At 44.3% G+C, this 72,089-nt stretch overlaps 1 protein-coding gene and 1 long non-coding RNA gene across 2 annotated transcripts; both read right to left on the bottom strand.

The window, feature by feature from the left end:
• Positions 1-25,393: 25,393 nt before the first annotated feature.
• LOC110502337 (mRNA decay activator protein ZFP36L2-A) lies at positions 25,394-29,077 on the bottom strand. Its single transcript, XM_021580280.2, has 2 exons — positions 28,421-29,077; positions 25,394-28,170 (listed from the first exon to the last, which is right to left on the bottom strand). Exons 1-2 carry the CDS (start codon positions 28,505-28,507, stop codon positions 26,995-26,997), a joined length of 1,263 nt encoding a protein of 420 aa, XP_021435955.2. The 5' UTR covers positions 28,508-29,077; the 3' UTR covers positions 25,394-26,994.
• Positions 29,078-58,689: 29,612 nt separating this feature from the next.
• Positions 58,690-68,303, bottom strand: LOC118943815. Its single transcript, XR_005039091.1, has 3 exons — positions 67,850-68,303; positions 66,205-66,279; positions 58,690-59,017 (listed from the first exon to the last, which is right to left on the bottom strand). It is a non-coding gene; the product is annotated as an uncharacterized LOC118943815 (long non-coding RNA).
• Positions 68,304-72,089: the final 3,786 nt, after the last annotated feature.

Genomic DNA, 72,089 nt, shown 5'->3' with positions numbered 1-72,089 from the left:
AGCCAGACTACGGTTTGCAACTGCACATGGTGACAAGGATCATACTTTTTGGAGAAATGTCCTCTGGTCTGATGAAACAAAAAAAGAACTGTTTGGCCATAATGACCATCCTTATGTTTGGAGGAAAAAGGGGAGGCTTGCAAGCCAAAGAACACCATCCCAACCGTGAAACACGGGGGTGGGCAGCATCATGTTGTGGGGGTGCTTTGCTGCAGGACGGACTGGTGCACTTCACAAAATAGATGGCATTATTGAGGCAGGAAAATTTTGTGGATATATTGAAGCAACATCTCAAGACATCAGTCAGGAAGTTAAAGCTTGGTCGCAAATGGATCTTCAAATGGACAATGACCCCAAGCAAACCTCCAACGTTGTGGCAAAATGGCTTAAGGACATCAAAGTCAAGGTTTTGGAGTGGCCATCACAAAGCCCTGACCTCAATCCTATAGAAAAATATGTGGTCAGAACTGAAAAAGGAGTGTGCGAGCAAGGAGGCCTACAAACCTGACTCAGTTACACCTGCTCTGTCAGGAGGAATGGGCAAAAATTCACCCAAATTATTGTGGGAAGCTTGTGGAAGGCTATCCGAAACATTTGGCCCAAGTTAAACAATTAATAGGCAATGCTACCAAATACTATTTGAGTGTATGTAAACTTCTGACCCACTGGGAATGTGATGAAAGAAATAAAAGTTGAAATAAATCATTCTCTCTACTATTATTCTGACATTTCACATTCTTAAAATAAAGTGGAGATCCTAACTGATCTAAGACTGCACATTTTTACTAGGATTAAATGTCAGGAATTGTGAAAAACTGAGTTTAAATGTAGTTGGCTAAGGTGTATGTAAACTTCCAACTTCACCTGTATGTGGCCATCTACCTGTCACAGACGGTCAACAACACTTCATGAGGCCACAAATCAGATGTCCCTGAATACTGGATACTGTATTAAAGTTAGCTCTGCATCTTTCTATAGGCCAGAGTCCATGACCTATCTTCAGCACATCACTTTCTACACAAATAGGAATGGCTATGTTGCTCTCATTTTGCCAATGAGTTTTTTGATTGAAGTTTGAGATGTCCTGTCCAACATTTGATGAAAAGCATGACAGGCTGTTTATGGAGGTGAACAGCGCATAAACTGTGACTATTAGGTGTGATCAGGAAGGATAAAGTTCCCGCTACGTTCCTGACAAACATGCGGTTGGTCAGGAATACAGTGTCCCATGTTACGATAGCCTCAGTCTAATGAACTCCTGCTGAGACTGAGAACTCCTGATTAGACTGACACAACGAGTCCGACGAGAAGGATATCCTCCTTTCACTGGAACAGGCCCAGATTCACGCCTTTTGCATGAAGAAAAGATGCCGGAAAAGACGCCGCAGATCGGGCACCCTTCTGAGAATCCGGAGGCGAGTGAGTAAACTCCCATTGCCTTCCATTATTTTTGCTAACGTGCAATCATTGGAAAATAAAATGGCTGACCTACAATTAAGATTATCCTACCAACGGGACATTAAAAAAACATCTTGTGTTTCACTGAGACACGGACAAGATACGGACAATATAGAGCTAGCGGGAATTTCCATGTACCAGCAGAACAGAGACGCTACCTCTGGTAAGATGAGACGTGGGGGTGTGTGTCTTTTTGTCAATAACAGCTGGTGCGTGAAGTCTAATGTTAAACACGTCTCGAGGTATTGCTCGCCTGAGGTAGAGTACCTTATGATAAGCTGTAGACCACACTAGCTACCAAGAGAGTTCTCATATGTATTATTCATAGCCGTCTATTTACCACCACAAAGCAAAGCTGGCACTAAGACCGCTGTCAGCCAACTCTATAAGGCCATAAGCAAAGAAGAAAATGCTCACCCAGAAGCGGCACTCTTAGTGGCAGGGCACTTTAATGCAGGCAAACTTAAATCAGTTTTATCACATTTTTACCAGCATGTCACATGTGCAACCAGGGGAAAAAAATCCTAGACCACCTTTACTCCACACACAGAAGAACACTGCTGCTACTCGCTGTTTGTTTGTTACCTATGCATAGTCACTTCGCTCCCACCTACATGTATAGATTACCTCAACTAGCCTGCACCTCTGCACACTGACTCGGTGCCGGTGCCCCCTGTGTATACCCTCGTTATTGTTATTCTTATTGTGTTACTTTTTTGTTATTACTTCTAATTTTTGTCTACTTGGTAAATATTTTCTTCTCCTTGAACTGCACTGTTGGTTAAGGGCTTGTAAGTCGGCATTTCATGGTAAAGTCTACACTTGTCCTATTCGGCACATGTGACAAATACAGTTTGATTTGATTTGATTTGACACACATTTTGCTGAGACTGACGCTGTCCTAACATGGACACCATACAGATACGCACTGGATGTAATCGGGGACCGTTAGACAGCCATCCTCCCTCCCTGTTAAATCACATAGCCGGGGTAGTCTCATAACCTTCAGCCCTGAGGGCGGAGATGTTCCCAAGTCTGGTTTATAGTCTGGGACTGATCTGACCACAAATACAAACAGACTCAGTTATTCCCCCAAGGAATGAGTTTTATGTCCCAAATGGGCCTCTGTAGCCAGGGCAGGTCATAGGCTTCGATTCCAAGGGAACACCCTCAATGAAGTTATAACAGTGTAAAAACACACACACACACACACACGCACACGCACACACATAAACACACAAGTTATAGAACCAGAGAAATCTAATCATATAGAAACAAAAACCTGAACCAACACCAGCTTGTTGTGTCTCCATTCTGTCCACTTCCAAATAAGACGTTTTCAATTACCCAGAAACATGAGCATAAATAATGTGGTGGAACAAACATAATATTTATGTAACAGACATGAATAACTGAAAAGATTGAGTCAGGGGAGTGTTGGATGAGAGTGTCAGACAGGGACAGATAGACCCAGACTAACACTGTGTAGTCGACTGATACTGAGAGGAATACTGTGGGCTAAAAAGTAGCCTTCTTGTTGTCGATCACTGAACTCCAGACAGGCCTTTCTGAGAAAGCCCAAGCTGTGCAAGTTACGAGGTGACTCTGTGGTTGTCTGCAGCTGTGCGGGGCGTGTGATGTACTCCCCACAGTACAGGCTGAGATGATTCAGAGCTGAAAGGGTTAATCACATCAACTCCCTCCTGGACAGTTTCAGTCTGTGTAACATGCTAATGCAGCCCAAACAGGCACGCATATGAATATCCCTTTCACGTCATGCCCTGTCAGAAAATACACGCAAGGAACGTCTGGTTAACACATTATGATGAGGAAATAGTGGGAAATGGTTTGCCAACACAATTTCTCCTTCTATTTCTCTCACACACACGTATACAACCACCACTGAGCTGATTCCCTCTGGCCTCTTCCTATTGTAAAATATAATTTCACACACACAAAAAAAAAACATCACAGAGCACTTATTGTGATGCTGCCACAGATACAGGAAAGACCAACGGTCAAGCCCCGGTCAGGTTATGGGCCAAGGGTCAAAGTTTATAAAGTTACCGCTGGCTGAGTGTGTGTAATGAGTGTCATGGCTGATGAGGTCAGAGAGCACAGGAAGGGTGGTAACTCCTCAATGACTTAAGACACACGTTGCAGCTTCAGGAAATGGCAAACACATACACAAACACACAAACACTTATACACGTACACACATACATGCGCACACACATGTCATAGAACTACACTACCGTTCAAAAGTTTGGGGTCACTTAGAAATGTCCTTGTTTTTGAAAGAAAAGCACATTTTTGGTCCATTAAATTATCATAAAATTGAGCAGAAATACAGTGTAGACATTGTTAATGTTGTAAATGACTATTGTAGCTGGAAACGGTCAGATTTTTAATGGAATATCTAGATAAGCGCACAGAGGCCCATTATCAGTAACCATCACTCCTGTGAGTTCAGAGTTCCTGAGTTAAGAATTCGTCTGTCCAGTGCCTGTGTTCTTTTGCCCATCTTAATCTTTTATTTTTATTAGCCAGTCTGAGATATGGCTTTTTCTTTGCAACTCTGCCTAGAAGGCCAGCATCCTGGAGTCGCCTCTTCACTACTGACGTTGAGACTGGTGTTTTGCTGGTACTATTTAATGAAGCTGCCAGTTGAGGACTTGTGAGGTGTCTGTTTCTCAAACTAGACACTATAATGTACTTGTCCTCTTGCTCAGTTGTGCACCAGGGCCTCCCACTCCTCTTTCTATTTTGGTTAGGGACCGTTTTCACTGTTCTGTGAAGGGAGTAGTACACAGCGTTGTACGAGATCTTCAGTTTCTTGGCAATTTCTCGCATGGAATAGCCTTCATTTCTCAGAACAAGAATAGAAGTTTCAGGAGAAAGAGTCTTTGTTTCTGGCCATTTTGAGCCTGTAATCCAACCCACAAATGCTGATGCTCCAGATAAAAAATGGCCAGACTTTTGAACGGTAGTGTATATGGACAGTGAGCAGACACACTGTATATGACTGCACTGGAGATATTGGGGCAAAAAAGTATTTAGTCAGCCACCAATTGTGCAAGTTCTCCCACTTAAAAAGATGAGAGAGGCCTGTAATTTTCATTATAGGTACACTTCAACTATGACAGACAAAATGAGAAAAAAAATCCAGAAAATCATATTGTAGGATTTTTTATGAATTTATTTGCAAATTATGGTGGAAAATAAGTATTTGGTCACCTACAAACAAGCAATATTTCTGGCTCTCACAGACCTGTAACTTCTTCTTTAAGAGGCTCCTCTGTCCTCCACTCGTTACCTGTATTAATGGCACCTGTTTGAACTTGTTATCAGTATAAAAGACACCTGTCTACAACCTCAAACAGTCACATTCCAAACTCCACTATGGCCAAGACCAAAGAGCTGTCAAAGGACACCAGAAACAAAATTGTAGACCTGCACCAGGCTGTGAAGACTGAATCTGCAATGGGTAAGCAGCTTGGTTTGAAGAAATCAACTGTGGGAGCAATTATTAGGAAATGGAAGACATGCAAGACCACTGATAATCTCCCTTGATCTGGGGCTCCACGCAAGATCTCACCCCGTGGGGTCAAAATTATCACAAGAACGGTGAGCAAAAATCCCAGAACCACACGGGGGGACCTAGTGAATGACCATCAGTAACACACCACGCCAACCAGGGACTCAAATCCTGCAGTGCCAGACGTGTCCCCCTGCTTAAGCCAGTACATGTCCAGGCCCGTCTGAAGTTTGCTAGAGAACATTTGGATGATCCAAAAGAAGATTGGGAGAATGTCGTATGTTCAGATGAAACCAAAATATAACTTTTTATACTTTTTTTATACTTTTAACTTCTTTTTTTTTGGTAAAAACTCAACTCGTCGTATTTGGAGGACAAAGAATGCTGAGTTGCATCCAAAGAACACCATACCTACTGTGAAGCATGGGGGTGGAAACATCATGCTTTGGGGCTGTGTTTCTGCAAAGAGACCAGGACGACTGATCCGTGTAAAGGAAAGAATGAATGGGGCCATGTATCGTGAGATTTTGAGTGAAAACCTCCTTCCATCAGCAAGGGCATTGACGATGAAACGTGGCTGGGTCTTTCAGCATGGTAATGATCCCAAACAAACCGCCCAGGCAACGAAGGAGTGGCTTCGTAAGAAGCATTTCAAGGTGCTGGAGTGGCCTAGCCAGTCTCCAGATCTCAACCCCATAGAAAATCTTTGGAGGGAGTTGAAAGTCCGTGTTGCCCAGCAACAGCCCCAAAGCATCACTGCTCTAGAGGAGATCTGCATGGAGGAATGGGCCAAAATACCAGCAACAGTGTGTGAAAACCTTGTGAAGACTTAGAGAAAACGTTTGACCTCTGTCATTGCCAACACAGGGTATATAACAAAGTATTGAGATAAACTTTTGTTATTGACCAAATACTTATTTTCCACCATAATTTGCAAATAAATTCATTAAAAATCCTACAATGTGATTTTCTGGATTTCTTTTCCTCGTTTTGTCTGTCATAGTTGAAGTGTACCTATGATGAAAATTACAGGCGTCTCTCATTTTTTTAAGTGGGAGAACTTGCACAATTGGTGGCTGACTAAATACTTTTTTGCCCCACTGTATATAGTACGTCTGCTGATTACATCTACAATGACTCTAATGATTGTCTGTCCTCCTTTGGAATAGCGCAGGGAGTCTGTGTGTAAGAGACCAGGAGGCTAAAAGTCTAACAAGTTTAAAACACAAACTAAGCCTCTCTTAAAATCGGTGGGCCTAACTCCTACACTAACCTCATTCCCAGAGACATTTCTAAATCATTACATCTTTTCCTACAGCGTTAGTTTCATATTTTCCTGCATTACAATTTTCCTACATTATTCCAACGTGTACAATAATTGATGATTGACATCATCCTTCTCAATAACTAATTAAAATGCAGATTATAATAATGAAACAGGGCTGCTGGAGTTTCCCCTCTGCCTTCGCCAGCCAGGGGTTTTCCCTCCCTTTCTCTCAATCTCTCTCTCTCTCTCTCTCTCTCCCTCTCTCTCCCTCCTTCTCAACATTCAACCGCCCCCCCCCCCCCTCTCTCAACCCTGACACAGGGTTGTCACAACTGAGAGAGACTGAGAGAGAGTTTTTACCCCCATGCCATAAGACTCCTGAATAGGTCATCAAATGGCTACCCGGACTATTTGCATACCCCTCCTTTTACGCTACTACTCTGTTCATCATATATGCATAGTCACTTTAACCATATCTATATGTACATATTATCTCAATCAGCCTGACTAACCGGTGTCTGTATGTAGCCTCGCTACTGTATATAATCTGTCTTTTTACTGTTGTTTTATTTATTTACCTACCTATTGTTCACCCACTACCTTTTTTGCACTATTGGTTAGAGTCTGTAAGTAAGCATTTCAGTGTAAGGTCTACCTATACCTGTTGTACTCGGCGCACGTGACAAATAAACTTTGATTTGATTTGATTGTCTGTTGACTTGCTCTTCAACAGAAGAGAGCAAAGGACTTATGATAGAGAGAGAGAAGAGAGAGAGAGCAAACTAGAATGCAATTTGGGGAAAGGGGAAAGGGGGAAACCTAGTCAGTTGTCTAACTAAATATTCAACTGAAATGAGTCTTCTGTATTTAACCCAACCCCTCTGAATCAGTTGGCCCTCAACAGAGAGTACACAGTGACAGAATACCTGACCACTGTGGCTGACTCAAAATTAAGGAACGCTTTGACTATGTACAGACTCAGTGAGCATAGCCTTGCTATTGAGAAAGGTCGCCACAGACAGACCTGGCTTTCAAGTGAAGACAGGCTGTATGCACACTTCCCACAAAATGAGGTGGAAACTGAACTTCCTAACCTCCTGCCAAATGTATGATCATATTAGAGACACATATTTCCCTCAGATTGCACAGACCCACAAAGAATTCGAGAAACAAATCCAATTTTGATAAACTCCCATGTCTATTGGGTGAAATACCACAGTGTGCCATCACAGCAACAAGTATTTACACCATTGTAAATACAACCCATATTTATGTTTATTTATTTTCCCTTTTGTACTTTAACTATTTGGACATCGTTACCACGCTATATTATTGAAATAATATGACATTTGAAATGTCTCTTTTGGAACTTGTGTGAGCGTAATATTTACTGTTCACTTTTCATTGTTTTATTTCACTTTTCTTTATCCATTCCACTGTCTTTGGAAATGTAAACATGTGTTTCCCATGCCAATAAAGGCCCTTGAATTGAATTGAATTGAGAGAGAGAGAGAGAGAGAGAGAGAGAGAGAGAGAGAGAGAGAGAGAGAGAGAGAGAGAGAGAGAGAGAGAGAGAGAGAGACTGAGACTGAGACTGTATCAGTGCAGCAAATCATTATTTTACAACGGCTACCAGACACTGTATCAGTGGCAAGGCTAATGATTCACTCTGATAAGACGCACTGCTGGGGGAGTCAAAGTCAGCAATCACCATAGTCATACTCTCACATCAGTATTTCACACTGCTCATCAGGGGCACTGTGACATAATAGGTCAACAACAATATATTGTCCAGCTCCTCCACAATACCCATCATTGAGGCTTGTTTAAGGCCTTCTCTTCACGCAGCCAGAGCTGTTTTTCTGTCTGTCTCTCTCCCCTGGGTTGATTCAAGGGAGTAAGGACGGTGTAGTGGACTGAGGCAAGCCCTGAGGGCAACAAAGGAAAACCACAAAGACACAGTCAAACCAAAGGTTCTGCCAAAAACACAGACTTTTAACAAAACTACGAAAATAGCGAAACAAAAGCCAAACATGTGTCCTGAAAAAGCCAAACGCACAAAGGTCAAAAGAGTAGAAGGGGAGGTTGTGGAGTCCAGAACACAATCCTCCATGAAACCAAGAACCTTGAGCTAAGTAAACATGAGGTTCTGTGGTAGCTTTGCTAGAACTGGTTATGTTTAAATTAGTCAAATCAGGTCAGGAGCTGCATGCAATAAAAAGAGAGTGTGTGTGTGTGTGTGTGTGTGTGTGTGTGTGTGTGTGTGTGTGTGTGTGTGTGTGTGTGTGTGCGTGTGCGTGTGCGTGTGAGAGAGAGAGAGAGAGAGAAAGGGCTCTTCACAGTTGCCCAGTTTCGTGTTTGCTCTGTGTAAGTCGTGTGGCGTAGATCATGTGCTTGGTGTTCATGCAGAAGCGATCTGGTGTGATGTTCAACCCCTCTTTATTCAACAAAGCAACGTCACCTCATTGACAGTAGAGAGAGCTCTTTCTCCAATGGGAATCTATTACAAATGAATAACACGACCTGTCGTATGACAGACGTTACGTAACACAGCTTTCTAGTTGATTAGGTTGCAGCATAGCAACCCTTAGAACGCAGACGATAACATTATACTAATGTTCAATGCTTCAGGGATCTTTAGTTCTCACCCGAGCTGCAAGTATGATTATACATTGCCTAATCTTCTTCATGCCCTAACAAGCTCCATTAGGATATAGTCACTCTGGATAGCATTATAGCATTATATTATATATATAATTCTGACACCAACAGGCCCTTGAACAACTTCTGTCCCCAAGCAATACGACGGATAAACAGCTAACAAAATAGCTACGGCCTCCCGAGTAGCGGGGTGGTGTAAGGCTAGCTGTGCCACTAGAGATCCTGGTTCGAGTCCAGGCTGTGTCGCAGCCGGCCGTGATCGGGAGACCCATGAGGCGGCACACGATTGGCCCAGCGGCGCCCGGGTTAGGGGAGGGTTTGGCCTGGCAGGGATGTCCTTGTCCCATCGTGCTCTAGCGACTCCTGTGGCGGGCTGGGCACATGCACGCTGACACTGTCGCCAGGTGTACGGTGTTTCCTCCAACACATTGGTGCGGCTGGCTTCCGGGTTAAGTGGGAATCGTGTCAAGAAGCAGTGCAACTTGGTTGGGTTGTGTTTTGGAGGACACACGGCTCTCGACCTTCGCCTCTCCCGAGTCCGTACGGAAGTTGCAGCGATGAGACAAGACTGTAACTACCAATTTGGATACCATGAAAAAGGGGTCCAAAAAAAAATATGAATAATACACAGACCGAGTTCACCTTGTATCTTTATTGACCTTTTATTTCAGTATTTGCACTGTCTCTCTGCAGACTCACGTGGCCCTTCACACAAACACACACTGTCACTCCAACACGCACACAAACACTCACTCCATCATTGTCTCACTCACACATCATGTGTACATACATTTATACTGACTCTACACACCCACACACCCACTCACATGCAAGCTGCTGCTACTCTGTTCATCTTATATCCTGTTACCTAGTCACCTTACCCCTAGACATATCTACCTCCATCACTCCAGTATCCCTGCACATGTGAATATGGTATTGGAACGGACTTTTTAAATATTTCCTGTATATAGTATGCTTACTTATTTACTTTATTGTGTATTTCGTGTTTTTAGTAATACATTGTTATTGATTATTGGGTTGTTGGGCTTTGAGTTGGAAAGAAAGGCATTTCACTGTACCTGTGCATGTGACATTAAAACGTATCAAAATAAAACGTGCTCCTGTCCCCTCTCGCTGTCTCGGACTCTGTCTCTGTGTCTGCCTGTGTCTCTGTCTCTGTCTCTACCTCTGTCTCCCTTTTTGTCTCTCTCTCTGCCTCTGTTTCTGTCTGTCTCTGTCTCTGCCCACACAATGTTTACTCCCAGTGAGGCCAACAGCTCTGTTGTCTTAAGCTGTTCCTCAATGTTTGTCCATGTTTCCTGCCTGCTGAGGGCAGAGAGGGGGGAAATGAAACGTATGTGTGTATCTTGAGGTGAGCAAATTGCCATGTGCAGTGATCAGCTGTGGCCCTGTGGCTAAGAGGAGGAATTCCTCTGTGGTCGCAACACTCCGCCTGCCTGCTCTCTTTCTCTCTCTCTCTCTCTGTCGGATGAACTCACTCACCTCTGTAATGCCACTTTGGCAAGCCACAACACCACTCAGGGTCCTCGGGGTGACAGGAGGGGACACCGTGGGGGGGACTGAAGTGGTAATCTATCTTTTTATATATTTTATTATTATTATTATTATTTTGTTATGATTTTAAATATTTTCTTAACTCCTCTTGAACTGCAGTGTTTGTTAAGAGCTTGTAAGTAAGCAGTTCACTGTAAGGTCTACACTTGTTGTATTTGGCGCATGTGACAAATAAAGTTTGATTTGAAGTGACCCCTATCAGGTGTCAGAGGCCCTGGCAGAGATCTGGGGTCTGGAAGGGGTACAGGAGGTGGTGGCTGACTGGCTGAAGTAATGGTGTTTACCCAGGGTGCACCAGGTGTTTTGAGTGGTGACAGCTGCTGGGGTCTCCTCCTCTCAGACCACGTTTCTGAACCTTCTGATATACCACATGCTGCATGCCTCTCTGATGCCACTGGAATTACTGGAGTGTGTGTGTGTGTGTGTGTGTGTGTGTGTGTGTGTGTGTGTGTGTGTGTGAGTCTTTCTCTGTGTGTGTAAGTGTGTTAGTATGTCTGTAAGGTTATAATTGTGTGTCCTGTCACTCCACATTAGAGACCTGTTTGTTCCCACTGCTGATGTTTATCCTGTATCAAATCATTATTTTACGACGGCTACCAGACACTGTATCAGTGGCAAGGCTAATGATTCACTCTGATAAGACATACTGCTGGGCGAGTCAAAGTCAGCAATCACCATAGTCATACTCTCACATCAGTATTTCACACTGCTCATCAGGGGCACTGTGACATAATAGGTCAACAACAATATATTGTCCAGCTCCTCCACAATACCCATCATTGAGGCTTGTTTAAGGCTCCCACTGGGCACAGACTTAAGTTCAATGTCTTGTTTTGATTTACATTTACATTTACAAAACAGTTGGTTGAGATTTCAACTAACGTGAATTCAATGTGAAATCAACGTGAATTCCATGTGAAATCAGCAACAACAAAATCACCATGTCATGGGATTTAAGTTCAAATTTGGGTGAAAGAAATAATTACTTTCTGCAAATCTAATCAGTTTCCCTTGTTTAGTCATCAGATTCTTATTTTTTTAAATTGTTGAAACAATGTTGGTGCAATCAGTTTTCTCGCAGCCAGACATGTTTTTCTTTCTGTCTCTTTGTCTGTCTGTCTCTCTCTCCTGGGTTGGTTTAGGGGTGTAAGGACAGTGTAGTGGGCTGAGGCAAGCCCTGAGGGCAAAGAAGGAAAACCACAGGATGAAAAGCCAGAAGACACATTCTGCCTGCAACACACACACACACACACTTTGAACAAAACTACCGAAATAGCCAAGCAAAAGCCAAACATGTTTACAGAAAAAGCCAAACACACACACACACACAGGTCAAAAATAATTGAGCTAAGTAAACATGAGGTTCTGTGGATGCTTTGTTAGAACTGGTTATGTTTAAATTAGTCAAATCAGGTCAGGAGCTGCATGCAATGGGAGAGAGAGAGAGAGAGAGAGAGAGAGAGAGAGAGAGAGAGAGAGAGAGAGAGAGCGAGAGAGAGAGAGAGAGAGAGAGAGAGAGAGAGAGAGCGAGAGAGAGAGAGAGAGAGAGAGAGAGAGAGAGAGAGAGAGAGAGAGAGAGAGAGAAAGAGAGAGAGAGAGAGAGAGAGAGAGAGAGAGAGTTCTCTGTAACAGCCATTTGTTCCACTGCAGGAGGAGAACACTTAATCCGGATCGTCCCATTGGTAGCGGTGGACAGGGGGATACAGTGTCACCCGGTGAGTAAACAGGATGGGTCCTTCTGGGCAGAGCAGCTCTCAGACACAAACAAAGGCTCTCTATCTCTCTCTCTCTGCTGGCTCCGTGCTGCATACTTCCTTCCCAAAAGCTGCGCTAACCAAAATAAAACGCAGAGAACAATCGCTGGCTCTGACAGCACTGGGTGCCCCCCAGGGAAAAGGTTCATTGTCCATGAGCATTGGGACTCCGTCACGTGAAAATCTCCACAGACAGGTGGAGAGAGAGCGATGTCCCCTTTATGTGATGGTGGAACCCAGTGTCCCGAGGACATTGATGACTAGATTTCTTAATATTAAGAGATTGGAGATGACATCACAACGTTAGGGACATAGATTACAGTAGTTCACTGATAAAGAAAAGGGGGGAAAAGCGCCGGTATAAATACGTTTAGGATATGCATATCTCCCTCCTGATTTTCATGGATTAGTTCACTGAACAGTGTAGAAACTAAGTGTAGGAAGCTATTTTGTAGACCTACCATGTGTTATCAGACCCTTAGCGTCCCCCGTGAATATTCATCTGCTCAGTGGATACCTATAAGCTGTCCCTCAGGTAAAGGCACGAACTGAGCAACTACACAAATACGTCACTTAATAATAATCTGAAAAAACAGTTGTGGCGGGGGAATTAGACAATACGGCGGGGGTCAGTGGCGGGGGCGTGTCTGCATGCAGATGTTTCCAGGGGCTTCCAGCTGTTCTTGTTCCCTACCTGGCCCTCAGGTGACCGGGGGAGGGGGGAAGATACAGCCTGATGATACACACACACACACACTGGGCCCTGACGCCACAGGCTGTCATTTATCACTGACTCACTGGCTTATGTTCTCTACTCCTACACACACTTAAATATCACACACACACACGCACACACACACACACACACATGATTCATGAACACACGGGATACATGGATGGATCCTGCATGGATCAGATAAATATCCTAATGGAACTGGCTGAATTAGAGCCTTGACTTCTGGCAAATCACACATCATACTCAAACATGATGCCTGTAAGCCAGTCATATCATACGGAGGCCTTTTACAGCTAGCATGTGTGTGTGTGTGTGTGTGTGTGTGTTCATGGGTTTGTGCGTGTGTGTGTGTTTGCGCGTGTGTGTGTGTTCATGGGTTTGTGCGTGTGTGTGTGTGCGCGCGGCGCGTGTGTGTCATCAGAAGGAATGTAAAAAAAAGAGCCTCAGTGGTCGAGGTACGTACAAACACACTTTGTTTAATGTGATGGCCCAGAGATTTCACTGAGTACACACAGGAGTTAGGGGAGGAATTGACATAAGTACTTTAACACCCAGTCCGAGTCCTTCACAGTCCGTGTTGGCCATGTGCAAGACTATTGGTATTTGTATGTTGCTGTGTTGTGTTTAGATAACCAAGCCTACAACTAGAGGCAAGATAGTAACGGGTTTGTCAGTCTTGAGATTAGATTAGCTCTAATCCATCCATGGGAAAGTGACAGCAGCTGCATCTACTGAGATATGATCCTGTTGTTCATTATTGACAGATAAAGTATAACATATTTGCAACCCGACTAAATAAACAAAAACTGATTACAAAAAACTGAACTGATTACAAAAAAGTTAGGAGTGTATTTGTACCCAGTACATAGTAATTTCATATCTTCAAATTCAATCATCAGAAATGATGCAGTGAGGGCTTGTGTGCTTTTTCGTTGTTTTGTTTTTTACCTTTATTTAGACAGTTAAGAACCAATTCTTATTCACAATGACGGCCGGAAAGAAATAACAATTGTGTGGAGCCTTAGTGTTTTTCAGAGTGCCTTGTCAGATAGATGTTGTGTAATGTTTGCCTATGCTCTCATTAGGTCTGATAGAGGGTTCTAGAACACGTCAACGTGACCAGTCCCAGTAGAACACCTGTCTGGGGGATCACACCAGGCCCTAGCTGCTATCTCTTTCTCCGCCGCGGAGAAAAGTAGGTCAGTGTCGCAATGTCAAGGGCCTAGCTGCTGCAGGTGAAATATTGACAGGGATAAGGACGGGAACTCCCTCAACAAGTAACCAGGTTACCACACCACTCAGATTTGTCATGGCAATGCTGAAGGTGGTTGTACATCATGAGGCAAGATCATCGCTCTAAATGCCACAAGAGAACGAGCGATAGAGGCAGAGAGAGACAGCGGGAGAGAGACATAGAGAGAGAGAGAGACAGTCAAGAATAAATTCTTATTTACAATGACGACCTACACCAGCCAAACCTGGACGACACTGGGCCAATTGTGCGCCACCCTATGGGACTCCCAATCACGGCCGGTTGTGATACAGCCTGGATTCAAACCAGGGTTATCTGTAGTGACGGCCTGAATCACTGAGATGCAGTGCTTAAACCGCTGCGCCACTTGGAAGCCCAAGAGAAGGCACGAGAAGAGATCGAGAAATAGAAATAGAGAATAAGGGAGAGAGGGCGTGAGACACACAGAGCAGAGAGGAGCGAGAAAGAGAGGCCGAGAGAGAGAGTCCACATTGCAAGAGAAAGGATAATGGATAATGAATAGGATAATGAAATGGGGACACAGGGAGAGGCTGATGACTTTAGCAGTCAGTTCGAGAGGGTGAAGATAAGTGAGATGGTGAGTTCACTACTCGTCCTCATGACTCACACAGTGAACTTGTTCACACGTCATACATATTATTGGAGCCCAGAGTGCTGACAACCAGGCCTCTTCCCAAACAAGGACCCCCCCTTCTCCAGGAGAATAAAACACACTGTAAAGCCACAGCCACGGAAACAACTCCCATGAATATGACTCTATATCTGAGATTTCTGACAGGAATGAATGACCGAAACCGGCCAAAACGCTCCACCGTTTACCATATACTTTTCCAGAAATAAAAAGCTGGAGCATTTTCATAAACAGTTTATCTAACGCTTCTCTCATAAACAACCAAACTGAATAGCAGAGAAAAAAAAGCCTTAAAATGGAAATAGTCTGAAGCACATCGCTGGGGCTCAACAGCCATGTAACGTGCCATTAGAAAAACATTTACTGACAGGTTGGAACTTATCGAGAGAGAAGTTTCAACCTCTCGTTTCTGTCAGAGCCTCAGGTGTCCCTTTGGACCAGACCACTGCGGAAGAAGGGGGAATCAATCAGGGGTAATTTAGGACAGAACCACTTTGAAAACGAGGGAAGGGGAGCTATCCTGAGGGGGCATGGTAAATATGCTTTTTGGCCTTTAACTGAAATGGAACTCTATGGTTAGAAATGGGAGAAGTTCCGTCATTGTTGAAATGTCTTACAGTGTCTCCTTTGAACCATCAAGACATGTGACTCCTAGCTGAATAAGGCCATTACCTTCAGTAAGTAAAGGGGTTATAGACACTAAAAACAGTCTGCCAAGCATACAGTAGGTATGCTAGGTAAATAGATAATGCACTGTACTCTGACACAGAGCACGAGAGATCCTCTGACTCAGATCAATGCATCTGTGAATCACAGTCTAACATTAACACAACGTAAAACAAACATTCACCAACCCCTCTCTTAGTCTGGTGACCCGGCGCAAAACAATGGCTCGAAAACATTTCCCAGTAATCCCTAAGTTAATCATTGAATAAGTCTGCTTTTCAGTCTGCTCCCAAGGCGAAACAGACAAGCAGTTATTCTCCAGAAGTGATGTAATGTAATAGATAAAATATGGGTGTGTTAGCGGGCCACGGAGCTCCTGTGTATTTGACCCACTTTGAGCCACCACAGATCACACTCTGTCCACACATCTTTTACTAAAGGGTAAATACACTCTGACCTTCCATTGATGAGAAAGCACACTGGCACACACCCATTGAACATAGCTAGACATGTCATAAACTGTCTGATATAGAAGTGGCATGGCATATTTAGAGTCATGTAAATGTTTTGGGATTATGGTTTAGCTACAGCACTACAAATTACTGTGAGTTATTTATCTTTATTGACAGTATAGTACAGTATACTGTGTGTGTGGTTTGTGTGTGTGTGTGTGTGTGTGTGTGTGTGTGTGTGTGTGTGTGTGTGTGTGTGTGTGTGTGTGTGTGTGTGTGTGTGTGTGTGTGTGTGTGTGTGTGTGTGTGTGTGTGTGTGCATGCGAGTGTATGTATGTGTGTACTCATTGAGTGTGCAGCCAGCTAAAGGTGGGCTGGGTTCGAGTCCACAGATGGGGCGTTTATTTGCTCAGCCCCCAGGACGTGTGTGTGTGTGTAAGCACACAGAGGCCGCTCAGAGTGTGTGTGTGCCATGGAGTGTGTGTGCTCTCCCACACTGCTCCCATGAATGAGCAGCCTGAGCGCGGGGGGGGGGGGGGGGGGGGGGGGGGGAATAAAGGTGGTCTGTGCCTGGACTCGGCCCTTGGGCCACTGACCCTTAAAGGCCTTATTGATGGAGGCGCTGCAGTAGGCCTTAGATGAGTTGCACTGCCAAGGGCAAAGGGCTCCATGTAGGAGAAGAGACTCTCTGTACCACACACATGGGAACTAGGCCTGATTTCCCAGCCAGAGGCATGGTCATGTAATTTATTTATTTGTTGTATGTACGGGATACGCATTGGAATACATTGTCCAATTGAATGCTTACTTGCAGGTTCCTTCTCGACAAATGCCACAACAATAGGAAATAATAAAAGATAAGAATATGAACATAGGATAAGAATACGAACATAATACCGGTAATATCTGTGTAGTAACACGATGTGTGTGATAGACAGTCCAAAACATGACTCGGATTACAACAGTCAGGTTGATGGTATGGTAAAGGCAGAATGGTGACACCCCAGCATTCGGATGAGGATTTTCTCAAAACACAACACGCTTTACATTGTATGGGGTAACTCACCACTCCACTACCAATGTTTATCACTCATTTGGGTGATGCAAGGCAGCCATAGCGCACCAGAACACTCAAAAGAGATATCTTAGTTAGGAGGATGTGGATGATACACATAATGTGGTATCACTATCCTAACACAACTAGCCTATACAGTGGGGCAAAAAAGTATTTAGTCAGCCACCAATTGTGCAAGTTCTCCCACTTAAAAAGATGAGAGAGGCCTGTAATTTTATAGGTACACTTCAACTACGACAGACAAAATGAGAAAAAAAATCCAGAAAATCACATTGTAGGATTTGTAATGAATTTATTTGCAAATTATGATGGAAAATAAGTATTTGGTCACCTACAAACAAGTAAGATTTCTGGCTCTCACAGACCTGTAACTTCTTCTTTAAGAGGCTCCTCTGTCCTCCACTCGTTACCTGTATTAATGGCACCTGTTTGAACTTGTTATCATTATAAAAGACACCTGTCCACAACCTCAAACAGTCACACTCCAAACTCCACTATGGCCAAGACCAAAGAGCTGTCAAAGGACACCAGAAACAAAATTGTAGACCTGCACCAGGCTGTGAAGACTGAATCTGCAATGGGTAAGCAGCTTGGTTTGAAGAAATCAACTGTGGGAGCAATTATTAGGAAATGGAAGACACACTGATAATCTCCCTCGATCTGGGGTTCCACGCCAGATCTCACCCCGTGGGGTCAAAAGGATCACAAGAACGGTGAGCAAAAATTCCAGAACCACACGGGGTGACCTAGTGAATGACCTACAGAGAGCTGGGACCAAAGTAACAAAGCCTACCATCAGTAACACACTACGCCGCCAGGGACTCAAATCCTGCAGTGCCAGACGTGTCCCCCTGCTTAAGCCAGTACATGTCCAGGCCCGTCTGAAAACGTAAAAACTCAACTCATCGTGTTTGGAGGACAAAGAATGCTGAGTTGTATCCAAAGAACACCATACCTACTGTGAAGCATGGGGGTGGAAACATCATGCTTTGGGGCTGTGTTTCTGCAAAGGGACCAGGACGACTGATCCGTGTAAAGGAAAGAATGAATGGGGCCATGTATCGTGAGATTTTGAGTGAAAACCTCCTTCCATCAGCAAGGGCATTGAAGATGAAATGTGGCTGGGTCTTTCAACATGACAATGATCCCAATCACACAGCCCGGGCAACGAAGGAGTGGCTTCGTAAGAAGCATTTCAAGGTCCTGGAGTGTCCTAGCCAGTCTCCAGATCTCAACCCCATAGAAAATCTTTGGAGGGAGTTGAAAGTCCGTGTTGCCCAGCAACAGCCCCAAAGCATCACTGCTCTAGAGGAGATCTGCATGGAGGAATGGGCCAAAATACCAGCAACTAGTGAAAACCTTGTGAAGACTTACAGAAAATGTTTGACCTCTGTCATTGCCAGCAAAGGGTATATAACAAAGTATTGAGAAACACTTTTGTTATTGACCAAATACTTATTTTCCACCATAATTTGCAAATAAATTCATAAAAAATCCTACAATGTGATTTTCTGGATTTTTTTTTCTCATTTTGTCTGTCATAGTTGAAGTGTACCTATGATGAAAATTACAGGCCTCTCTCATCTTTTTAAGTGGGAGAACTTGCACAATTGGTGGCTGACTAAATACGTTTTTGCCCCACTGTATATGTGGTTAGGTAGAGTAATGAGACAGACCAAAGGAATTAGGAAGAAGTAGAAACATCATCAGCGTGTACAAACAGTTATTTCCTCTCCTCGGTAAGGAGATTGTATCAAAACAGCCTTTGTTTGAAAACCCAGTGATATGAAATATGGACGTGAGTAAGAGCACCAACACCAGAGCCAAACCCAGCCTTCTCTCTCCCGAGCAGTTAGTCAGTCTCCCCAACAACATTCGTCTGCAGACGACCTTTGACCTCTTTAACTTCTTCCCAGATTCAGGTCAAACCTCAAAGGCTTTCTCACACTGTTTTAACGGAACTGGCTCTCTGTAGCTTTCATAGAAAAAAACAACTTTCCAACTGCATGACAATTCCACACAGCCTCGCCTGGGTAATCACTGAGAGGACACACTTCTTCACGAAGACACTCTCCTACAGTACACCACGGCAACTCTGCATAGCTACGCTATTTGTGTAGTATAAACATGTTGGATGATTATACGTAATTACTCAGTGGTGGACAAACACACACACACATATATATATATATATATATATATATACAGACACACACACAAATACACACACACATGCATAAACACAAACACGCACACACTCACAGACACACACATACATACGCACACACACCTCAAGGATTTCTGTTCCATGCTCCAAACTGTTTACTCTGTAATATCATAAGTGAAAGGAGTCATGGACTTCAAACCTGCCAAGAACTACCTCAAAGAAACATGACATATTTTCAAGTAAAATAAACAACCATAAATAAGATGTTTTATTGTCAGATACACCGCAATATGATATGTGTTGTTTTGAAGTACCGCTCCCACTTAAGGTACTATTCCATAATTCTACAGTGTGTGAGACTCTGTGTGCTCAATCCACAGCCACCATAGTGAGGGTTCATTCATTAAAATTGTGAAACTGCATGCATTGCCAACGTCCGGCGGTGGCAGGTAGCCGAGTGGTTAGAGCGTTAGGGCCAGTAACCGAAAGGTTGCTAGATTGAATCCCCCAGCTGACAAGGTTAAGATCTGTCGTTTTGCCCCCGAACTAGGCAGTTAACCCACTGTTCCCCGATAGACTATCATTTTAAATAAGATTTTTTTCTTAACTGACTTTCCTAGTTAAATAAATCAAATCAAATCAAATTTTATTTGTCACATACACATGGTTAGCAGATGTTAATGCGAGTGTAGCGAAATGCTTGTGCTTCTAGTTCCGACAATGCAGTAATAACAAGTAATCTAACTAACAATTCCAAAACTACTGTCTTGTACACAGTGTAAGGGGATAAAGAATATGTACATAAGGATATATGAATGAGTGATGGTACAGAGCAGCATAGGCAAGATACAGTAGATGGTATCGAGTACAGTATATACATATGAGATGAGTATGTAAACAAAGTGGCATAGTTAAAGTGGCTAGTGATACATGTATGACATAAGAATACAGTCGATGATATAGAGTACAGTATATACGTATGCATATGAGATGAATAATGTAGGGTAAGTAACATTATATAAGGTAGCATTGTTTAAAGTGGCTAGTGATATATTTACATCATTTCCCATCAATTCCCATTATTAAAGTGGCTGGAGTTGAGTCAGTGTCAGTGTGTTGGCAGCAGCCACTCAATGTTAGTGGTGGCTGTTTAACAGTCTGATGGCCTTGAGATAGAAGCTGTTTTTCAGTCTCTCGGTCCCAGCTTTGATGCACCTGTACTGACCTCGCCTTCTGGATGATAGCGGGGTGAGCAGGCAGTGGCTCGGGTGGTTGATGTCCTTGATGATCTTTATGGCCTTCCTGTGACATCGGGTGGTGTAGGTGTCCTGGAGGGCAGGTAGTTTGCCCCCGGTGATGCGTTGTGCAGACCTCACTACCCTCTGGAGAGCCTTACGGTTGAGGGCGGAGCAGTTGCCGTACCAGGCGGTGATACAGCCCGACAGGATGCTCTCGATTGTGCATCTGTAGAAGTTTGTGAGTGCTTTTGGTGACAAGCCAAATTTCTTCAGCCTCCTGAGGTTGAAGAGGCGCTGCTGCGCCTTCTTCACAATGCTGTCTGTGTGAGTGGACCAATTCAGTTTGTCTGTGATGTGTATGCCGAGGAACTTAAAACTTGCTACCCTCTCCACTACTGTTCCATCGATGTGGATAGGGGGGTGTTCCCTCTGCTGTTTCCTGAAGTCCACAATCATCTCCTTAGTTTTGTTGACGTTGAGTGTGAGGTTATTTTCCTGACACCACACTCAGGTTCAATTCTAAAATCAAATCAGGTGTGTGGCTCACTATTTCAATACTATGGGGCCTAAGGATGTGTACAAGACCACATAATGAACATAAGTGGATCCTGTATTTACACTAACAGTGGCTTTTTTTTAATAGACCACCCTCTCAGCTCACTGACACCTCCCTATCACCATGCTCTCAGATGTCAATCATGCGTGAGTCACACCCAATCCAAGTAAAGCTTCACTGAAATGGATAGGCCATGTCACATTTCAGAGCTTCCCCAAATGCCCAAGCCAGACTTTGACCCTCCCTTCTCTGTGTGATACTCTCTCTCTCACACACACACACACACACACACACACACACACACACACACCCATCATGTTTGGCTGTTAATTGTACATGTGTGAAGGCGGCATAAATAGAACATGGAAACATTTGTTTCTACTTTCTACACCTCACACATGGTCACAAGACATATGCACCATGTCAGACACAGTGTTTAAATGTATTTACGTTTGCATCCTAATATTACACTTTACATACATTGCAGAAGACTGAAATATAACAAAACCGTTTGGCAGGTTTATTTTAAATAATGTTTATTAATTATGAAAAATATTAATAACATTCCACCCATGAGACCACTAGAGGGCGATTTGGTCAGGTGACTGCAGGAAAGGGCTACAGCAATATGTTGGATGTACCACAAGGAGATAATAACATAATACTACACCTATCTAGTCATTTTATAAAAGTGAATACTGATGTAGGAGTACTTAGGAAAAGGGACTGGAGACTGAAATGGCACACTAGTTACATTCTAAAGAGAAAGATTTAATGAGAATGTTCCACCTGCAACGATGTGATGTCAGAGCCTCAGCCTGTACACAAGGCAGACCGAGGTAAACAAACACAGCAATCCCATCGTCTTCGCCTCGCGATGGGGTCAACGCCCATGCTTACCCCAGGCCTAGAGACCATAGTCCAGCCACGTGCCTGTCCCCCATACATAACTGTTGATTAATGTTTTTTTTTTACTCTGGGGCTTTGTCCCAAATGACCCTTATTCCCTATTTAGTGCACTACTTTTGAAAAGGGCCATGCGTTAGTAAACTGTGGAGGGGCATGGGGAAGTATTTAAACTGACACATGCTGCCCTGGTTTACTCTTGGCATCTATGGATGTCGTCAGCACTCTAGCTGAGCGTCGCCCATCCCCAGTAAACACTAACCTCTCGCTGATGCTCTGTAAATATTTATCGTCAGGCAGACTGCAAGGGGAAAGGAACGTGGAGTGCCCAGCGCGCCAGGAGAAATGTGACCCTTTCCCTCAAGTTGTACACTAACTCAACCAGCACCATTCTTTTTCTCGACATCCCACACCTGGGTATTCATTAGGGCACACGTAGCAAAACATTTTGCAACGGAAACGAAAACTAAAACATGGATGACTTATTGGACAAATTCAGGTAGTCCCTCCCTGTTTTTTATTTTTTATTAAGAGTTGCATGGTAATAGTCATGATGTTGCTCACGCCTTACTGAGCATGACAAAAACAATGTCAGGGCAAGCCAAGCTGCCCTCAAGCAATGCACTGTTGCTCAAATAGTAACCTCTAGAAGCAGCCATCCTACTGGACAGGTCAGTAGAGGAAAGTAAGGACAAAAACAGCAGGGGAGAGAAAAGGTGGAAATGGGTGGTGGTGAGGAAGTGGGCTCTTCCTGCCCTAATCAGAACTCTGAATATTTCCTGTCATTGTAAGAGCTCCAGAACCATTAACCGGCAAGACACACACGCACGCACGCACGCACGCACGCACGCACGCACGCACGCACACACACACACACACACACACACACACACACACACACACACACACACACACACACACACACACACACACACACACTTATATACAAACAAAAACCATAACAGGTACACACAGGTATGCGAATCCTACTTGGCACAGGCGTCCTGCATTGTGGGCCCTTTGGCTCTCCTCTTGATAAACACATCTTGATAAATACTTCATTATGAAATCCTGAGGACACTGTAAATATTTGCTCATCCTTATCACCTTCCCTTATCTTGGCGTGAACCTTCTGCTCTACATGGCTTCTAGGGCTTTATTTTTTGAATGACTTTGTGGGTTCTGAGAACTTCACAGACTAGAACGTGGAGAAGAGTGGCGAGTTCCTTGAGAGGCTCCTGGAAAAACAAAACAATTATTGCTGCAATACATTTTAAATGGGTTAACAACAATCACGGTAATGATTTCCTTTGACTACATTACACATCTATAAGCATTTCAAGTACGTGTTATAACAGGTCCCAACCACATAATTAAAGGTTGTTTGGTAAAATATATCCATACCAAATATATAGTGCATATATATAGCTCATATTTAGGTATCTTAATAGATGCATCATTTTACCACACAAAGTTAAGAACAAATTCTTATTTTCAATGATGGCCTAGTTATAGCAGGTCCCAACTGCATTATTCAAGGTTAATTCAACGTATCCATAGCATAACTATACTGCCTTGTTCAGGAGCAGAAAGACAGATTTTGACCTTGTCAGCTCGGGGATTTGATTTTGCAACCTTTTGGTGACAACTCCAACGCTCTAACCACTAGGCTACCTGCCGCCCCAAGCCAGTAGGGGAAATGGGGTTGGTCAGGCTATACAGCAACATTTTCAAAACCTAGCCTTTGGCCTTTTGGCATATTCAATAACACTTGTATGACAGAAGCACACTTTTGAGAACATCCATAATGATTTCATTCAACTGTCATTGTGATGATGCATATCTCCACCCGGCACAGCCAGAAGAGGACTGGCCACCCCTCATAGCCTGGTTCCTCTCTAGGTTTTGGCCTTTCTAGGGAGTTTTTCCTAGCCACCGTGCTTCTACACCTGCATTGCTTGCTGTTTGGGGTTTTAGACTGGGTTTCTGTACAGCACTTTGAGATATCAGCTGATGTACAAAGGGCTATATAAATCAATTTGATTTGATCTAATAACATACCTAAAGACGAGCATAGCATGACATGGACGTGCTATAGTAATGCTATGGATACGTTTAAATAACCTTTGAATAATGCAGTTGGGACCTGTTATAACAGGTTCATGAAATGCTTATGCATGTGTAATGAATGCGTTATGAATATGTAGTTAAAGGAAATCATTTCTGAGTAGGGAGACTGAGGCCTTTGCATATTTTATTTCAAGACCAATCACAACAGAGGGTATGGCTACTCTCATCCATTCACAGATAAAACATACCATGTGGGGATGTAGGAAGTTGATGTCATATGTGACTTCAACTTCTTGGCACCCCATTAGTGTAGTATGCATGGAGACTGCTTTATTTCCTAATACACACCACACCCTACCCACTCACAATTCAGATTTGTTCCTAGATCTGTAAGGGTAATAAAACCAAATTCACGTAAAGGTAGTACGTTCCTCAACCTTACCTCCCACTAGCGTGGGATTGGGCTGTACTGTGGAGTCTTAAAGTGTGGAAGGTCTACTCTACAGTCAACACAAAGCCCCACTGGCCCCTAGCCAAGACAAGTAGGCTGTGTTTACACAGGCATTACAAATCTTATTTCCCCCCCCCACTAATTGGTGTTTTGACCAATCAGATCGGCTTTCTTGCCAAGAATTTGGCAAAAGATTAGAATTGGGCTGCCTTTGTAAGGGCAGCATAAAGTCACAGAGCAGGCCTTGGAGACCAGCCACTCTGTACAGGTATGCCAGAGATGGGGGTGCATTCACACTAAAATGGTTCCAGTCTTTCCCTCAAATGACGGGGGAAGAGTTAATGGGAAAGAGGTGATTTGTATTTAGCACTTAGTGAATGTGTTAAAGCTGGAATCCTTAGTTGATACATACATTTTTCGGAATCATAAATGGTTTATGTATACCCATTGATTCATGAATAACTTATGCCTCAAGAGTTTAGTTCAACTCTTGTTCCCCATCCGAACCCAAAATATATATTTGTTTTACTCCAATGCTTGCGAACAACGGAAACGTAAACCAACACTACAGCTATATAGATTCAAAACTATAATTTTGATATAGGTGGCCAAGTCCTTTCATCCACAGGCATCTATGAATTTAAGTGGTTACATTTCTCCAGGCCCATCCATCAGCTTTTTACCAAATCAGAGGCAGGGTGCCAAGGATTCTAGCTTTAAGAACATGGCAGAGCAGAGCTGAACACTGCGTTTTCAGGAGGCAGTATTGGTCCCTTAGTGATGAAAGGGGGCATTGTTGAAAACATAGGTTTAGAATTATAATTTCTATGAATGACTCTACTGGGGAAGGGTCTTCCTGGAAATGCCAACACACTTGCATCATTCTTTATGTAAAAGATAAAACCAAGCAGCACAAGACTATTTTTCCAAAATGATTTTATTGGGAGAACTACCAAAAAAAAAAAAATGTACAGTACAAAGTCTTACACTCAATTTGTAGTGAACCGACTATCCCCGCCCCCAAAAATTACTACAACTGTCTTTTTGTCCGTTTTTAAATTACATTCAAAAAGCTTTACTTCTGATAAAGTAGTCAACAGGCACAGTGTGCAACCCCTGTACTTACTATGTACAAACGTTCAATCACTTCCCCATCCAGAAAATTCTGAAGACTGCTTTTTTTTTTTTTTTCTCTCTTCCTTTGAGATTGACTAGTCAAACAATCTAAATAAGTGTAGAGAAACAGGGAATTTCAACAAAAAAAAAAATAAGGTATAGTCTTCCCAAGGTGTCTTAGAAAAGTGGTAACCACCTGCAAAAGTCATTCAGCTCCAGCACTACATTCAATTCAACTTGTGTAAAAGATACATGTAGGAAAAATACTTTATTTGGTTAATGTTAAGGCATGTAAAGATGGTGAACTCCGTAGGCACTACACAATAATACTGGGGCACAAGGGATTGCTACATTCTTTAGCACGTGGCTGGAATCAGTGTGACCTCGTACAAACAGAAGAAAACAAATACTTTTTTGGTTAATTTATTTACTTGGGTTCTTTGTCACTGAAGTCTGATCTATATATAAAAAATAAAAAAAAACAAAAAAAAAAACTTAAGGCTAGCTCAGGTTTGGACGGTCTGCAAAACCACATCATTTATACATTCTACAGAAACATCTAGATAGGGACTCAAAACAGCTTCCACAGCTCTTACAAGCAAACTCTGAACAAACAGCAATCACGCAAACTTGTTTTAATAAACGTAAACAAAATTAATGAAATAAATATCACATGTCCTCTTAAATTAAGATCTTTTTTACTCATTTACAATAAAAATAAGTGAAGTTACAAAATGGAAACCAAAAACAAAATATATATTACTGTGAAAAGAACACACTCCACTTTATGCAGATTAATAATGGCCATCATAATTTAAACATAAAAGAATATAGATCTATTGCTTCATCATACTTGATAAATACAGTATGGACACAAATTACCAATGATGTATAGCCTATACTTTTCACAAGATAATAAATAAGTTAAATAGTTCATAGCCAGTTACACACTGCTATGTAAATCACTCAAAACAGCTAAAAAAAATGATTCAACCATCAGTGATTTCCCCAAACAAACCGAACGTGAGTGCTTCTCAAACTAAGCAACAACCCACTGTTGTGGTGCTGTGAAACAGATTAAAGTCCTGGAATGGAAGTTTAAACGTTCATAAAGGAACACATACTTTGAAAAATAGACGTTACATTGTGTCAAGGCATATTCTTGGCAGGATGGAGGAAATCTGAAACCACTTTACAGTGTCAAGTTTTGTACACATCTATCCCAGGGAAGCGTGGCTTGCCCGATAGACCAAAAATACTGCCATTAATTGCAGCTCAAATAAGTCGCTGATGGAATGCCTTCTGTTGATATCTACTTTTATACAGCTATACCATTACAAAAAGGAACAACTAATGCCATGTCAAGGATCATTTTCAGCCATTGAAAATAACATGATAGGATGTTTAGTCATCTGAAATCGACAGCCTGCTGAAGATTGGCAGACGTTTCCCAGCATCCAAACTTGGGGACTCGGAGCCGCTGAGACTCCCAGAAGAGCTGAGGGACCCGCTCGCATAGCTCTCCAGGTCTGAGAGGGAGTCGGGCGGGCTGGGAGGGGAGTCGAACACCGGCGACTCGTTGAGGCGGCGCAGGGACTGCAAGTGGCTCATGTTGTATGAAGGGGGAGAAGGGGGGCACACGTTAGCTTGAATGTTTCCGTAGTAGGTGTTGAACTGGTTGTTGGCATAGCCGTTCTGAGTATGCATGGCAAGGGGAGCAAGTAAGGCTTTCAGGTCCTGCCCAGGGAAATTGAATGCACTGTTCACACAAGACATGGAGTTGGGAGACAGCATGTCCTCATAATAGTTGGGAGAGCAAGAAGAGGGGGGTGGTGGGGTGCGCGATGTGGGGCTCTCGAGCAGTGGCGACTCAAGTCCATGGTGGCTGGAAAAGCCAGAAAAACTCTGGCTGTGGTGAAGCTTTGGTCTGTCCCGGTTGTGCCCACCTTGCTGCGGAACAACATCCCTTTGACCATAGCCACAGAGCTCCCGACCCGACTTGGGTTCCCCCTGCATGTTGGCGTTGATTGGAGCAGGTCTGCGCTCATCAGCATTGTGGATAAAATGACAGCGGGGACCGTAGGGGCAGAAGCCAATAGTGTGGAAAGTGCGACAGGGCTCGGTTTTGTACTTGGGGTGGCGAGACAAATTTCTCAGCTCGTGGTAGCCGTGAGCAAACTGGCACTTCTCTCCATATTTGCATGCTCCGTTCTCCTCGAAGGGCCTGCAGAGTTCGGTCTTGTAGCGCGTGGAGTTGATCTGAGAGCCCGGCTTCTGCTGTAGGATCTGCAGGCTGCGGTCACTGTTCTCGCTGTATGCCCTGTCACGGAACTTGTTCTCCTTGTTCATAATGGCAGTGCTACTGCTCGTGTTCTCCTTCAAATTACTGTAGGAGTTGACGGAGTACTTGTTGCTGTTGATCATTGCTTCCATGTTGCTGGTCGAGTTTCTACGGAAAAATCCCGGCGTGAAAGAAAAGCTGTTGGAACTTTGTGTAGGTGTCACTGGAGCCCCCACCGCTTTATTATCCAGCATGCTATTGATGTGATTCATAGCGTTCATGTTCATGGTTTTATCTTGCTGTTGAGAGAGAAGACAAACATAAGCAATGCATTTAAACTAACACGGCTTTGGCCAAATGCATGTTAAATTCTGATAAGTTCTGAGTGCAAACTTAGTAACAATGAAAAACTATGGCGGGCTCACGCGAGCAACAAGTTATTGCTTAGGTCACGAAGCTAGTTGTACTGAAAATGAAAAGGCATGCTCAAGCGATCAGACCTGTTAAAAGAACAAGACTGTCCATCTACAATGGGGAAATATACCTTACCTTGTAAAGCATGTCGATGTCGTACAAAGCGGACAACATGGTTGCAGACATCTCTTTCTCGGATGTTTGTCGCAGTAGATCTCTCATGGAGGACCAACCAGGATCCTTCAACGCACGAGGCAACTGTTGTAGCTCGTGCCACGACTGTTTCTTTTTTAGAGCGATTTGAAAGTTCTTGAAAAATCGAAATGTGCAATTCCAGTGGCGGAGATGAAATAAGTTGTGGAAAGTAAGTTCCTTGTAATTGGGTTGTAGATTCTTCCCTCGAGAAGCGCTGAACTAGAGTGCTTCACTAACTACCTCTCCTCTGCACAGGAATATAAACGCTTCGCAGTGGCTGGAGGGTGGAGCTTTCTGAAGTTGGAACAATGTTTTGTGGATCACGCCCCCGTATTCGAACGTCTCCCAGTCACTGGTTGGCCTCGAATTATTATACTCCACCTCGAAATGTAGTTCTTCTCCAAAATTCTATCACGCAATTTGTGAAAGTTGGTCCCGTTTTGAATGAGGGGCCAGGTTGTTGAATCAAGCAATAGCGTACAGTAGGAGTTGCTCGAAAAAGTCATTTATCTTTGTACACGTTTAAGCAACTATACAAACTGGAGAACACTGCGTCTCCCTTCTCTCTCGCAGGTGCGTGAGTAGGAACGCAAGTGTCGGGAAAATGGTTTTAGAAACCAGAGTGAAATATTTTTTTCTGTTTAGGTTTGTTAGTGATTGCATAATCCACACACAACGAAATTATGTCCTAGTTAAGGGCTCTCCAAACCTGTTCCCGGAGAGCTACAGTCCTATAGGTTTTCACTCCAACCCTAATTTATGGTACCGGTTTTTAATAATTAACGTTAGCTGGTTGGTAAAACTGTATCCGGTTAGTTACAAGTGGGGTTGGAGTGACATAAGAATAGAGTTGATTGGCCTCCCAGCAATCAAATGTATGTGCATCACGGTGCATTTACATATAGGATGGCTAATTGAAATGACACAAAGTCACATGGATAGAAAACAAAAGTGAAATAATGAGTCGGCACGGAATTATTTCCAATTATTTCTTGTTATACGAAGAGCGTTCAACCATCTATTACACTGTGGCTCAGCGGCACACAATCTCAGAATACTGCACTGAGTTGACTAAAGGAATGTGAATCTGTAAAAAGCAGTGCGACACTGCCCCCCTAAGAGCAAAGCCCAAAATGACTGACTTGAGCGCCACCTGCTGAGGTTCAAAAATATATTTGAAATACTTAACGTACTTGTTGTATTCGTTTAAAACAGCCTATTCGACGGTGTGATGTAACAAAAGCTCACACCACCCGAAAACTATGAAAATGGAGCCCAACAAAAGTTCACAGCCACATACAAAGATGGCATAATTAGCAGTGAGGAGCAGGGCTATATTAGGGCCCCACAAGGGAGATAGGTATATATTTTTGTAGAAGTTTTTTACAATTCTGTAGAAAACGTATCACCATAAATTGTAGGTTTTTGCGACACCAGTTATATTTCCAAATGTACCAAATCTGGAAATAGTAAAAAAAAATAATTAAAAGGAGTAATACGATTCGGCTGCCTTCTGCATCATTCAATAGTCCCACTGAGTGAGTGGTTTAGCTGCTGAGAGTTGGATATAAAAAAAACAAATAGCAACAGCCGAAAACAAATGACATAACGGGTTGGAATCTACTACTACAAACCCTTAAATTAGAGCTGGGGCTGTAACTCTGCCTAAATGAGCGTTTATGATAAAACGACAGTCTAACGTCAAGGACAGATGGGCAAGCCTCAAACTTTGAGAAATCCCTTGAACATGTCCTCATCCGCCAAAAAAAAAAAAAAAAAAAACTCATCACACAGTGCTGTTTTTATTGGGAGATGTTCAAGAGTTCCAGAACATTACATCATTTTTACAGGGAACATTGCCATACTACAGCGCAAGACTGCCCAGCTGTCTGGGCAGTCGCTAACACAGGACAGTGGACCATTGTGTTGCCCTCCTAATTACGTAACCTAGGAAACCAAGGAGGCAGAAAAACCTATGCGAAGGTTAGGAAAACGTGCTAATACATATTAGATTAAAAACAAATACATACACATACCGCCCTGTGGTTGTTTTCAAGAATCGCGAGACATGAATTAGGCATCTTTACTTTGAAAAACACAGACAAAACTCAAAACTTAAACACTTTACATTCCCTTCTAAAACCCATACATCTGTCGCTGATAAAAACAAACCATTTTAGTCAAGAAAAATGTGTATATTGCTTGCATAAGTGTTAAATTCAGAATGTTTCTTGGGAGTCTAAAACCCGTAGCCAGTGTGGGCCTCTCCTGCTGCAAGCCAGCCGGGCATGCTCTATGGTGCATGAGAACTGGGCCAGGGCTGGGAGGCCCTCCAGAGCCTGATGGGTGGCCAGGGACATGGCATCTTCCTGGGCTGACAGACTGAGGAGCTCTGCCTGGTTCTGGTTCAGAGCCTTCAGCTCTGGGGCTTTGAAGAGGACACCCAGGTATCTGTGTAGCAGCTGCATCCACTGGACAGGCTCGGCCCACAGGTTCAGATCTCCCTCCTCAAACAGGAACACCTCCTCATCCTGAGCAGTGATGAGACTGAATGGAATACGACAACGAATGTGTTAGAATGGAAGGTGGAAGAGGGTCATGAATAGGAATCAGATTGAATTAAGTTCATTTTATGCTTTTCTGCCATTCAGATTTTGGTAGTAGAGGGATGATGAACAAGCAAATACTCTGACAAAGGGCATAAATATCACCCCATTCCATCCCATCTTATCCAGTCAAATCCCAACTCTTCAGAAGGTGTGTGTGTGTGTGTGTGTGTGTACACGAGTTATAGTGTTCTTTCCAAGAATGGGTTTTGTATAAGCTTCACATTGAGCCCGTGTCGGACAACAGATTGAGAACGGCTTTTTCTGTCTCTCCCACTCCTTATTTGGTGTTCTATGGGTCTTACATCCACATTATATCTTCATCAGTGCTACTGTACTATAACAGTGTTTCTCTTTCTGGTGCCTGTTTCCCCTAAAGACTCCCCTGCTCTCCCAACCATACTTGCAGTCTCTCCAGGATCGGGGTCAATTCCATCTATATTCACTTACAATTTCAGTTCACTTCCTGAGGAGACTAAATGGAATTGGTTTTAACTCCTACCCCGCTTTTCTCTCTAGATCCTCAGAATGTAGAAATAGGTATGTGAGCCAACCTCCCGTTGTTGGCTCTGTCCCTAGATGTGGTGTGTGTCTCTGTGTGCCCACCTGTGGCCCTGGACATGGCTGTAGGGTTGCTGTGCCAGCTGTGGGGGCAGGTGCCAATGGGCATCCTCACCCTGACAGAGTGGCTGCCGGGAGATGGCGAAGGAGAGCAGGAGCAAGAGACAGCCACATCAGGCAACCGACCTGGTAAGGAAGGACACACACACACACACACTTGGTTGAGCTGGGAAAGAGTGTATGAGTGAGAGGAAAGACTCCTGAAGTGGCGAGAGGACATGACAGGATTAACACTCATATAGCAACAGGCCCTAGACTGAACGACTCCAGTTGTCCATGTATTGACTTCAAAGCTCTCTGAAACGGTGTATGTGTGTGTGTATATTTTTTGTGTTGACCATGCCCTGTACAGTTGATACCCAGAGATAACACAAGGGACTTCAAAAGTTATTCTAACATAGCAGTTAAAACACTACCACCATGGGGGGAGGCACTTAACCCCATCAACATCCCCAGACAGCATCAACAGCACCAACCCCACTCCTACTGCCGTGCTGGAAATCCTGGCCATTAAGGAGGATTGGTTGTCCCTTCTAAGAGGGGGTGTAAAACCAAGTTCTTGAGATTCAGGGAAACCCACTCCGAACCTAAGACGTTGTTGATTGTACAGTATTATCAGAGATTTAGTGGGTCGAGTCAGAGTGGCATGTTCCTCTCTCGAACCAAAGGGCTGTGCCGCCCCTCTCTGGGTTGGCCCGGCTCTGATGTCACCCCAGCCATTCATCCCAGAGGGGAAGAGACCGGCTTTACCGCTGGACTCGGGCCAGCGTGCTTCAAAACACAACCAGCCCTAAACATTAAGACATAATAGGGAACTCTAGCCGCTCTTTAATCTATGGACTTTGGGGAGGTTTCACACTTCACTAACGCAATTTCCCCTCGTCGCTCCTCGGCTTACAGTACACAACATCCACTCCTCTCAGTGGATCGTCTTTCCCCTGCTATTACTGTGTGTGTGTGTGTGTGTGTGTGTGTGTGTGTGTGTAAGAGTGTCGTTTATGTGAGTAACAGTGTTTATCTGAACATTTTAAAAATCGGAGAGATGACAGGCCGGTGCCAACATCTTCCTATTGGTGAATGGGGCTGGCGAAGGGGTGACTGTTCTACTACTACTACTATTACCGCTGGCACATAGTGAGCCTGTTGGAACAGGGTGGATAGTAAAGGAACAGGACTGGAGTGGAGAGTAATCCAGGAGTAGGCACTCTACAAAAGTAAAAGGACTCCTACGATTATGGATCTCATAATAACCTGCTCAGCTAAAACGTATTCACTCGGCCATGACATGAGGAAAGGTACTGTAGGCGATTGTATGAGCTACAGCTGCATTTCAGCGAAGATCAATGACATCATCCAATAAATAACTGCAGAAGCCAAGTGAAGCCTGTTCCAAGTCCTGCCCTTCTGTCACGTCATAGGTATTTTGGGGTGAATTTGTCTCATCCGCTTAATTTCAGTATCATTTCGCAGCCATTAAGCTCTGTGCCGTACATATGAAGGGCGTTTCGCTATGACACGGAGACAGCTTATGACGGGAAAGGAGGACGCTTAATTCCCGAAATCAATATGTGGTGGGAGTCTTGGGCTGGAACTAATTAAAACACTTTTTAAGTAAGGAAAGAGAGAGGAGGGAGCTTTCGGTGTTCGGCAAATCTAGGACTTAGCTTCTGCAGCTGGCGGGTGTTGGGTGTCCCAATGACAGAGGAGGATTTTGGGGGAGGCGGGCTGTAATGATAGTGGTGAAATAAGAGAGATTGGTGGACCTCCCTCCCTCTCCCCCTGGTGCCATCATGCTGTGTGTTCAGCCACCTCTGCTCAGTTACCCACATCAGAGGGATATGGGGCCGCAGTACCTCTATTGCCAGTTTTACCTCACTTGAGCCCCTAACCTGGGGACCACACCAGCCCCTGCCCTCCACCTGCCTTTTTAATAAGGCCCTGCTCTGCTTAACCTTTCTCTCTCCACAGCTCAGAGAAACAAATCTGTTTTGAGTGCTGGGATTCAAATGGTTAAAATCTTGGTTCACACGTGAGGAGTGTGTGTGTGTGTGTGTGTGTGTGTGTGTGTGTGTGTGTGTGTGTGTGTGTGTGTGTGTGTGTGTGTGTGTGTGTGTGAGAGAGTGTGAGAGAGAGGGGTGTCAAATGAAAACACACTTTACAGCCCCAACTTCCTGTTATGGCTCCGCAAGAACCAGAGTGTGAGATCAAGGCTTTAGCTTCTGATACCAATAGCCTGTACTGTAGTACTCAATAACAACTATCACAAAAAAATCTGTAATCATAAACATATAAAAGCTGGTTCAGGAAGGTTAAAGTGAAGTCAACCTTCAATAATGGCAGCTGTCAATGGCCACCTAGGTCATTCTCCAGAGGGAGCCACAAAGACTGTACTTAGACCAGGAACAGCTACAGTAACCTCTCCTTCAGCCTCTGCCAACATTTTTATGCCAAAGCTTGGGCCCTGGTGGGACTCTAGCTGTCCATCTCCAGACTAGACTAGAGGAACTAACACTGAGGAGTGATTTTAGCTCTTGTCCTAAACATAGGTGATTTTCTACAGAGGATCACTTTCTCTATATGCTTTTTCTTCAGTCATTGTTAGCATACTAATCTGGGCCTCGGCTCTGACGGATAGGGGATTCCATGCCAAAAGGAGACTTTTAGTTGCATGCTACATTCATACACTACCAACCCAGGTTTAACGATTGGATGATCCCCAGTTAAAACAGGACTAACCTGGTTTATAAGTGAACGATCTTTTGCTACATCAGGATATCCTCCGATCATCCTGCCCTTTGATTTACTGTAAATGAATGGACAGAGAAACACACACACACATTACATAATATCGAAGTTAATATTGACATGGGCTGAGACATTGTGGATTCAGTGACGGTTCATTGACAAATGATGGTTGACGGTTCATTGAGAATGGCCTAGATAAACAGACAGGTCAGAAAATCCCATAGACGGGTTGGTTGTTTAGCAACAAAACTGACGGGGTTGGTTTAGATTGTTGACAACATGTCAACTTTATTTAGTCTCCATAGGTTTATAGAAAACAAACACATTTGCACAATGAGCACCTGTCTTGCAAATACATTGTTAGTTGTTTGTTAGCTCGCTAACAAGATAAAACTGGCTGAAACGAGCCACCTCCGATTCCCCACATGGCTGCTTCTTGTCATTGTTGCTAGCTATGTGACCGTTCCGAATCAGAACAAAGAGAGGCCACATTGATGCGGACGCATCATTTCAGGATGTCCGTGACGTGATCCCGTGTGGCTCAGTTGGTAGAGCTCGGCGCTTGCAATGCCAGGGTTGTCGGTTCGATTCTCACGGGGGAACAGTATGAAAATGTATGCACTTACTACTCTCAGTCGCTCTGGATAAGAGCATCTGCTAAATGACAAATATTTATGTTGCCAGCCAACCTGCCTATAAGTCCACTATTTTTGATGCTATTCAGTCTGCAGAGAATCACACTTCACATCTGAACTAGGAAGTTGACAGGTCAATGCCACTGAGCTAACAGGTACAGTTGAATTCGGAAGCATACACACACTTAGGTGGGAGTCATTAAAAGTCGCTTTTCAACCCCTCCACAAATGTCTTGTTAAGAAACTATAGTTTTGGCAAGTCGGTTAGGACATCTACTTTGTGCTTGACACAAGTGATTTTTCCAACAATTGTTTACAGACAGATTATTTCACTTATAATTCACTGTATCACAATTCCAGTGGGTCAGACGTTTACATACACTAAGTTGACTGTGCCTTTAAACAGCTTGGAAAAGTTTAAATGATGTCATGGCTTTAGAAGCTTCTAATAGGCTATTTGACATCGTTTGAGTCAATTGGAGGTTTACCTGTGCATGTATTTCAAGGCCTACCTCAAAACTCAGTGCCTCTTTGCTTGACATCATGGGAAAATCAAAAGAAATCAGCCAAGACCTCAGAATAAATAATTATATACCTCCACAAGTCTGGTTCATCCTTGGGAGCAATTTCCAAATGCCTGAAGGTACCACGTTCATCTGTACAAACAATAGTATGCAAGTATAAACACCATGGGACCACGCAGCCGTCTAGGAGAACCGTTCTGTCTCCTAGAGATGAACGTACATTGGTGTGAAAAGTGACCATCAATCCCAGAACAACGTTAAAGGAACTTGTGAAGATGCTGGAGGAAACAGGTACAAAAGTATCTATTTCCACAGTAAAACAAGTCCTATAATCGACATAACCTGAAAGGCAGCTCAGCAAGGAAGAAGTCACTGCTCCAAAACTGCCATAAAAAACCCAGACTACGGTTTGCAACTGCACATGTGGACAAAGAGGGTACTTTTTGGATAAATGTCCTCTGGTCTGATGAAACAAAAATAGAACTGTGTGGCCATAATGACCATTGTTATGTTAGGAGGAAAAAGGGGGAGGCTTGCAAGCCGAAGAACACCATCCCAACCGTGAAGCACGGGGGTGGCAGCATTATGTTGTGCTTTGCTGCAGGAGAGTTTGGTGCACTTCACAAAATAGATGGCATCACGAGGCAGGAAAATGTTGTTGATATATTGAAGCAACATCTCAAGACATCAGTCAGGAAGTTAAAGCTTAGTCGCAAATGGGTCCTCCAAAATGGCTTAAGGACAACAAAGTCAAGGTATTGGAGTGGCCATCACAAAGCCCTGACCTCAATCCTATAGAGAATTTGTGGGCAGAACTGAAAAAGTGTGAGCGAGCAAGGAGGCCTACAAACCTGACTCAGTTACACCAGCTCTGTCAAGAGGAATGGGTCAAAATTCAACCAACTTATTGTGGGAAGCCTGTGGAAGGCTACCCGAAACGTTTGACCCAAGTTAAACAATTTAAAAGGCAATGCTACCAAATACTAATTAAGTGTATGTAAACTTCTGACCCACTGGGAATGGAATGAAAGAAATAAAAGCTGAAATAAATCATTATCTCTACTATTATTCTGACATTTCACATTCTTAAAATAAAATGGTGATCCTAACTGACCTAAGACAGGGACTTTTTACTAGGATTAAATGTCAAGAATTGTGAAAAACTGAGTTTAAATGTTTTTGGCTAAGGTGCATGTAAACTTCCAACTTCAACTGTAACTAACTACCTGCTAACCATGTGTACTTTAATAACATTCATAACCACAGTCATAATTACCATAATTAACTTACATAATTAATATTACTAGGGGTATGGGGAGTGTTTTCTGGTCAGGTCATGTGGTTAGGACTCAATTACAAAAGGACTCTTGTCCTTTGTCCTCTATGTTTTGTATGGAGTTTGTCTGAAAAATGTGCCCTTAAAACAGCCATAATCATGTTGGTAACCCAGATCAAGTAGCCCCCTGTCCCCATCTTTCCTTTCCCTCCAACCCAGTATTTAATTTTTTATTTTTTTACAAATTCCTATTTTACACCCCGGCCAAACCCTCCCCTAACCCGGACGATGCTGGGCCAATTGTGTGACGCCCTATGGGACTCACGATCATGGCTGGTTGTGATACTACAGACCCAGGTTCGATCCCGGGCTGTGACACCTCTAGCACTGAGATGCAGTGCGATAGACCGCTGCGCCACTTGGGAGCCCAGTAGAGTCGTGTCCCTCTAATCACATTATGTAGCCTATTGTCCCACCTCTGTCTGAGCATGTGAAAGTGTTAAGGGGTGGTGAGGTGAAGAGGTTTTGACTTCAACCTAAACAGCAGAGTCATTTGGGGGGGGGGATCTATTGGATATATGGTGCTCTTTGGGTTTAATTGGTCATTGAAAATATAACACACTTTCCAAGTCAAAGGACTATCTACTATACAACATTTTAAGTACACCCAACTGTACTTAACTCAAGCACTCTTCCCTCTCCCTCCACACACCACTCCTATGTTGAAATAAGGAGTAGGTGGATATGAAGTAGAGGTTGAAGATAACTCCTGAGGTGAAGAGGACACCTCACTAGACATCACTGATTCACTTCCATATCAGAGGCAGAGAGCTGTCATTACATGGCCATGGATAAACATCTCCACTACTTTAGCCTGCTACTTCAGGTCGTAAACGTGCCCTGGACAACTCTGTTGCTGTCAATATCAAAACATACAAATCACTTCAAATAGGACGACCAATACACTGTGTCCCTTTGGACAGCAGACCAACGTACGATCTGTAGTCCATGAAGAATTCTGGACGCCCCCACATCAGGGTTGAACTCTCAGGCAATGACGAGTGTGGTGAGTAGGGAGAAAAAGACAGGGACGTGCGTACACACACAGCAATTATGTTCATTGTATTCCCATCCTGTTGTAGAAAAAGTATCTTAGTTTTAGTCATCTGGTTCTATCATATCTGATGGTGAACTGACATGGTATCTGCCCCTGCTCTGCCCCAACGTACACATGGATGTATAGACACGGATGTTCTTTAGATTAGAGAGCAATGAGGTGATGCTATCAGTGGAGGCAGACGCAGGGAAAATAAGGGTGGTTCCTGTGTTTTCACCGGGAGAAGAAGCTGGGAAAATAGAGGAAGGGTGTTTCTTGAGGAGAGAAAGTCACACTCTTAATATTTCCGTGTGTGTGTTAGTTTGAGAGTCCATCAATGTCCCAAGACCTGAGTCACAAAATAATTTTGGAAAACAAAGATCAAAAGCTTCCTAGCCACACACACACACACACACACACACACAACTCAAATGATATCCAGCCCTAGGGTAACCCCCTGCCAAACTAGATTTAGCACCCCCTCATTCCAGGAACACTCCCCAATCCTAGCGAGAAACTACGTCAGTGGCCCTCCCCACCTCCAACACGGGTATGCGCTTGGCACTGTGGCAGAGACGGCAATAGAAAAACATAGATAGATAGGTTACGGGGTAACTTTATATTAAGTATTCACATCATATCCACTAGGGTTAGGCGATGTCAACTTGTGTTATCGTGAGTATGTACTCATAAAACGTTGTGATATATGATAGTATCGCCCCCTATTGGCCAACCTATTTTTTTAAATACATGTTTTATTTTTTTATTTTACTTGCATGCTCCAACTGGATGAATCATGACAAAATATAGTTGTTGAAAGCCTGGACAGAGGCTAAGTGCAGGAAAATATTTTCTAAATTCCTTTGATGGTGCTTCAGCATGGAACAGGTTTGTGTGTGTCTGTCTTGTGTCTGCGCACATGACAGAGCAAAGTGACAGTCGACTAACGAGGAACAGGGTGCCTTGCCATAGTGATTTTGGTTAGAAATCATTGGCTGGATAGAATCAAAGTCTACTGTCTTTTGCAACTGGATAATATTTGCCCCATCTGCCTCTTTTCATTTTTTTTTTGTTCAATCTATCATAAAGCTGTGATTGAGATTACTCTAGGCCTATAGACAACGAATTGTATTCTTGTTCTTTTTGAAAGCGGCACGTTTAAAAACGAAAGCTTTTCTGTATATTCCTTATACCATAGCAAACTGTTACTGAAGGGAGGTAAGAATAATGTGTGTGATGTATGAAGCGAGATCCCTAAGTTAGCAATGTGGGTCAACACACAAGTTAATTTAGCTGAAAACGGAGCAGGGAGGGGGAGATGAGTGAGTGTGTGTGGGCGCGTTCGCTTACCAAAATGCTGCCCGCGGCCAGTGACGGACTTCTCCGTCACAGTTAGCTAGCTACTGTTTCTTACCCTCTCGACTGAGGCGAATTAGCTAGCTAGTAGCTACCACAGCCAGTTCAGCTCTAGCCTCCAGCTATCTGTCAGATAGTGATATGAGGTGGCTATTATTATCTAATGGTGGTTGTTTGTATGGAAATGTTTTGTAGCCTTTGTTTTGTCCTGTTTTAACAGAAGTAAATGAACTTGGATAGCTTTCAGCAGTTGATGTACCGTTAGAGAGAGAGCTGGCCAACTTTTGGCCAGCTCTCTCTCAAAATATCTAGCATGCAATTTTTTTTTTGGCCTCAATCACACTAGACCTGAATCAAAAGATGAAACCAGTGGCCAAATGATTGAAGGCCGATATTCAGACGTTTTTTTTTTCCTGTGCAATGCGAGTTTTCATTAGAGTCATTGTAATAATGTAACCTTATTGATCTGTCAGTTTCCCAGGCTAATTCCTTACTTTTCACACGGACACAGTAGCTAATAAATAGCTCTGCGGGCTTCACTGTCATGGTGCACAGTCAGTCAGAACACAACACTAGGCTCACCATGTCTTAACAGGATCAAATGGTGACCGGTGTCCCAGCAGGGTCAGACAGCCAGGGAAGACCAGTCTACGGAGCTCAGGTGAATTTTACAGTATATTAACAATATCAGTGAATGATACAAAGTTACAACTTGACTTGATGGGGAGACCTATAGTAGCTAAAGTACAGCAGTTTAAGCGTAAAGCTACAGTCTGGGATCTGGGAATAATGGGAATTTTAATTGTTGAACCATTGATTCTATTCTTGGATAAAATAAATGTATAAATATACTGTACACCAAGTTATTCTTTGTCATGCTTCATGTAAGCATAACATATGTCGACAGGTCTCTTGGCAGGGTCAGGCAGCCATGAAAGACAAGTCTGTGACGGACCTGAGGTGAATTAGTGCAGAATCAACACTTTCTCTCTCTCTGTGCAGCAAACACTGGACAAGCCAGTTGCTTTAAAGACTGCATTTTCCCGATGACACAACATGAAAAAACTCAAATGTGAAGAAGACCTGGTATAAGATATTGATGATGAATGGGTACAGATATGTTTGAATTCCCAGTCATGTTCATATAATCTCAGACATAAATTACTACAGTTGAAGACCACCCACAGAACGTACCATATCCCAGTGAAACTGAATAGCATGCACTCAGAAATGGCATTCCTCTGCTGGAGATGTAAAAGACAAAAAGGGGACAGACAGTGCATTCAGAAAGTATTCAGACACCTGGACTTTTTCCACATTTTGTTATATTACAGCCTTATTCTAAAATGGATTAAATAAAACATTTTCCTCATAAATCTACACACAATACCCCACAATGACAAAGCAAAAACAGCTTTTTAGACATGTTTGATAACTTATAAAAAATACAAAACAGAAATACCTTACTTAAATAAGTCTCCAGACCCTTTGCTATGAGACTAGAAACTGAGCTCAGGTGCATCCTGTTTCCATTCATCATCCTTGAGATGTTTCTACAACTTGACTGGAGTCCACCTGTGGTAAAGTCGGCACACACCTGTCTATATCCCAAGGTCCCACAGTTGATGTCAGAGCAAAAACCAAGCCATCAGGTCAAATTAATTGTCCGTAGAGCTCCGAGACAGGATTGTGTAGAGGCACAGGTCTGGGGAAGGGTACCAAAAATATTCTGCAGCATCGAAGGTCCCCAAGAACACAGTGGCCTCCATCATTCTTAAATGGAAGAAGTTTGGAACCACCAAGACTCTTCCTAGAACTGGCCGCCCGGCCAAACTGGGCAATCAGGGAAGAATGACCTTGGTCAGGGAGGTGACCAAGAACCCGATGGTCACTCTGACAGAGCCTTTATGGTAGAGTGGCCAGATGGAAGCCACTCCTCAGTAAAAGGCAAATGAAAGCCCGCTTGGAGTTTGCCAATTGGCACCTAAAGGACTTGGACTATGAGAAACAAGATTCGCTGGTCTTATGAAAAAAAGGTTGAACTCTTTGGCCTGAATGCCAAGTGTTATGTCTGAAGGAAACCTGTCACCAAACCTGTCAGCATCATGCTGTGAGGATATTTTTCAGTAGCAGGACCTCAGACTGGGGCGAAGGTTCACCTTCCAACAGGACAAGGACCCTAAGCACACAGCCAAGACAATGCAGGAATGGCTTCGGGACAAGTCTCTGAATGTCCTTGAGTGGCCCAGCCAGAGCCCCGACTTGAACATCTCTGGAGAGACCTGAAAATAGTTGTACAGTGACGCTCCCCATCCAACCTGACAGAGCTTGAAAGGATCTGCAGAGAAGAATGGGAGAAACTCCCAAATACAGGTGTGCCAAGCTTGTAGCGTCATACCCAAGAAGACTCGAGGCTGTAATCTCTGCCAAAAGGTGCTTCAACAAAGTACTGAGTAAAGGGTCTGAATACTTATGTAAAATGTCATATTTCCGTTTTTTATTATTTGCAATAATGTCAAAAACTGTTTTTGCTTTGTCACTATGGGGTATTGTGTGTAGATTGACGAGGAAACAAAAACATTTCAATCTTAATTTTAGATTAAGGCAGTAATGTAACAAAATGTGGAAAAAGTTCAAGGGTCTGAATACATTCCGAATGCACTGTATTGGCCTATGTCACGGTCTTTGTGAAGGCTGGCTGAATTTTGAATTTTCCTTCTCCTTGTTTTTGTTTTCTTGGAAATGTTGACAGTGGTGACTTCCATCAGAAGAGACTGTGTAACCAGGCATTTATATTGGCTAAGAAATGCATTGCAATTAATTGGAAGGTTGGTTATCCTCCAACAGTGTCACAATGGATGGCAGAAATGTCAAGGTATGTAACTAGGATTTGATTTATTACAATATTAAGGTTATGCTAGTCAATTTTCATAAGGTCTGGATGCCTTATGTGGAATACACTTATGTGGAGTCTGTATTGAAACCCTTTTTTCCTTTCTGTTTCCCATGAATTTTCCTACAACTCCAGCAGAAAGTACCTGGATGTGAGTAAGTTCTTCAGCTTTTGTATTGAAAACCTGCCCAAGTCAGGGGCGATACCCATTTAGGCAATCCCTAGCTGCTGGGCTGCTCAGTCCTGTGGGTTGTCACTCTGGCCTTGGCCTAACACACCCAAAACCAATAATGAACGTTTCACTAAGATCCTAAAGCGGAGTGGGGTGTGTTAGGTTATGGCACTGCAGGGTGGTGGACACCTAGGGGCAGGACGAATGACCCAGCTATATTGTGTGCAAGTAAAATGAGCTTTACAGTACTATTAGGCCTGTACTTTTGTTTCCAAACCTTTCCCTAAGGGGGAAAAAAAAGAAGTTGGGAAGGAAATAGTGTTGGCAGAGAGTTGAGTTACTGACTAGACTGGATGGTGTCGGGCGTGCAGGCAGCTTGGGCTGGCTGGGCAGTTTGACTTAAATTTGACAGAGGATGTCTTAAAAGAATCAAAAGTAGTTCTACTTTATTTTATAAAGACTTTTTCATTTGTTCAGCTATTGGTTAAAGGTGCAACACAATAAAGGTTTTTGAATTACATTTGATCGAGTTCAGTCTTATCAACCACTCAACATATTTAATAATGATCTCGTACCTAGCTTGATGAATGTTATTTTTTGTTGTTCTAAATAAAGATGTCTAGAAGGGCCATGGGTCATATTGGATGGTGTAGAAATGCAAGAAATGGGTTTTAGATGCCCCAAAAAATGATGGTGGAGGACCCCCCCCGCCCGGTTATGTCCCCCCTCACTTCTGAAAGAAAAGTTGCGCCCCTGGCCCCAGACACACTACTGCACCCACACCCTGACCAGAGAGACACAAACACACACACATTTATGTTACAGCAGAGCATGGTAGACAGCATGTACCACCAGTCTAGAGGCCAGGATCAGGGCAGCACAGTACAACACACACACCTCAAAACTGCAGTAACACACCGCACAAATAAAATGGACCCCTACTACACAACACCATTCAATTAAGATGTGTGTAAAACAGAGCTAACATGCCATTACACCACATGGAGACTATGGCAGGAACCCAACCGTCTGTTACACAACTCTAATCCTAACCTTGAAAAGCCTCCACAAAAGGAAAAGGGATCCTGCTCACACAGATTGTGTGTATTTTTCCTGAGAGGAAAGTCTTTGTAATCCAATCCTTACTCTCCACTCTCATTCACTCATTGTTAATACAGTGGTGTGTGTATTGGGGCCCCTACACACACAGACACACAGTCGGCCAGCTCTCCACAACTGTCGCCAGGTGCTGGGCAGTTGGGCAACTAACATGGGGCCTAGAGTGAAGTGAGACTGCTGGGTAAATCTATCTCCTTCATCCACGGTTCTATCTCTGAATACAGGAGTGACGGCCTCACAGCCACAGGTATGTGGGTTCTTTCATAGACGGACGGAGAGAGAAAAGGAGGGAGGCTACGCCTCACCTACTGTACTCCCACCTTTCCATTAATGCCTGTACATAAATCAGAGACGGCTTAGGGCTGTTTTGGCAGCAGGGTTTCAATGGAGGACAGGTTACCATTACCGGTGGCCATTTTGAGATCACTCTTAAAGTTCCAGTACCAGTCAAAAGTTAGGAAACACCTACTCAAAGTTTTTTCTTTATTTTTTACATTGTTAAATTATAGAATAATAGTGAAGACATAAAAACGTGGAAATAACACATATGGAATCATGTAGTAACTAAAAAAGTGTTAAACAAATCAATATATATTTGAGATCTTTCAAAGTAGCCACCCTTTTCCTTGATGCCAGCAACTTTTCACTCTTGGCATTCTCTCAACCAGCTTCACCTGGAATGTTTTTTCAACAGTCTTGAAGGAGTTCCCACATATGCTGAGCACTTGTTGGCTGCTTTTCCTTCACTCTGCGGTCCAACTCATCCCAGGTGATTGTGGAGGCCAGGTCATTTGATGCAGTACTCCATCACTGTCCTTCTTGGTCAAATAGCCCTTACACAGCCTGGGAGGTGTGTTTTGGGTAATTGTCCTGCTGAAAAAAAAATTATAGTCACACTAAGCACAAACCAGATGGGATGGCGTATCGCTGCAGAATGCTGTGTGACTTGAATTGTAAATAAGTCACCAACAGTGTCACCAGCAAAGGCACCCCCACACCACCACACCTCCATGCATCAAGGTGGGAACCACACATGCAGAGATCATCCGTTCATCTACTGTGCATCTCACAGAGACATGGCGGTTGGAACCAAAAATCTCAAATTTGTACTCATCAGACCAAAAGGACAGATTTCCACCGGTGAAATGTCCATTGCTCGTGTTTCTTGGCCCAAGCAAGTCTCTTCTTATTATTGGTGTCCTTTAGTAGTGGTTTCTTTGCAGCAATTCGACCATGAAGGCCTGATTCACGGAGTCTCCTCTAACCAGTTGATGTTGAGATGTGTCTGTTACTTGACCTCTGTGAAGCATTTATTTGGGCTGCAATTTAGGAGGCTGGTAACTCTAATGAACTTAGTTTCGTCATAGAGCTTGATAGTTTTTCGACTGCACTTGAAGAACCTTTCAAAGTTCTTGACATTTTCCAGGTTGACTGACCTTCATGTCTTAAAGTAATGATGGTCTGTCATTTCTTTTTGCTTATTTGAGCTGTTCTTGCCATAATATGGACTTGGACTTTTACCAAATAGGGCTATCTTCTGTAAACCAACCCTACCTTGTCACAACAACTGATTGGCTCAAAGACATTAAGAAGGATAGATATTCCACAAATGAACTTTTAACAAGCCATACCTGTTAATTTAAACGCATTCCAGGTGGCTACCTCATGAAGCTGGTTGAGAGAATGTCAAGAGTGTGCAAAGCTGTCATCAAGCAAATGGTGGCTACTTTGAAGAATCTCATATATAAAATATATTTAGATTTGTTTAACACGTTTTTTTTGGTTACTACATGATTCCATGTGTTATTTCAAAGTTTTGATGTCTTCACTATTATTCTACAATGTGGAAAATAGTACAAATAAAGAAAACGCCTTGGATGAGTAAGTGTTCTAAAACTGGTTACTGGTAGTGTTTATGTATAAACAATATATATTTTCTATATATCTGGTCATAAGTTTGAAAAAAATCTAGATATTGTTTTTAGGCCATATCACCCAGCCCTAGTTGGTCTCTTGCCCCAGGTAGAAACAGTTCAAAGGGCAGTCCAAAACAGAGCTCATTTGAAGTATCCATCACCTAGGCTAACAAGTGAATGCAGTTTGGGCATTGTAAAATACTGTGCAAACAACTCCTGTAAGTTCACATAAAGTGAACATCCACAGTTCTGGTACTGTATCTCCCCTCCTTACATTTACCTCTGTCCCCATAACATACAGCTGGAACAGAGTGTGACTTGCTTACTTAACAATGGTTGTACATCATACACCAATGACTTCCAGGCTGGACTGGGAGAAGTTCAGGAAGTTCAAGTTCATTGATACTAATGGAATCTTAGGGTGATGGGACAAGAGAAAGTATAGTATTTTTCTGGATAGAATACTCTCGGGCAGGCCGCTTGTGTTTTTTGTCCAAACAGTAAAAACATATTTATATACACTGTTCAAAAAAATAAAGGGAACACTAAAATAACACATCCTAGATCTGAATTAATGAAATATTCTTATTAAATACTTTTTTCTTTACATAGTTGAATGTGCTGACAACAAAATCACACAAAAATTATCAATAGAAATCAAATTTAATCAACCCATGGAGGTCTGGATTTGGAGTCACACTCAAAATTAAAGTGGAAAACCACACTACAGGCTGATCCAACTTTGATGTAATGTCCTTAAAACAAGTCCAAATGAGGCTCAGTAGTGTGTGACTGTATGACCTCCCTACAACGCCTGGGCATGCTCCTGATGAGGTGGCGGATGGTCTCCTGAGGGATCTCCTCCCAGACCTGGACTAAAGCATCCGCCAACTCCTGGACAGTCTGTGGTGCAACGTGGCGTTGGTGGATGGAGCGAGACATGATGTCCCAGATGTGCTCAATTGGATTCAGGTCTGGGGAACGGGTGGGGCAGTCCATAGCATCAATGCCTTCCTCTTGAAGGAACTGCTGACACACTACAGCCACATGAGGTCTAGCATTGTCTTGCATTAGGAGGAACCCATTGCCAACTGCACCAGCATATGGTCTCACAAGGGGTCTGAGGATCTCATCTCGGTACCTAATGGCAGTCAGGCTACCTCTGGCGAGCACATGGAGGGCTGTGCGGCCCCCCAAAGAAATGCCACCCCACACCATGACTGACCCACCGCCAAACCGGTCATGCTGGAGGATGTTGCAGGCAGCAGAACGTTCTCCACGGCGTCTCCAGACTGTCACATGTGCTCAGTGTGAACCTGCTTTAATCTGTGAAGAGCACAGGGCGCCAGTGGCGAATTTGCCAATCTTGGTGTTCTCTGGCAAATGCCAAACATCCTGCACGGTGTTGGGCTGTAAGCACAACCCCCACCTGTGGACGTCGGGCCCTCATACCACCCTCATGGAGTCTGTTTCTGACCGTTTGAGCAGACGCATGCACATTTGTGGCCTGCTGGAGGTCATTTGGCAGGGCTCTGACAGTGCTCCTCCTGCTCCTCCTTGCACAAAGGCGGAGGTAGCGGTCCTGCTGCTGGGTTGTTGCCCTCCTACGGCCTCCTCCACATCTCTTGATGTACTTGGCTGTCTCCTGGTAGCGCCTCCATGCTCTGGACACTACGCTGACAGCACAGCAAACCTTCTTGCCACAGCTCGCATTGATGTGCCATCCTGGATGTTTTGCACTACCTGAGCCACTTGTGTGGGTTGTAGACTCCGTCTCATGCTACCACTAGAGTGAAAGCACTGCCAGCATTCAAAAGTGACCAAAACATCAGCCAGGAAGCATAGCAACTGAGAAGTGGTCTGTGGTCACCACCTGCAGAACCACTCCTTTATTGGAGTCGTCTTGCTAATTGCCTATAATTTCCACCTGTTGTCTATTCCATCTGCACAACAGCATGTGAAATGTATTGTTAATCAGTGTTGCTTCCTAAGTGGACAGTTTGATTTCACAGAAGTGTGATTGACTTGGAGTTACATTGTGTTGTTTAAGTGTTCCCTTTATTTTTTTGAGCAGTGTATATTTATTCAAATAAAAAAAAATACATTGGGGTAGAAAAACATTTTCAGTGTAAACTTAAATGACTAAAACCAGATAAAGTATGTAGAACAGATAATGGACCTAAACATTTTTAAATAACCAACTTTGAGAAGAAAAAAAATACACCAAAATAAAAAACTAGACAGAGAAAAGCTAAAATCCCCCAAATTATGCTTTCAGGAGTATTTCTGTCATTGCATTGGGCCCCCATCGATTTTGCTTTAATGTTTGAGTCACCCAGAAAGCATAAGTCATGACAAAATGTTGCAGGAAATTAATTTTAAAACTGCAAATTTTCTCTTAGCTCAGTGGCAAAGTGTAGATTTGCAGGACATTTGTTTTAAAACGGTACATTTTTCTCTCAGCCTCATGGTAAAATGCGTAGAATAACTGGAAATTTGCTTTAAAACTGCACAATTTTATCTCTGCCCCATGGCAAAACTTGTAGAATTGCAGGAAAAGGGTGAGAAATAAAGTAGCACCACATGAGGTAATATACCACCACATTAAGAATTCCACACACATACTGTACAGAGTAGGGATGGGCACAGGTACTCAACTCAAGGTTTGTATTCGATTACTAATAACGGAATACAAGTACGCAAATTTACACATGCGCCCATTTAACATAAACACTGACAAAATGTCTAACTTTTAATTATTTGGCGTATGTCAAATTCGGTGAAAATGCAACATGTTCCGTCTCAGTTGTGCATCAAAACAACCTGTAATTGAAACAAGCGATAGCATACTGCAAACTTGTTTTCCTTCAGCCGCGTTTCACACTAACAAGAGAGTACTCACGTACTCAAAATGATTTTCATGAGAGTACTTGAACATAGACATTCTTTGAAATGCCAGTCCCTAATACAGAGGTGAAGTATTACAGACCAGGAGTTTAGTCTTGACCATGAACAAATGTGTCCAAGCTGAGGCAAGGCCCACAGCTCTGGTGTCTGTCCTGTGTGAGTCGCCACTCTGCAATGGAGGTATTTTTACTCCTCTGGACTTTCAGATCCTCCCAGCTAACCCAAACCACGGACACACAGCTGTGACACACACACGCGCACACAGACGCGCGTACAGACAGACACACACAGACACATTTCTTGTGCCTCTGCGTTTCTCTCTTACTTTCATCCCTCCCTCCCTCCCTCCCTCTCTCTATCTATCTATCTGTCTCTCTTGGCCTAGAAACCCGACGTTGAATCTCATTGAATTCAACATCGGACATAAATTAGCGTTTGGATCCACTACCGATCTCTACAAGCCAGAATGTTGAATACAATTTGTTGAATAAAACTCACTTTACCGGGGTACCGTGCGGTTGGTCCTTTTGTGGGTAGGAATGTGAGGCAATATATCCACAGGAAAGTAGAATATAATCAACTTTTCAAAGTGCTGATGCTATAGTGCGTTCCGATTTCGATCACCTGGAGCATGTGCACAAGATGAAGATCAATGCACGCCATGCATACTTGCCCAGCTCGTGCACATGTTTACATGGTTCTGCGCATGCCTCTGGTGATAGAAATCACACTACCAGCACTTTATTTCGACTTCCCTGTGGATACATTGTCTAGCATTCCTACCTGCAAAAGGACCTACCGCAAGGACAACCGGTAATTAAGTTCAAAAATCATTTTATTCAACATTCTGGCTTGTAGAGAAACTCCCCCCCCCCCCCCCCAAACACCTGTTGACATTCCTTTTGCATATTTCTCTAGAGTATTATTTATTTAACAGCGTGGCGCTGTTATTACAGCTTTTAAAATGAAAACCCCTTTATGGCGTGTGTGGTGTTGTGGTGAGTACGGGACATGAGCAGGTTATACGGCTTCTGTGGCCCTCAGCTCGTGACTGTGCTGCTGTCTCAGACAGATATTAAAAGTAGCATGCCTCCACAGCTGGTCTCTAGTCTCTCTATCGGTCTCTCTGCTGCTCCATGGCTTTTACTTTTTACTACCCCCTTTAATGAGCTCCCGTCTCACCCTGCACTGAATCACACACAAGCGCTCTCTCCCAAACAGACACACGCACGCACACTCACCCTCCACACACACACACACACCTTACTCAGCAAATCAGAGCAGAGGCAGTAGGGATGACCAGGGACATTCTGTTGATAAGTGCGTGAATTGGAAAAAATGTCTGTCCTGCTAAGCATACGAAATGTAACAAGAACTTTTGGGTGTCAGGGAAAATGTGTGGATTAAAAAGTACATTATTTAGGAATGTAGTGGAGCAACGGTTGTCAAAAATATAAATAGTAAAGTACAGATACCCCCAAAAACGACTTAAGTAGTACTTTTAAGTATTTTTACACCACTGCTCACAGGAACTGGAATGCCCTGCTCTCTTAAAGACCACCAGCTCCATCCCACACAGGAAGTCAGTCCAAACGCTGTGTTTTCTCCCAGAATGCTTTACTGGAGCAGAGGCCCGCCATGGAAACGGTGTCCTTGGCGCAAAGATGCACGGCTTAACGGGCTGGCAGGTTAAAGATTAATGGTTGGGCAATAAAACAGCTCTCAGTAAAACACACACACGCACAAACACACGCAGACACACACTCAGACACCATTATACACATCCCAGCAGCGATGAGTCCTGTCAACTCTAACACAGCGTAATGATAGGAATGGCAGAGCAGAACGCTGGGTAATGGATGGCTGTCCAGTGTTTATGAGGAATTGAAAGATGATTCCGAAACAGGCTGCCCTTTGACTTAAAACTCCACCGTATGGAGGAGCGGTGCTGCCTGGTGGTGGAGTGGAAAGTTACCAAACCTCAGAGGGACCGAGGGGGAAGATAGACACTGAGGTTCCCTCTGCCTGTGCTGTGTGCTTGGCGTAACCTCGTGGTGCTATTAAGCTCTCGCGCAATAACAGATTTGTACCTGTAATCAATTCGCTATAATTGTCTTCGGTTTGGTACTGGGGAGAGTGGAGGTTGAATGAAATTGAGGTGCGTGGAGTTGTGGGTTTGATTCCCACATAAGGTTTCATTCGTTGAAAATAGGTTGACTGTTAATAGTTTTGGAATAAACCACCAGCTAAATTACGAACTACCAAATAACCATACAATCATGAGTTTATCATGAAAACATTACCAGACTAGAGGAAAACTCTGGTCCTAGTGGCCCTCAGTGGGATGTTACCTTGGAGACTGAAGCTGGAGACTGAGGGTGGGTCTCATGCAGGGCCAGGGTAGTGAGGGTAGAGATGATTGTCCCCTGGGGCCAGAGGGTGCCTCTCGAACCTTCTCCATCCCTCTCCTTTCCTTCCTTCCTTCCTCCCTCCCTCCTCAGGATCTCTCCCAGGGCCAGCTCACAGTGTGTGAGTACTGCAACAGACACCCCAGGAGCAGGGGTCTTCGCAGTGGTTCCCTCTTTCTCCTCCTCCATGCCTCACAGCGTAGGGCTCTCCACGCTGGCGCTGAGTGCACATGTTTACAAGGAAGGCCAGTGTCTCCTCACGCAGCTCCTTTATCTCTGAATTTGAGGGAGACAGAAACTGAGTATATTAGATCACTCATTGGCACACGCACACAACTGACAAACACCTTGGGAAGGGAGGTGCTGCCAACTCTCTGGGGTCTAGTCTACAGGTGAGGGGTGTACTGGTAACTCAATATTATTCTGTATGGGCCTCCCGGGTGGCGAAGTGGTTAAGGGCGCTGTACTGCAGCGCCAGCTGTGCCATCAGAGTCCCTGGGTTTGCGCCCAGGCTCTGTCGTAACCGGCTGCGACCGGGAGGTCCGTGGGGCGACGCACAATTGGCCTAGCGTCGTCCGGGTTAGGGAGGGATTGGTCGGTAGGGATCTCCTTGTCTCATCGCGCACCAGCGACTCCTGTGGCGGGCCGGGCGCAGTGCACGCTAGCCAAGGTTGCCAGGTGCACGGTGTAGCCTCCGACACATTGGTGCGGCTGGCTTCCGGGTTGGATGCGCGCTGTGTTAAGAAGCAGTACGGCTGGTTGGGTTGTGTATCGGAGGACGCATGACATTCAGCCTTCGTCTCTCCCGAGCCCGTACGGGAGTTGTAGCAATAAGACAAGATAGTAGCTACTACAACAATTGGATTCCACGAAATTGGGGAGAAAAAGGGGTAAAAATCAAAAAAACAAATCAAAAGAAAATATTCTGTATCTCCATTCCCCCTCCACCCCTAAGCCTTACTACAAACGCCCCAAAACTGTCCATCCAAGACATCTCACATGGCCTCTGACGACCAGCTCAATTAGTTTAACACACACACACACAACTCATCCTCTTTTTCCCCATTCTCCTCTTATTTGTCCCCCCCACCCCAAAAAGACGCAACAACAACAGTGCAACTCAATCTGGCCCCTGAGCACCACTCAAGATGGGCCGGGACAAAAGGGGCGGGAAACATCGCATTCCCCCGGAGACGGCCTAGGTTTACCGTGGAACCAAATCCTCAAAAGGGATTGGCTGCCACGAGTGGCCCCTAATAGCCATAATGGGAGGACTGTAATGATGAAGGGATGAGAGAGGGACTGGGGGGATGAAGATGACTGGAGAAGATTGGGAGCATGTCACAGAGAGAGAGAGAAAGCGGGGCTGTCTGGATTTGGGGGAAGGGGTTGCATGTCGACGGGATAGGTCGGTTGGGGTTCGGGAAAGGGGTTGCCAAGCCTTTCCTCTCAGTTAAACCCCCATGTAAAAGCATACACGTGCACGCACGCTCAATCAAGACGTTACACCAGAGTCTCACACTGGTTACTGGCAGAGCTGGAGGGAAGTGAATGGGAGCAAACAGGGAGCAGCCCAAACTCCTGACTCTGGCTTCCCTTTCAACTAGCTCCAGACACTCATTATACCAGCTGTGTGTGTGTGTGTGTGTGTGTGTGTGTGTGTGTGTGTCCTTCCTTACCAGGTCGGTTGAGAGATGGAGAGAGAGAAAACATCATTAGGCAGAGAGCAGAGCTGTTTTTATAACGGCATTTATTAAAATAGTTGAGAATCTAGGGGGGGGACAGAGACAAAATTAAGTTTGGAAATTAAAGGCGTTCTTCTACTGGCCACACTGGGCCAGACGGGCTGTGTGTGTGTAAGGAGAATGGATACCAGAAGCCAGTAGCTCTGTGTGTGTGTGTGTTTATAAGGTCCAGACAGTAGTCAGAGGAAACACACACGGTCATACAGAGACCTACTGTCACCATGACCACAGTACGACCATCAACCAAACTCAAAACAGACCAGGAGCACACTGACTGACCACGGGTTCTAAATGACTCAATAGCCCATCCATTTTAGCAGCGAAGCTTATAAAAAAAAAAAACACTAATCATAACACAAAATAACAAAAACATACAAACTACACAACATTTCTCCCCTCCCTCCTCAAAAAATGTAAATTACAAAAATCTTAAAAGAACCAAAAACCAGCACTCGCAAAACTGAGAAAGAAGTAACGTTTAACGTGTAGACAAGGGGTGATGGTGTGCGGGAGTGAATTAGAGAACTATATTAGCATTACGCACTACATGACCACAAGTATGTGGACACCTGCTCGTCGAACATCTCATTCCAAAATCATGGGCATTAATGGAGTTGGTCCACCCTTTGCTGCTGTAACAGCCTCCACTTTTCTAGGAAGTTTTTCCGCTAGATGTTGGAACATTGCTGCGTGGACTTGCCTCCATTCAGCCACAAGAGCCTTAGTGAAGTCGGCCACTGATGTTTGGCGATTAGGCCTGGCTCACAGCCGGCGTTCCAATTCATCCCAAAGGTTTTCGATGGGGTTGAGGTCAGGGCTCTGTGCAGGCCGGTCAACTTCTTCCACACCGATCTTGACAAACTATTTCTGTATGGACCTTGCTTTGTGCACGGGGGCATTGTCATGCTGAAACAGGAAAAGGCCTTCCCCAAACTGTTGCCACAGTGGAAGAACAGAATTGTATAGAATGTCGATTTCTGTAGTTGTTTTCCCTCTACTGGAACTAAGGGGCCTAGATCGAACCATGAAAAACAGCCCCAGAGCATTATTCCTCCTCCGTCAAACTTTACAGTTGGCACTATTTGGGCAGGTAGTGTTCTCCTGGCATCCGCCAAGCCCAGATTTGTCCGTCGGCCTGCCAGACGGTGAAGCGTGATTCATCACTCCAGAGAACGTGTTTCCACTGCTCCAGAGTCCAATGGTGGCGAGCTTTAATGCCAAATATACACTGGAGTTGCTTACGAAGACAACATTGAATGTTCCTGAGTGGCCTAGTTACTCTCCTTAAATCTATGTCAAGACTTGAAAATGGCTGTCTAGCAATGATCAACAACCAACTTGACAGAGCTTGAATCATTTTTTAAATAACAATGTGCAATATTGTACAATCCAGATGTGCAAAACTCTTAAGAGACTTACCCAAAAAGATGATTCTAACATGTATTGACTCAGGAGTGTAAATACTTCAGTAAATTACATTTTTCAGTATTTAATTTTGAATACAATTGCAAAATAAATAAAAAATATGTGCTCACTTTGTCATTATGGGGTATTGTGTGTAGATTGGTGATTTTTTTTTATTTTTATCCATTTTGAATTCAGACTTTAACAACAAAATATGGAATAAGTCGAGGGGTATGAATACTTTCTGAAGGCACTGTGTGTCCATACTTCAGTTTCTTGAGTTCTAGTACCAGTGCAACACACAAAACAGCTGAATTTTACATCATGCTACCCCGTCATTACCCAAACTGTGAAAAACAAACCCCCAGACAGTATGTGTCTGTCTGTCTGTCTGGGGGGGGGCACATCCCTTTCCAGAAATCCTCTAATAACATAAATACATGAGATTCAGCAGTGGGATCATGTCCAGATCTGTGGGTGCTAATGACTTTAGTGTGTGTCAGGGATTTTTCTGCCATTGAAATCCTTGGGGCGGGCCGCCAAAGCAAGTCCAAACACTGTAAAAACATTTATCATTTTTCCCCCGTTCGGGATGGAAAAATGCTTTCAGTGTAAACTTAAAACGACTAAAACCAGATATAAAGTATGTCGAAAAGATAATGGACCTATATATATTTTTTACACTATAAACCTTTGAACTATCATTCACCAAAATAAAAGTCAGGGAGAATTGATCATTCCAAAAACAATGGATTTAGCAGTATTGATTAGCATTATTGCTTGAACACAGCATTAGCCATGGCAAAACGCAAAGAATTGCAGGAAATTGGCTTTAAAAATGCTAAAATATATCTATACCACAAAGATGCGTTATTTTTTTCGTACATTCTTTTTTTAAATCACAAAAATTCAGCTATACCAATTTTCCGACCACAGCCATTGCCACGCCCCCTGCCACACCCACCACCTAAGCATTTTTTTAATCCAGAAAAAAACCCTGTGTGTTTGTTTAACTGAGGTAGATTGAGTCGTGTGAATAACCCATCTGAGAAGAGTGCTGGCCATGGAATCAGCGGGGATGGATCTCAGAGAGAGAGAGAGAGAAAGAGCGAGAGAGTGCGCACCTAAATCCAAAATGTGCTGCTGCTGTTTTTACTGGCTTGGTTGGAGCAGAGGAGCGGGGAGGGATTTACGAGTCTGGATGGATCAAACAGGCTGCCGTCAAGAGGCGCATGTGGAGAAAAGTCCCTCCTAACCCCCCACCCCCTCTATTCTCCTCCTTCCCCCCTCCCCCCTCTTCTCTCCCACTTTCTCTGCCTCAGAGATGGGTTGGTTACATAGCGATGGGAATGTCCGCAGGAACTTCCCAATACATTTCTAGTTCCTACTTAGTGGATGATGCCAGTAAAAGTGAAAAAGGAGGATTGTTAACCTTCTCCACCCCCCACCCACAGGTGCCCGCCGCTCTTAAAATTTATTTGACCATTTAGAGTAGAGAAATCTGTAATTTTTCTGTCACGAGTTCTGTCGTTTGAGGAATTTGCTCCCGCTCTCACTCCTACGCCTTGGCCCTCTGTGAGGAAAAATAGGGAATGGGAAAGCCAGAGAGAGAGTGAGGTAGAAAATAGGGAGGTAGAGAAGGACAGAGGGAGGGGGCAGAGTTGGGCGGAGGCTGCAGTGTGTTTGTTATGCAAGGGTCCAGCGGGCCAGGCTGAATGCAGGCTTGTTTTAAAACAGCCGTAAACGTTTCCACTCCCGGGACATGTGTTGAGCACATGAACCAAAAACACACACAACATCCCCTCGCTCCCTTAACTGGGCCACAGGCACAATCCCCCATCTGTCAGAGGCTCGCCTTTGGTTTCGCATTCTTCCATTGTGGAGACCCCCCCCCCCATCCCACAAACAAACACACACACGCACCCACCTTACACAATGCTTCCCTAAAACACCCTTGCCACAGACCAATCAACACTTCCGTGAACAATTAGTACAAATGGAGGACGGTGGGACAGGCCTTACCAACAGACGTCAGTAGGTAGTTCTAAATTCATACTTACATTCTTTCGAAAGTGGAGAGGTCACCACTACGTGACAGAAGTTAACTCTCCAGATCAGAGAGAAAAGCCAGACAGTGTTTTATGGCACAACATATACCAGGTGATAGAAATCACCCCCAGAAAAAAGGTCAAAAGTTTGCGGATGTTTTTCTGAACTAAACCTAATTTTACTGATATATTTACTCCGGGGGTTTCTTATGTCCCTCCCTCCACCCATATCAAACCAATCCAAATATGTAGGTAACTCTACAACCTGGACTCAAATCAAATCAAATAAGCACTTTTCCATCATCTTGCCTAATAAAGGCAGTGCAACACGTCAGTTGTGTGTCTGGTTTACTTCCCTCCGACAGGAGCAGCCAGCGTGGCCCCCAGCACGTCCGCACGCGGCCCCCGGGTCACTAAAGAATAAGAGGATGACGGGAGGAAGGAGAGAAGACACAGAACAATCAGGTTTCACTGTTCCTTGACTTGAGGCATAATAGCTGCTTTATTCACAGATAACGTAACGATACTGTCCATACATACAGTAACAATACTGTCCATACATACAGTAACGATACTGTCCATACATACAGTAACGATACTGTCCATACATACAGTAACAATACTGTCCATACATACAGTAACAATACTGTCCATACATACAGTAACAATACTGTCCATACATACAGAAACAATACATGCCGATACTGTCAATACATGAAATTGTCAATACATACAGTAACAATACTGTCAATACACGAAACTGTCAATACATACACAGTGTCAATACATGGATGGTCATCTGTTGACAAGTCACAATAGTCAATTGTCTGTACCAAGGTAAACTTTAGCACTGAGCACTATTGTTATATGGACAACACATCCATAATGGTTACTATCTGATCAATAAATGGATCACCAGTTCTCAGATAACAGGGTGAACAAGAGGGTGAAGAATCCAAGGATAGACCCGCTATTCAGGCGGTCACATGGGATGCCATCAGGCCTACACAGTCCCATACTCGGCATGGTGTGTGTGTGTGTGTGTGTGTGTGTAATGTCTGTGAGTCACCATAGAGAAGAGAGACTTTTGTAAATATTTATTAATGTAAGTGTGTGTATATCCAAGAGACACTAGAGCTGCTTGTGTGGTCGTGTGAGCGTGTGTGCTCGTCAAACGTGTGACGACAGCACTGTAAAAGCCGAAAAGCGTGTGTGTGAAAACAATGGGAACAGTGTTCGAGGTTGACGTCACATTTTCATCACTAGGATGCGGATATTAACAACGCGCACGCGCACGCACACACACACACACACACCCCATGGGAAGAGGAGTGTGTGGTGGGGAGAGTGTAGATTTAGTGAGAACAGATTTGTCCAGGGATGAGCCTCAGCCCAACCCAACCTGGCTGTGCCAACACTGAGGCTTCCTTGAAGAACCTAAACCCTCAGATCGCAGGCCAAACAATGCACTCGCTAGGAGTAGCAGCCATATATGAAGACACTGGTATGGTGCTGGAGATGATGAAAATGAGGGTAAAACAAGCTGTGTTTAGTTTAGGGCTCCTCTCCCTCTGTAACCAACATTGAATACACTGCGAGAGCAGGCAGACATCTTGAGAGTCAGCAGTCTTATGCTGACTCATACTAGCATATGGAAACTCTACAGTGACCACCAAGCCTAAACAGTTGGACGTAAACAACTGACTCGGGCTAGAATTCAATCGTTGTGCATATTGTGCACTTACATATTGACATCAATGGAATTTTCTTAATTGGATATTGATGCAAAGTCACGTTTGTCCTAGATCTCAACTATGTGGAGAACTGTAGATTATTGGGGTGTCTACTTTATGTGCACTTAGAAGAGTTGTTTGCAAAGTATTTTTCCTATTTTACAATGCCCAAACTGCATTCACTTGTTAGCCTAGGTGATGGATACTTCAAAATGAGCTCCGTTTTGGACTGCCCTTTGAACTGTTTCTACCTGGGGCAAAAGACCAACTATGGCTGGGTGATATGGCCTAAAAATAAAATATCTAGATTTTTTCAAATTTGTGTGAGATTCACGAGATATATACAGTACCAGCCAAAAGTTTGATCACACCTACTCATTCCAGGGTTTTTCTTTATTTGTACTATTATCTACATTTTAGAAAAATAGTGAAGACATCAAAACTATGAACTAACACATATGGAATCATGTAGTAACCAAAAAAAGTGTTAAACAAATCAAAATATATTTCATATTTGAGATTCTTCAAAGTAGCCACCCTTTGCCTTGATGACAGCTTTGCACACTCACTCTTTGCACACTTTCGCATTCTCTCAACCAGCTTGATGAGGTAGTCACCTGGAGTGCATTTAAATTAACAAGTGTGCCTTGTTAAAAGTACATTTGTGGAATCAGTTATGTTCTGTCAAAGGTAGGGGTGGTATACAGAAGATAGACCTATTTGGTAAAAGAACAAGTCCATATTATGGCAAAAACAGCTCAAATAAGCAAAGAGAAACAGCAGTCCATCATTACTTGAAGGTCAGTCAATCCGGAAAATGTCAAGAACTGACATTTTTTTCAAGTGCAGTCGCAAAAACCATCTGGTGGAAATCTGTCCTTTGGTCTGATGAGTCCAAATGAGATGTTTGGTTCCAACCACCATGTCCTTGTGAGACACACAGCAGGTGAACGGATGATCTCTGCATGTGTGGTTTCCACCCTGAAGCATGGAGGACGAGGTGTGATGGTGTGGGGGTGCGTTGCTGGTGATACTGTCAGTTATTTACAATTCAAGGCACACTTAACCAGCATGGTTACCACAGCAATAGGCAATCTCATCTGGTTTGAGCTTTGTGTGATTGTCAAGCAGTGTGTCTGTAGTGACGCCTCAAGCACTGAGATGCCTTAGACCGTGGCGGCACTTGGGAGATCATCAGACCTTAACTCAATTGAGATGGTTTCGGCTTAGTAAGACATTTGTTTTTCAACAGGACAATGACCCAACACACATCCAGACTGTGTAAGTGCTATTTCACCAAGAAGGAGAGTGATGGAGTGCTGCATCAGAAGACCTGTGCGACACAAACAACACCGAGTTAAACATGGAATTAACAAACATACAGTCAATAACACAATAGAGAAAAAGTCTATATACAGTGTGTGCAAATGAGGTAAGATAAGGGAGGTAAGGCAATAAATAGGCCATAGTGGCGAAATAATTACAATTTAGCAATTAAACACAAGTGATAGATGTGCAAAAGATGAATGTGCAAGTAGATGCTGGGGTATAAAGGAGCAAAAAATAAATACATAATAAATAAAAGTTTGGGGATGAGGAATTTGGATGGGCTATGTACAGGTGCAGTGATCTGTGAGCTGCTCTGAGCAAGCATTTAGTTTTACTTGCATTTAAAGAGCAGTTGGATGTCAAGGAAGGAGAGTTGTATGGCATTGAAGCTCGTCTGGAGGTTAGTTAACACAGTGTCCAAAGAAGGGCCAGAAGTATACAGATTGTTGTCGTCTGCGTAGAGGTGGATCAGAGAATCACAAGCAGCAAGAGCGACATCATTGATATATACAGAGAAAAGAGACGGCCCGAGAATTGAACCCTGTGGCACCCCCATAGAGACTGCCAGAGGTGCGGACAACAGGCCCTCCGATTTGACACACTGAAGAAGTAGTTGGTGAACCAGGCAAGGCAGTCATTTGAGAAACCAAGGCTGATGAGTTTACCGATAAGAATGTGGTGATTGACAGAGTCGAAAGCCTTGGCCAAGTCGATGAATACAGCTGCACAGTAATGTCTCTTATCGATGGCGGTTATGACGGTTTGGGATGAGTTGGACCACAGAGAAGGAAAAGCAGCCAACGAGTGCTCCACATATGTGGGAACTCCTTCAAGACTGTTGGAAAAGCATTGCTCATGAAGCTGGTTGAGAGAATGCCAAGAGTGTGCAAAGCTGTCATCAAGGCAAAGGGTGGCTACTTTGAAGAATCTCAAATATAAAATATATATTGATTTGTTTAACACTTTTTTGGTTACTACATGATTCCAAATGTGTTATTTCATAGTTTGGATGTATTCACTATTTTTCTACAATGTATAATATAGTAAAAATAAAGAAAACCCCATGAATGAGTAGCTGTGTCCAAACCTTTGACTGGTACTGTACATGACCACAAGTATGTGGACACCTGCTCGCCGAACAGCTCATTAAAAAATCATGGTCATTAATATAGAGTTGGTCCCCCTTTGCTGCTATAACAGCCTCCGCTCTTGTGGGGAGGCTTTTTAAATTAGATGTTGGAAGATTGCTGTGGGGACTTGCTTCCATTCAGCCACAAGAGCATTAGTGAGGTCGGGCACTGATTTTGGGTGATTAGGCCTGGCTCGCAGTCTGCATTACAATTCATCCCAAAAGGTGTTCAATGAGGTTCTTCCACACCGATCTCGACGAAACATTTCTGTATGGACCTCGCTTTGTGCATTGTCATTGTCTGAAACAGTAAAGAGCCTTCCAAACTATTGCCACAAAGTAGGAAGCACAGAATCATCAAGAATGTTATTGTATGATGTATTGTCCCTTTACTTGAACTAAGGGGCCTAGCCCGAACCATGAAAAACAGCCCCAGAACATTATTCCTCCTCTACCAAACTTTACAGTTGGCACTATGCATTCAGGCAGGTAGTTTTTTTCCTAGCATCCGCCAGCATCCGACTCGTCCTTCAGACTGCCACATGGTGAGTGTGATTCATCACTTCAGAGAACGCGTTTCCACTGTCGGCAAGATTTACACCTCTCCAGCTGACGCTTGGCAATGCACATGGTGATCTTAGGATTGTGTGCAGCTGCACGGCCATGGAAACTTTTTCCATGAAGCTCCTGACGAACAGTTCTTGTGCTGACGTTGCTTCAAGAGGCAGTTTTGAACTCGGTAGTGAGTGTTGCAACCAAGGACAGGTGATTATTATGCGCAAAGCGCTTCAGCACTCGGCGGTCCCGTTCTGTGAGCTTGTCTGGCCTACCACTACACGGGTGAGCCGTTGATGCGCCTAGACGTTTCCACTTCACAATAACAACGCTTACAGTTGACCGGGGAAGCTCTAGCAGGCCAGACATTTGACGAACTGACTTGTTGGAAAGGTGGCATCCTATGAAGGTGCCACGTTGAAAGTCACTGAGCTCTTCAGTAAGGTCAGTCTACTGCCTATGTTTGTCTATGGAGAATGCATGGCTGAGTGCTCAATTGTATACACCAGTCAGCAACGCGTGTGAATGAAATAGCCGAAACCACTAATATGAAGGGGTGTCCACATACTTTTGGGAATATACACTGCATTCTGAAAATATTTAGACCCCTTGACATTCTCCATATTTTGCTACGTTACAGACTTATTAAAAAATGGATATAAAAAAATACTCTGCAATCTACACACAATACAATACCCACACAACACCCCATAATGACACTGCAAAAACAGGCCCAGGTTTGGGACAGGAAAGTATGTGGTAGGTGGAGGTCGGTTCCATTGAAATGGAAGCCTGTGTGGGGCGTGGAGGGAAACAAACCAAGGAGGGAAGGGCAGAAGAAAAAGGAGTCTTTTCAATATCAGGAGTGGATGTGTGAGATAGATAGATAGATAGATAGATAGATAGATACACAGTGCCTTGCGAAAGTATTTGGCCCCCTTGAACTTTGCGACCTTTTGCCACATTTCAGGCTTCAAACATAAAGATATAAAACTGTACTTTTTTGTGAAGAATCAACAACAAGTGGGACACAATCATGAAGTGGAACGACATTTATTGGATATTTCAAACTTTTTTAACAAATCAAAAACTGAAAAATTGGGTGTGCAAAATTATTCAGCCCCTTTACTTTCAGTGCAGCAAACTCTCTCCAGAAGTTCAGTGAGGATCTCTGAATGATCCAATGTTGACCTAAATGACTAATGATGATAAATACAATCCACCTGTGTGTAATCAAGTCTCTGTATAAATGCACCTGCACTGTGATAGTCTCAGAGGTCCGTTAAAAGCGCAGAGAGCATCATGAAGAACAAGGAACACACCAGGCAGGTCCGAGACACTGTTGTGAAGAAGTTTAAAGCCGGATTTGGATACAAAAAGATTTCCCAAGCTTTAAACATCCCAAGGAGCACTGTGCAAGCGATAATATTGAAATGGAAGGAGTATCAGACCACTGCAAATCTACCAAGACCTGGCCGTCCCTCTAAACTTTCAGCTCATACAAGGAGAACACTGATCAGAGATGCAGCCAAGAGGCCCATGATCACTCTGGATGAACTGCAGAGATCTACAGCTGAGGTGGGAGACTCTGTCCACAGGACAACAATCAGTTGTATATTGCACAAATCTGGCCTTTATGGAAGAGTGGCAAGAAGAAAGCCATTTCTTAAAGATATCCATAAAAAGTGTCGTTTAAAGTTTGCCACAAGCCACCTGGGAGACACACCAAACATGTGGAAGAAGGTGCTTTGGTCAGATGAAACCAAAATTGAACTTTTTGGCAACAATGCAAAACATAACGTTTGGCGTAAAAGCAACACAGCTCATCACCCTGAACACACCATACCCACTGTCAAACATGGTGGTGGCAGCATCATGGTTTGGGCCTGCTTTTCTTGAGCAGGGACAGGGAAGATGGTTAAAATTGATGTGAAGATGGACGGAGCCAAATACAGGACCATTCTGGAAGAAAACCTGATGGAGTCTGCAAAGACCTGAGACTGGGATGGAGATTTGTCTTCCAACAAGACAATGATCCAAAACATAAAGCAAAATCTACAATGGAATGGTTCAAAAATAAACATATCCAGGTGTTAGAATGGCCAAGTCAAAGTCCAGACCTGAATCCAATCGAGAATCTGTGGAAAGAACTGAAAACTGCTGTTCACAAATGCTCTCCATCCAACCTCACTGAGCTCGAGCTGTTTTGCAAGGAGGAATGGGAAAAAATGTCAGTCTCTCGATGTGCAAAACTGATAGAGACATACCCCAAGCGACTTACAGCTGTAATTGCAGCAAAAGGTGTCGCTACAAAGTATTAACTTAAGGGGGCTGAATAATTTTGCACGCCCAATTTTTCAGTTTTTGATTTGTTAAAAAAGTTTTAAATATCCAATAAATGTCGTTCCACTTCATCATTGTGTCCCACTTGTTGTTGATTCTTCACAAAAAAATACAGTTTTATATCTTTATGTTTGAAGCCTGAAATGTGGCAAAAGGTCGCAAAGTTCAAGTGGGCCGAATACTTTCGCAAGGCACTGTATATATATATATATATAGTAGCTTCGGAAAGTATTCAGACCCCTTGACTTTTTCCACATTGTTACGTTATAGCCTTATTCTAAAATGGATTAAATAAACATCCTCAGCAATCTACACACAATACCCCATAAAAACAGAAATACAGTTTTAGTCGGAAGCATACACACACTTAGGTTGGAGTCATTCAAACTCGTTTTTCAACCACTCCACAAATTTCTTGTTAACAAACTATAGTTTTGGCAAGTCGGTTAGGACATCTACTTTGCGCATGACACAAGTAATTTTTCCAACAATTGTTTACAGACAGATTATTTCACTTATAATTCACTGTATCACAATTCCAGTGGTCAGAAGTTTACATACACTAAGTTGACATTGCCTTTAAACAGCTTGCAAAATTCCAGAAAATTATGTCATGGCTTTTTGAAGCATCTGATAGGCTAATTGACATCATTTGAGTCAATTGGAGGTGTACCTGTGGATGTATTTCAAGGCCTACCTTCAAACTCAGTGCCTCTTTGCTTGACATCATGGGAAAATGAGAAGAAATCAGCCAAGACCTCAGAAAAAAAACTGTAGACCTCCACAGGTCTGATTGATCCTTGGGAGCAATTTCCAAATGCCTGAAGGTACCACGTTCAGTTGTACAAACAATAGTATGCAAGTATAAACACCACTCAGCCGCCATATCTCTCAGGAAGGAGACACATTCTGTCTCTAAGAGATGAACGTACTTTGGTGCGAAAAGTTTAAATCAATCCCAGAAAAACAGCAAAGGACCTTGTGAAGATGCTGGACGAAACAGGTACAAAAGTATCTATATCCACAATACAACGTGTCCTATATTGACATAACCTGAAAGGCTGCTCAGCAAGGAGATCATACTTTTTGGGGAAATGTCCTCTGGTCTGATGAAACAAAAATAGAACTGTTTGGCTATAATGACCATCGTTATGTTTGGAGGAAAAAGGGGGAGGCTTGCAAGCTGAAGAACACCATCGCAACCGTGAAGCAAGGGGGTGGCAGCATTATGTTGTGGGGGTGCTTTGCTGCAGGAGGGACTGCTGCACTTCACAAAATAGATGGCATCGCGAAGAAGGAACATCATGTGGATATTTTGAAGCAACATCTTATCAGTCAGGAAGACATCAGTCAGGAAGTTAAAGCTTGGTCGCAAATGGGGCTTCCAAATAGACAATCACTCCAAGCAAACTTCCAAAGTTGTGGCAAAAGGACAACATAGTCAAGGTATTGGAGTGGCCATCACAAAACCCTGACCTCAATCCTATAGAAAATTTGTGGGCAGAACTGAAAAAGTATACACCAGCTCTGTCAGGAGGAATGAGCCAAAATTCAACCAACTTGTTGTGGGAAGCTTGTGGAAGGCTACCCGAAACCCAAGTTAAACAATTTAAAGGCAATGCTACCAAATACTAATTGAGTGTTTGTAAACTACTGACCCACTAGGAAAAACTGAATTGAAATGTATTTGGCTAAGGTGTATGTAAACTTCCGACTTTAACTGTACCTTATTTACATTAGTATTAATACCCTTTGCTACGAAACTCGAAATTGAGCTCAGGTGCATCCTGTTTCCATTGATCATCTTTGAGATATTTGTACATGTGCCTTTTAACCTGTGGTAAATTCAATTGATTGGACATGATTTTGAAAGGCAGACAGCTGTCTATATAAAGGTCCCACTGTTGATAGTGCTTGGCAGAGCAAAAACCAAGCCATGAGGTCAGGTCGAAGGAATGGACCGTAGAGCTCCGAGACAGGCACAGGTTTGGGGAAGGGTACCAAAAATGTTCTGCGGCATTGAAGGTCCCCAAGAACACAGTGACCTCCAACATTCTTAAATGGAAGATGTTTAGAACCACCAAGACTCTTATTTAAACTGGCTGCACGGCCAAACTGAGTATTTGGGGGAAGGGCCTTGGTCAGGGTGGTGACCAAGAACCTGATGGTCACTCTGACAGAGCTCTGGAGTTCCTCCTTGGAGATGGGAGAACCTTCCAGAAGGACAACCATCTCTGCAGCACTCCACCAATCAGGCCTTTATGGTAAAGAGGTCAGATAGAAGCCACTTCTCAGTAAAAGGCACATGACGGTCTGCTTAGATATTGCCAAAAGGCACCTAAAGACTCTCAGACCATGAGAAACAAGATTCTCTCTGGTCTGATGAAACCAAGATTGAACACTTTGGCCTGAATGCCAACCGTCAACGTCTGGAGGAAACCTGGCACCATCCCTACGGTGAAACATGGTGGTGGCAGCATCATGCTGTGGGGATGTTTTTCAGCGGCAGGGACTGGGAGTCTAGTCAGGATCCAGGGTTAAATTGAATGGAGCAAAGTACAGTGAGATCCTTAATGAAAAACTACTCCAGAGAACACAGGACCTCAGACTGGTGCGAAGATTCACCTGCCAACAGGACAATAACCCTAAGCACACAGCGAAGACAACGAAGGAGTGGCTGTGGGACAAGTCTCAATGTCCTTCAGTGGCCCAGCCAGAGCCCAGACTTGACCCGATTGAACATCTCTGGAGAGGCCTGAAAATAGCTGTGCAGCAACACTCCCCATCCAACCTGACAGAGCTTGAGAAGATCAGCAGAGAAGAATGGGAGAAACTCCCCTAATACAGGCGTGCCAAGCTTGTAGCGTCATACCCAAGAAGACTTGATGCTGTAATAACTGACAAAGGTGGTTCAACAAAGTACTGAGTATGTAAATGTGATGTCATATATTTAAAATATCTAAATTAGCAGAAAAAAATCTAAAAACCTGTTTTTGCTTTGTCATTGTGGGGTATTGTGTGTATATTGACGCGGGAAAAAACAAACAATTTAATACATTTTCGAATAAGGCTGTAGCGCAACAAAACATGGTAAAAGTCTAGGGTTCTGAATACTTTCCGAAGGCACTGTATGCGTCCATAAGTGTGAGTGAGTGAGAAATTACCTGGAGGCGAGCAACATTCGTGGTTGGAGTGCTTTGCTGATGTCACTTCCTGCCGCCTGGGGTCTGTGTGGCCGTCTGGTAGGAACGCAGCAGGTACAACACACACACACACACGTGTCGTTTCAACTGGTTTAATAATAACTGTGTGTGTATCTGAATTACTGAGGAGTGAACTGCTGTGAGTTTGACTAGGCAAACAATCGCTGAGGTTCGTAGACAAACAAAGTAAAGTAGTTTAGGTTGGCTGATGATGAACAGTCTGAAAAAAGTTGCGCGGTTACCAAAGTGGCTGTTTGGGACCAAGAAAGGTATAAACACAATGATGTGAGAATATTCTTTCTACGCATATTATAAAATGGCCTAATGATTATTATATTATTCAGCGGAGATATTGCAGATGCTATAATGGAGGCCAGATATTCTCAGGCTAGGTCAGATGCAGTGTATTCTGAGGCAGTGTACTCAGCCTCCTCGGTCCTGTAGTTCGTGTTCTCTTGTGTATTCTGGGCCATAGTAAGTATACTCTTTAGCTGAGCTACGGCCACAGTGGAGGAAGCCATTCATTACACCATGCAGGGTAGGCAACGGGGGAAAACCAAGCCGACCAGGGCCACCACGTAGCACCAGCCCTGGGTCACCGAGCCCTGCTCACCCCCCCTGTACCAGCCACCCTCCACACCCTCCCAGCCAACACCCACTGGCTCTCACAAACAGCATCCACCACACCCCTCCCTTCTCCGTCGTTCCCTGCCCCCTCGACGATTCAGACTGGGAAGTCCCTAGTGGGAGTCTCAACTGGCTTAATCCGGCCTTGCTTGAAGGAAATGGGAATATTTATAGAACCCAAACCGTCCTCCAAAAAGCGTGACATGGAGCAAAAAAAACAGAGGCGGGACGAGAAGACGGAGCTAAAATAAAGATGCCACAGTTGAGATGAGATCCACAAAGCAGAAGGAAAGGGTCATGGTCCAGACGTTTTAACCCTGGGAGGAGAAGGTAAATGGGTTGAGAGGTCACTGTTGTGTCCCTGTCTGGAGATGGAGCAGTGGGGGAGGGGACCAGGGTTTTTGACCTGTGCTGTTTTGATGAAGGGCACTACCGCTTGGGGAAACTTATGAGAACGGTTTGGCAACGTTTGAGCTATATACGAAACAAATCAAACCGTCTTTGTAAGGGTTGTTTTTGAGCGAGGCGTTTTACAGTCGGTGTTGAGTGTGTGTTGTGTGAGTGTGTCACATTTAGCCTGGTAAAAATAGTGGTGGTGTGTGAGGGCTGTTATCAGGCTGCAGTCACTCCCACATCCACGACCAGGGACTGACCACAGGGCACGGCTAGACGCGCACGGCTAGACGCGCACAGGTACACGCGCACAGGCACACAGAAAAGTGCACCCAAACGCAAGAAACCACCAGAAACACACATGCACAACACACAAACCCTTGAACAAGACACTTACACAAAAATACAAACAAATAAGCACACTCAAATACTTTTGCTACATTTACACCTAAGCATGAGCATCCAAAGATACAAACACGCAAACAATTCAGAACTACTGATAGACATGGTCCTACACACACACACACACACACACACACACACAAGCCCTGTGGCATGTGTGAACAATGACATCTTCAATCTTTACCCGTCACGGAGTTGTGGAGCTCAACTGCACCCCAGGGACTTGCTTGTTATTGCCACTGTGCAGACGAGGGAGAGAAGCATGACCAGTGTGTGTCTGCGTGTGTGTGTGTGTGTGTGTGTGTGTGTGTGTTCTGTGAACGATCTGAGCAGACAGAAAACAGCTAGGGTTGTTGTATTAGAACAGTGAGCCAGAGAGAACATGGAGGAGTGGTGACCTTCTGTGTCCTCTTTCATTACGCATACTATACTAGTACTGCTCACCCTAACTAACTTAAGCCTGGTCCCACATCAGTTTGTGCTGTACTAGTACTACGCTCTGCAGACCCTGTTTAGCGCAAACTTGTCCCCAGATCTGTTTGTGCTGTACTAGTACTACGCTCTACAGACCCTGGCTGAGTTCAAGAGGTTTACTAGCATTTAAGAGCAGTTGGAGGCCACGGAAGGAGTGTTGTATGGCGTTGAAGCTCGTTTGGAGGTTTGTTAACACAGATCGAGATTTTACATTTATATTTTAGTCATTTAGCATACGCTCTTATTCAGAGCGATTTACAGGAGTAGTTAGGGTAAAGTGCCTTGCTCAAGGGCACGTCGACAGATTTTTTTTTTTACCTAATCGGCTCGGGGATTCGAACCAGCGACCTTTCGGTTACTGGCCCAATGCTCTTAACAGAGTGGCAGATACAAGTAACTGCTAAAATAATGGAAACATTTGAATAAATGGGGGATACAAAGTATATTGAAAGCAAGTCCTTCCACACAGGTGTGGATACTGAGTTAATTAAGCAATTAACATCCCATCATGCTTAGGGTCATGTATAAAAATGCTGGGCAGGCCCTTATTTTGGCTACCATGGCTATGCCCCCATCCACAGGGCACAAGTGGTCACGGAATGGTTTGATGAGCACAAAAACGATGTAAACCATATGCCACGGCCGTCTCAGTCACCAGATCTCAACCCAATTGAACACTTATGGGAGGTTCTGTAGTGGCGCCTGAGACAGCGTTTTCCACCACCATCAACAAAACACCAAATTTAGGAAATTCTCAAAGAATAGCATCTCATCCCTCCAATAGAGTTTCAGACACTTGTCAGAATCTATGCCAAGGTGCATTGAAGCTGTTCTGGCTTGTGGTGGCCCAAAACCCTATTAAGACACTTTATGTTGGCGTTTCCTTTATTTTGGCACTTACATACAGCTACAATGCTGTTTAGGTCACGAACCCTTCCTCCAAACACTTAAGAAAGAAAAAAAGTGTGTCCATGAGCAAGTCTACTGTACAACTCCTGATTTGTGTTGTGGAAATACACAAAGGATTAATTCCCCACCGCGTGACCTAAAACGCTACTGACCAACGCTATGCATGCTGGATAGACAGGCCTGGTGTGTGTCGGGTGTGGGCGTCGGGTTCTGTTAGTGCTGGTCCATCTGTTCCCTTGTTAGGCCGGTCCAGGGGAAGCCCGGGGAGGTTGTGTCAACAGAACTTATCGGGTGGACTGGGACAGTGTTGGCTAGCACTGTGTTTGGTGGTGCTTTAACCAAAGAGCCATCTCTAATAACTCTAACCTCGGTCTGCTGATGCATGACGCTCAGGGGATGGTCTCCTGGGGACGCTGAAGGTCACACAGCTCGGGGTGTGGGAGAGAGAGCTGGGAAGACTATGTCAGTGTACAGGGAATGTGTACCGTCTACACACCCTGTTAATGGATGTGAAAAGGGGCATTCTGGATAGCAACAGAAGCTAAGTTAAAATCAGCAAATTAAAGCTAGGATGGTTTTTCCCAATAGGGCAGAGACAGCCACATCTGCAACCTGTTACACACACACACACACACCAACTGACTCCCGGACAGTGGCCGTAACACATTAACATACATTAGCCATCCCCTGCAGCTGAACACACTGTCCTCATCAACTTCAGCATAAACAGGGCCTCAGTATGATGTGCGCATACACACTATCTCCTCTATCTAGTGGGCCCTGGGTGATGCTCCAATCCACACGTACACTCTGTCTATTTTGGTCTCTCCTCTATACTCTACAGTGTTTACAACCAGAACGTTTGCGTACAAAACCCAGGGCTCACCACAACAACCCTCCCCCTCTTGGCTACCCCCAGCCAAGAGTTCCTCCAGATCTCGACCCAGCGTCTCCAAACACTCCCGTTTATCTGTGGTCCATCAGGGGAAAGACACCCCTCCGTATTCAGATTGAACGGGCGGGACCTGACACGCTGCCCGGTCTATCTGTGGTGGATCGTCTAAAGTAAACAAGTACACTGATGCAAGGGCCCTTATACGCACAGGCATGCATGCACATACCACACACACACACACATTAGGGATGGGCATTTGAAAGAATGTCTGTGTTCAAGTACTCTCGTCAACAAAGAATCTTGAGTTCTTGCAATGTTAGTGTGAAATGAGGCTGAGAGCAAAAAAAAGTTTGCAGTATGCTATCCATTTTTCCAATTAAGCCTACTGGTTGTTTTGAAAATGAGACTCCCCCCCCCACATTTAACCTGCTACATGAATAAAAAAGAAGCAATCTAATACAAACCTTGAATCGAGTACTCCAGCCCATCCCCGGCACTCACTACTCCAGCCCATCCCCGGCACTCACTACTCCAGCCCATCCCCGGCACTCACTACTCCAGCCCATCCCCGGCACTCACTACTCCAGCCCATCCCCGGCACTCACTACTCCAGCCCATCCCCGACACTCACTACTCCAGCCCATCCCCGGCACTCACTACTCCAGCCCATCCCCGGCACTCACTACTCCAGCCCATCCCCGGCACTCACTACTCCAGCCCATCCCCGGCACTCACTACTCCAGCCCATCCCCGGCACTCACTACTCCAGCCCATCCCCGGCACTCACTACTCCAGCCCATCCCCGGCACTCACTACTCCAGCCCATCCCCGGCACTCACTACTCCAGCCCATCCCCGGCACTCACTACTCCAGCCCATCCCCGGCACTCACTACTCCAGCCCATCCCCGGCACTCACTACTCCAGCCCATCCCCGGCACTCACTACTCCAGCCCATCCCCGGCACTCACTACTCCAGCCCATCCCCGGCACTCACTACTCCAGCCCATCCCCGGCACTCACTACTCCAGCCCATCCCCGGCACTCACTACTCCAGCCCATCCCCGGCACTCACTACTCCAGCCCATCCCCGGCACTCACTACTCCAGCCCATCCCCGGCACTCACTACTCCAGCCCATCCCCGGCACTCACTACTCCAGCCCATCCCCGGCACTCACTACTCCAGCCCATCCCCGGCACTCACTACTCCAGCCCATCCCCGGCACTCACTACTCCAGCCCATCCCCGGCACTCACTACTCCAGCCCATCCCCGGCACTCACTACTCCAGCCCATCCCCGGCACTCACTACTCCAGCCCATCCCCGGCACTCACTACTCCAGCCCATCCCCGGCACTCACTACTCCAGCCCATCCCCGGCACTCACTACTCCAGCCCATCCCCGACACTCACTACTCCAGCCCATCCCCGACACTCACTACTCCAGCCCATCCCCGACACTCACTACTCCAGCCCATCCCCGGCACTCACTACTCCAGCCCATCCCCGGCACTCACTACTCCAGCCCATCCCCGGCACTCACTACTCCAGCCCATCCCCGGCACTCACTACTCCAGCCCATCCCCGGCACTCACTACTCCAGCCCATCCCCGGCACTCACTACTCCAGCCCATCCCCGGCACTCACTACTCCAGCCCATCCCCGGCACTCACTACTCCAGCCCATCCCCGGCACTCACTACTCCAGCCCATCCCCGGCACTCACTACTCCAGACCATCCCCGGCACTCACTACTCCAGCCCATCCCCGGCACTCACTACTCCAGCCCATCCCCGGCACTCACTACTCCAGCCCATCCCCGGCACTCACTACTCCAGCCCATCCCCGGCACTCACTACTCCAGCCCATCCCCGGCACTCACTACTCCAGCCCATCCCCGGCACTCACTACTCCAGCCCATCCCCGGCACTCACTACTCCAGCCCATCCCCGGCACTCACTACTCCAGCCCATCCCTAACACTCACTATACTATGACTTGCCTGTCCTCTCTCCCTAGGATATTCGCTATACTCGACTTGAGTGGGTTGAATCACTGACGTGATCTTCCTGTCTGGTTTTGCAACCCCACGAGGCTCGTGCGGTGGAGGAGATCTTCGTGGGCTATACTCAGCCTTGTCTCAGGGTAGT

Source organism: Oncorhynchus mykiss, chromosome 23 (genome assembly GCF_013265735.2).
Source record: "Oncorhynchus mykiss isolate Arlee chromosome 23, USDA_OmykA_1.1, whole genome shotgun sequence".
NCBI lineage: Eukaryota > Metazoa > Chordata > Actinopteri > Salmoniformes > Salmonidae > Oncorhynchus > Oncorhynchus mykiss.
Note: the sequence above shows the minus strand (reverse complement) of the source record. Positions and strands in the feature narration are given on the sequence as shown.

Bases quoted from the DNA above. Each gene is read 5' to 3' on its own strand.
- LOC110502337 (XM_021580280.2), bottom strand. From the start codon at position 28,507: ATGAGAGATCTACTGCGACAAACATCCGAGAAAGAGATGTCTGCAACC. The intron at 28,171-28,420 runs GTAAGGTATATT...CTCTCTCAACAG, and splicing joins ACATCGACATGCTTTACAAG to CAAGATAAAACCATGAACAT.